This window comes from Aulonocara sp. 'chitande type north' Nkhata Bay, linkage group LG5 (genome assembly GCF_057382095.1).
Source record: "Aulonocara sp. 'chitande type north' Nkhata Bay isolate Kocher_YH1m ecotype deep benthic linkage group LG5, A_spYH_male_GT1.1, whole genome shotgun sequence".
In the NCBI taxonomy this organism is placed as follows: Eukaryota; Metazoa; Chordata; class Actinopteri; order Cichliformes; family Cichlidae; genus Aulonocara; species Aulonocara sp. 'chitande type north' Nkhata Bay.
Genome location: NC_141348.1, coordinates 8,053,459 through 8,109,272, shown reverse-complemented (window position 1 = coordinate 8,109,272; position 55,814 = coordinate 8,053,459). Strand labels below are relative to the sequence as shown.

The following is a 55,814-nucleotide window of genomic DNA, read 5'->3' as shown; positions in this document are numbered from 1 at the left end:
GTCCCCCACTCGTTACCTGTATGAATGGCACCTGTTTGAACTCATCATCTGTATAAAAGACACCTGTCCACAGCCTCAAACAGTCAGACTCCAAACTCCGCCATGGCCAAGACCAAAGAGCTTTCGAAGGACACCAGGAAAAGTATTGTAGACCTGCACCAGACTGGGAAGAGTGAATCTACAATAGGCAAGCAGCTTGGTGTGAAAAAATCAACTGTGGGAGCAATCATCAGAAAATGGAAGACATACAAGACCACTGATAATCTCCCTCGATCTGGGGCTCCACGCAAGATCTCATCCCGTGGGGTCAAAATGATCATGAGAACGGTGAGCAAAGATCCCAGAACCACACGGGGGGACCTGGTGAATGACCAGCAGAGAGCTGGGACCAAAGTAACAAAGGTCACCATCAGTAACACACTACAACGGCAGGGAATCAAATCCCGCAGTGCCAGACGTGTTCCGCTGCTGAAGCCAGTGCATGTCCAGGCCCATCTGAAGTTTGCCAGAGAGCACATGGATGATACAGCAGAGGATTGGGAGAATGTCATGTGGTCAGATGAAACCAAAGTAGAACTTTTTGGTATAAACTCAACTCGTCGTGTTTGGAGGAAGAAGAATACTGAGTTGCATCCCAAGAACACCATACCTACTGTGAAGCATGGGGGTGGAAACATCATGCTATGGGGCTGTTTTTCTGCCAAGGGGACAGGACGACTGATCCGTGTTAAGGACAGAATGAATGGGGCCATGTATCGTGAGATTTTGAGCCAAAACCTCCTTCCATCAGTGAGAACTTTGAAGATGAAACGAGGCTGGGTCTTCCAACATGACAATGATCCAAAATGAGGAATGGGCCAAAATACCAGCTACTGTGTGTGCAAACCTGGTAAAGACCTATAGTAAACGTTTGACCTCTGTTATTGCCAACAAAGGTTATGTTACAAAGTATTGAGTTGTATTTTTGTTATTGACCAAATACTTATTTTCCACCCTGATTTACGAATAAATTCTTTACAAATCCTAACATGTGGATTCATGGATTTTTTTTTTTCACATTCTGTCTCTCACAGTTGAAGTGTACCTCTGGTGCAAATTACTGACCTCTGTCATCATTTTAGGTGGGGGAACTTGCACAATCGGTGGCTGACTAAATACTTTTTTGCCCCACTGTAAGCACACCCTTTCCTGAAAATGTGCACATGACATAACTAGCAGCTGGGCTTACTGCCAAGTTGCTCCACATCTGGAAAGAAATGTATGGTGCTTTTGTGAAAGGCATTAAAGAAACAGGTATTTACTGAAGGACATCAAAAATACATTGAGACCACTGGATAAATGTAATTTATGTTTAATACAAACTTTCCTGCCAAATTATACAAATTTGAACACTCTTAGCTGAACATGTTAAAAATGTCAGGGTGTTGCAGTGGTTAGTGCTGTCACCTCACAGCAAACAGGTTCCTGGCTGGGCCCTTTCTCCAACTTGGACCTTCTCAGTGCGATAAATAAACTATTTTTTAAAATGGCTTAAAAATAGTATGCCTAAAGAGTGTACCTGTAACCCATCTCAATTTCCTTCTAATGCTTTGATGACAACAGCACTCAAGATGACTCAAGATTCATGGACTTCAACCTGACACATGGAGTCCAGCATGATCTGATAATGTTTGAAAGAGCTCTTTTATAATACGTTTCACGTTCTCAGAGATCCTCGGCAGAGCCAGGCTGTCTTTGTCCTAGCTGACTGACAAAACCTAAAACTCCAGTCAGAGATGGTGTGTATCACCACTGTGATTATCAAAACTGAAAATACAGACAATATCCTCACTCACTTTAAATTACTATCCCATTTGGCATTAGGTTAGTAATAATTTATTGATACAGATATTTTTCCTAAAGAAAGAAGCTACACTGGATCTGTAGCCTCAATGTTTATGGCAACCATCTTCAATACCATTCCTACAGCGTTGGCCAAAACAGATGAATAGGCAAAGCTGCACTGCAAACAGGAGATCCAGGGTTACCAATTGTGGTTAGTGTACAAATAGTACAATCCAGCAAAGACTGAAAGCGAGCTTACTGCAAACAGGCAACCTCATGTGCTCCAAGTGCGTACTCTGAAGAGCACAAACCCAGGACAGGTCCAGTATCAGCAAATGTCCAGTTTGTTAATTAAACATTGCTTTTAGACAGTGAAGACTTGGGTCACATTTTGAAGTTTAATGCTGGCTCCTTTGAGCGACCTGTTTTTTCACCAGTGTTTGTAGAAGCGCTCAGCATTGCCATTTAGTTGATACAACATGCTCTGTTGTATCAACAGCCTCTGACCTCGCCTCCACCCTCTTTATTTCAGTTTGGCTTGGTCCAGGTGCACTTGCTCCTACCTGATGCCGAGCAGTAAGACGTTAGGATGGCTCAGTTAAAATTGAAGTCTGTATTTAAAGAAAGAAAAGAGACAGGGGGAAATGAAACAAATAAAGTCCACAGACACTGTTTGACTTAATTAGCTAATATATTTAATTTCTAACAAAAAATAACGTGTTTGAGTTATTTTAGCCAACACGTAATTGTACTAAATGTACTAAATCACTTATCTGCTACCTGCTGCAAGGCCAAACAGATCAAACCTCTGGCTCAGGCTGTTGTATCCTCACACCCACACTCCTGACACTGAACCAGCCCCACTGATATGTGAAGAATGAGGTAAGTTATTTTAAGTAAAAAAAACAAAACATGTCTAATTGCAGGATGTCATTTGGGACTTTTTCCCCCATGCACTATTAATGTTTTAATTTGATGAATTTAATTAATAATCCATTATCATTATAACATCACATAAAGTGCATTTTTGGACAAGTGTGCATTGCTCTGCATATGTTTTGCACACTGCCTGTGACTGCTGCAAAATCACATTTAAACTTATTTTGTTTGGCTATACTTTGTTTAATTATTACCCAAAGGATTATTTAAGTTATGTTTTCCAATACCTAATATTATAAAAAAAATACTTTCACCATTTTATAGATAAGAATTTAAATACTCTTCCATCCAAAAAGTTAACATATATTTGTATTTATATTTTATAGTTATATTTTGTGTAAAGTACCAATCACTGTAAAATAAATAAACAATAAATAAATGAATAAATAAATATTTTTAATGTAATGTTATCAATAAAAATATTAAAATGTAAAAAATGACTTGCACACATCTCATCAGTCATGCATAAAATAAAAATATCTATTTAAACAGAATATTGATCCTTGTCTGCAAAGTGTTACAGATTTAGGGCTGGCATGGTTTGCAATAGTAAAGTGGTCGGGCCAAAAGGGATTTTTTTTCTCTTATCTGGGCCCCAAACCTTAAAACAGTCCTGCTAACTAGATTTAAAGATAAGACATGCACAATTAATTAAACATAGAAAAAGCACAGGAGAGGCTACGTTCAACTAACACACAAAGAATCCATTATTATATTTCTAAAACACCAGACTAGAATAGTCCTAGAATAATCCTAGAAACATAATAATAAATCAAAACTAGAGCTCAAGAATAACAATGAAAAGTAAACTAAAAACTTGTAATACAATAACCTCACAATAATCACAATAACCAGGAAAGGACCCAACAAAAACCAGACCATGTCACACTTTCTTTTATTGTAAAGATGATCAAAATCCTGATTGTAATAAAGCAACCATCTGAAAAACAGAGGACTAGTGTTTAAAGTGCGTCTTTAAAAACGAAATAAAAATAATAATAATGCTATTATGTCTGTAGAATTGGGGGGGGGGGGGGGGGGGTCTACAAGTTAGACCTTTGCAAATGTAATAACCAGACAGTTTCGCGTTTTTCAGTATAAAAATACTTGACTGTAGCCCATGTAGCCTATATTTGCCCGTATTCTTATTCCTGTGTAATGGTGGTTTCCCCATAGCAGAGATGGCAGTATATTCGTTATTAATTCTTCGCTGTGATTTTCAAATTTTGCAAAGCAACACAGTGGACCAGACTGAAACCCAGCAACTTTTATTCCCACGGTGCATGTTTGACACGCATACTTCAATGGAACCGCGTGAGGGTTCCGCATAATGTGCATCGCCTTTGCTACCCATCTGTATGAGATATAATTAGATTATTTCACCTTTGTGACACGCGGATTCATTTGATGATATTACTTTTTTATTTAGGTTAAAGAAAAAAAGAAGAAGAAATAAGAGAGCACTTGAAAAGTTTTAGTGGTATTTCTACTTCAGACTGTCCACTCCAGTTTCATACATAGCTGTTGCTGTATTGTGTCCGTTTTCTCTAAACAAACGGCAGTAATTAGGCTGTGCCAGACTCTTAAAACAAGTGCTGTTAAAATCCCTTTTATGGTTTGAGTCTGAGTCGGTTACATGTTGAGGTGAAAAATACAACTCATGGTGAAGTATATCAAAGCTTCATCTAACAGTCCAAAGCAGTGTAGCACATAACACAAATAAGTGTCAACAGCATACTTCCTGCTGCACTGTACAGAAGAAAGATTTGAGGCTTACTAAATACGCAGAAAATAAAAATATATAAGTTGTTACAATGCTTAACACTTGGAACAGTTCAAAAATAGAGGTATATGAGCTGGAGCTTCAGCTTTAAGTCTTTTCGGTAACATCCAGGGAACCATCCGGACACTTGACTTTCTCTGTGCACTGACACCTCAGTGACCTACCCCTCGCCAGTCCTCCCTTAAGCACAATCATCAGTCGCAGTCACGTACTTTGTTCACGGATCTGTGGAAGTGCTGGCGGTGCGTGACATGTATAGACGAGCAACTCGCGTAAACTGATTCTGCGCCCTATCCACTCCTCTTGTCGAAACTGGTGCACATGTCTGCGGGTAAATCCACGTCCGCTTCTATGGGTTTGCGGTAAATAATTGCGCTTTTGAGTCCGGCAAGAGACATCCTGGTCCGATTACTGAAGTCTTGAAACTTAGTCAGGAAATCATCATTTCCTACTATATAAATCAGCGGGTTTATCGCGCTGTTTAGACAAGCCAGGAATCTGCCGACCTGGTGTGCAATGTAGATGTCGTCGAAGAGGTGGTGACAAAGCCCATCTTGTTTCAAAATCCTGGTAGTGAGATTTAAATTTCGAAATATATGGTAGGGAATGAAACAGACGGAGAAAAGTATGACCAGAATCACGACCAGTTTCAAACATCGCTGCTTCAGCAGTGGGTTGACATTGGCGTTCTTTCCCAGAACCACCACGATGTGTCCATAACAGCCCAAAATGATGACCAAAGGCAGGACAAACCCGGTGACCGTCCAGCTGATGCTGTATGGCAGGTAGTATCTGGTCAGGTTGGTTGAGGTGGTGTCAAAACACGAGTTTGGTTTTTTTTCATCATTCTTGTCAAAGAACATATCAGGAGTAATTTGAATAATGACCAAAACCCAGACCAGAGCGCTTATGGCCAGAGAGTGGCGACTGGTGATTTTCCCCATCACTTTCATCGGGTGCACAATGCCCAGGTACCTATAGATGCTTATGCAGGTAAGGAAGCCGATGCTGCCATAAAGGTTGAGGTTGAAGCAGAAGCGCGTCACCTTGCAGAAAGGCTGGCCAAACTGCCAGTCACTCTCACGCGCGTAATAGTAGACGAGGAACGGCAGGGTAAACAGATACAGCAGGTCCGCCACCCCGAGATTGAACATGAAGATGTTGATGTTTCCGTTTTTCTTCCAGCTCACACATACGCTTCTCAGTCCACAGATATTGGACACCGTCCCGACAATGAACACGGTGATAAAGACGGGCGGCAAAAAGCTGTGCGTAAAATTTAGATTGATTAGGTTGCCCTCACAAGGTCCTTTTGTGTTGTTTACAGACATCTCTCGCATTGATGTAAAACCTTTGTCATATAAAATCTCCTACAAAAACACAGCAGTCAGTGATCGGCTCGCTCAGGGCAATGACCTCCACTGAAAGCTAATCGTGGAAAAAAAAACAAAACCCACAAGTGAATATGCAATTTAAAAAAAGTATCCGCCCACTTTTTTCCAGCTATGGTAGCACACTCATAATGACGTAAAGAATGGGGGGGAAGTAAAAATAAAAACAGACACGCACAAAGTACAAATTAAATCATGTATTGCTTTAAATCATTTGACATCACAGATGCAGTCAGCTCACTGCTGTGTAAAACGACACTAAAGGATACAGCTAGCTATCTCACCGTACCTTATAATATTTAAATGACTTCGATGGTATGTGGCCCAACCAACTGAAACACATAAAAACAAATGAAATGAAATAATATTTAAACAAGCTACAGAAACGTTTTCAAAGATCAAAGAATATGGATTTATTAAAAGATTAATCAAAAAACTGTTCTGTTGTACAGAATGTCACAACATAGACATTCTGCTTTATGACATTAATTTCCCCAGGCGTCTCTACTCTGTCCCAGTTCCCCTTTTTTGTATGTACAGTCTCTATAATCCTTTGTCACACTGTCTGTGGAACCAGTCTGGCCATTCTATTCTGACCTCTGGTGCCAGCAAGCCACAAACTAGATAAGCAATCGTTAATCTACTTGATTTAATCAGGCTAAGATATAATATATGACACACTGGGTTCTTATATGTTCTTATTTCAGTTCTATTTACATGTGCGTATTGAAGTAGACCAATGACACAATGGAAGTCGAAGTACTATACTAGTAATGCTGATTATTTGTCGCCACCTAGTGGCTTACCCCAACACATACATACATGGTTGTTCTCAGAAACAGGTAACGCTATAAAACGAGACAACATTCGAATTCACAGCAATTTAGAATACCTAAATAATCTAATAAGTATGTCTTGTGCTGTGGGAAGGCACAGTACATGAGATAACCCACATGGTACATGCATAATATGGAAATGCCACGCAGACCCCAGCTAGTTTGAGCTCAGGCCCTTCATGCAGTTATAGCACTGTGATCTGCACTGTTGCCTAAGTTTTGCCATGAACTGCTGAACCTTCTTGTTATTGTGTGTGTGTGTGTGTGTGTGTGTGTGTGTGTGTGTGTGTGTGTGTGTGTGTGTGTGTGTGTGTGTGTGTGTGTGTGTGTGTGTGGATAGATAGATGTATGGATGTATGGATAGATAGATGTATGTGTGTGAGTGACCTGTGACAGAAAGAGATTGCCTTCACATCACAGCCAAGACAGACTAAAAGGTCCTGATGTTAGTAAAAATGATCAGTGCTAAAACAGAGCTTCTCCCTGTTTCCTAATAACAAAGCACTGCTATTCTTAATCAAAGAAATCAAAATATAAGTTTGATCAATACATAAATGAGAAATGTAGTGTGAATAGTAAAAAATGACTGTTCTTATGTCTGGTCTTGTTGCAGTCTTGGGCAACTGCTTTGTCTACCAGTAGACAGTAGTAGTATTCATGCCCATTTCTTTCTGTGCCCCACTCTGCCATGTACCTGTTAAAGTGTCTCAACTGCTCTAGAATCAGTTAGTGGTGTGCCTTATAACTACTGCATCAGATGCTTTGCATTGTATTTGGTGATGTAAAGCTTGGATGCAACTGCCCAGCCAGTGAAACTCATTGCATGAAGCGCTCAATGAACTGTTCTTGAGCCAGTCTGTAGGCCACATGAACTTTGGAGGTCTGTAGTGATGTCGCTGACCCCGCTCTGTGATTTTACATCGCCTACTATTTTAATGACTGTTGCTGTCCTTCCCAGTTGTTTCCACTTTATTATAAAACTGCTAATAGTTGACTATTTGACTGATATTTAGTAATAAAGAAATTTCACAAGTGGACACAATTTCACAGCTGCACAGGTGGCATCCTGGCACTGAAATTCACTGAGCCCCAGAGAGCTATCCACCTAGGCATGTAGAAGCATGCTTGATTTTATACACCTGTAGCCATGGAAATGATGAACTCCTGTATTCAGTGAGTTGGATGGCTGAATGAATACTTTTGGCAATATAATGTATAAGATTCCAGTTCACAACAGTATACCATGGTCATGGAGATGTTGACTATGTTTTAGTGCACATGGACAAGATGACATAATGCATATTTGTTTGTCTCCGCCCATTTAAAGATTATTGGTACACATGTAAGAAGAAACAGACAGCTGCTTTTCACATTCAATGTCCATTCTGGTTTTTCAGCCCATATGCAGTTTGTGTCTTAGCAAATGACGGTTACAAAACCTCAGATTTTGAAGATAAACATAATTACTGGGACCCTCTGGTGCACTGTGACAAAGTAGCTATGCTTGAACTCATTTATCACTTCTCCCTCTACCATATTGATAATTTATCCCTTGTTTGTTTGTTTGTTTTTTTACAGTTGACCATAATGCTTTAATTTAGACATTGCTGGTGTAACTTTGCTTTACATACTTTCCCGGGTTAGTTTGTGGTAGAATTGGTTACATCCATTACATCCATGCATATATTTCTAAAGCAAATACTATACTAACCATCAAGTCTTTTGAATTTTCTTCTGTTCACAGGTCAATTTCTAACAAATTATGTTTGCTTATGTTGCTTTGGTTATACTTACCATGTTTATCCATTTGTTCAGGTCCTAGATCTAAAACAGGTGCGTGGGAGGGGCCGCCCCAGTACTTGTTTATATAGGGTCATGATGTCATTGGTGCCCAACTGGGTACAACCAACTAGAGGGTTTTTAATTTTGTATAGTATTATTTATTTTATTTTTAGTTGTATTGTATGCAGTGTTTTACTTTTCAGGCCATTTAGCTGGGTAAATTAGTTTGTCGACTGGATGCATAATTGCATTCCTGTTTTTTGATTAGAATTGTAGTGTTTGTTCCAACCTATTTTTCAATGGTAGAGACTAATGAGGTTCAGGTGTGTGTAAAGTCCTGTTGAAAGCAAGTGAGATTTTGCCTACCAGTAGTGATGGCCAAATGAAGCTTTCTGAAGCACTGAAGCTTGTATTGAAAAACGGTTCATTACTCGAAGCTTTTCAACACAGTCCTCTCCGGTGACATCTGGTGGCCAAAAATACGAAGAGCAGCTTGAATCCACAAAATAAAACCAACTGCTTCATTATGACTGATATTGGGCCGCCGTTGCTTTGAAAGTTTATTTTTGGGAGGTTAAGAAAATGTGGTTTATTTGTTTAATAAATAATTTTGACCAGTAAACTCTTCTTGTTTAAACATGCACCATGGCGTGGTCTTTCTTTGCTTGTGACTTCTTGATGTTGGTAAATACAATAATTGAAAAATACCACGTTACATATAATATACATATGATAATGTACAACACATTGTGGAGTATGCTTCTGCTGTGAGCATATATAATATATATAATATTATATATTAGGGAAATTTTCCTAGACATATTTTTGACCTGGAGGTAGAATTGATTGTGAAATGGAAAGGGAAAATGCTTATGAACAAAAACATGATGCATTTAAAGTAGCTCTTTCTCATTTTTATTTAAGAAGAGAATTTGTTCCACTGTGCGATGGCCGAACCTGTTCCTTTTCGTGGAGATCATTTCTCCTGCCTTAAGGCAAATCCCTTCACATGGAACAGAGGAGGCTGGAATGCAGAGAAACTGGTAGAGATGCAGTTATACAGTCTACCTGGGCCCCACAAACTATCAGCTGAAGAGAATAAATAGATTACATTGCTGCACATTTGGCAGACTAACATTTTCAGATTAATTAAACAATAAAATATATATTTTTATAACATTACATGTAAAGAGTCAAGTGGAAGTTTTTCTAAAGTTATTTAATGGTATTTATACTATGAAAGCAGATTTTTTTTTGACATTTTAAGTTTTTTCCCATTATAAGATATAATAAACACGCACAAAACAAAAGCAAACGGCCAGAACACAAAGCTGGAAAACCCACCCAACTGACCAAAATCAACTCAAAATTCTCCCACACAACAGAACCTCCTCTATTCCTCGCTGGCTCCAAATCTCTCAATGGAATGATCAGTGGTTTGCTATCTGTCACCATCAAAACACCACAAATCCCGCGAATGATTCGCTTCCTTATAAACCATTGAATCAGACACCGAAGCAGTTAGGTTCTAAATGAAGCTTCGGACGTCACTGATCACGTGACTCTGGCCAAACGAATCAAGCTTCGACACAGTGCTTCTGAAGCAGTGTGTTGATTTTTTTGACACACGCACCGGAGCTTCAGCTTCAAGCGGACCATCACTACCTACCAGGTTTTAAAATGGTATAATAGAGATGCCGAAAATAAAAGTACACTTAAAAGAAACTGATGTTGATGCTGTCTACTTATCGCCTTCCTAGCCACTTGGTCTACACTACCTCACATGCACACAGATGCGGAAAGTACAGTTGTGGTCAGAAGTTTACGTACAGTCATCACAAATACCGTCATAATTTGGGGCTTTTAGTGATTTTTTTGACTGTTTGGTTGTCCTTATCCTTGGGTGCTCCTTGGTTGTCCTTGGGCTCACTCACCAATTTCTTCTTATCTGAGGGTGACAGTTTGGGTCTTGCAGACCTTGGCATATAGTGGTGACATATCCAAATAACTTGTAAGCATTTATGTGCAATTGTTTGAACTGATGATCTTGGAATCTGTTTGGAAAGTGTTTGGACTGTCACATTCCAGCTGTGAAATGAGCACTGGTGTGCAACAGCTTGTCAATTTCAGATTCAGTTCAGGTTCAAAACAGAGTTCAGACAGAGGTCGGGCTCAAACTGCAGAAGACAGAGTGCCTTAGTAAGTGCCACATTTATAATGTGGCACACATCTTGTTGGTGCTGTCACTTGGTGTTCGCTTGCTTTGTGGTAGAGTATCACTTCCTGTTCCTGCTCAAACATAGTGGTGTTTCTGAGTAGTTTATCTGCTTAGCAATTTAATTAAAAACTTTTCCTTTTTCATAGTATAATCTAGTGATGGGCAGATGAAGCTCCATGAAGCACTGAAGCTTTTCATCCAATTGGTTCACCCCAGCGCAAAGCTTCTTGAAGCTTCATTTGCTCTAGCAGGACACCTACTGGACGTAAAAATATTAGTTGGCATGAATTTGAAGAGTGTGGCCTTTTGCACACAGCCTGTAAATGTCAACAACAAAAGGAGTGTGTAAAACATGTATATTGTAGTGATGGCATTATACTGTGTATATTTATACTAGCAGTATGGAAAATGATTATTTGGAAATGCTTAAAATGGAAATGATCATTTACTGTGAGGTGAGGTGTAGTTGGAGTGTGGACAGTGGTTGTGAGAGTTGCAGTCGTTCACACTGTAGGTCTTAAAGCTCAATTCCGATTTTTTGATCAAATCCGATTTTTTTGTCTGCTTGTTCACACTACAAATAAAATGTGACAGCAAACGTGCTCCTGTGTAAACCCTCAAAGCGGCCCACTGTGCAAAAGAAGACGTCACACACAACGCGCTCTGTTCAGACCCAGACCAAACAGTATTGTTTGACTGATGTAATCAGTATTGTTTTACTGATTATATCTTTATATTAAGATATAAAGACTTGTTTCGGACTTTACGTTCCCCAATTTTTCTTTAAGTTATTTTGTTATTTACATATGGCCTAATGATCCTTATTGCTGTTTTAGAGGAGCGGTGCTTCAAAGGATAGTTGCAGATTTCTGTCAGAATCTGCAGATTATACAATATAAATAAAATGTTCACGTTTCTCCAACGCTCTCTTCCCAACAGTTTCACTGACATCTACACGGGATGGACGGAAGCATTCGCGATGTCTTCTCTGGCGCTGATAATCGGCGTCTGTCTTGTGTCAGTGATGTAAAAGACAGATTTAATGCGACATGACCATCAAACAGCAGTCGCTTTCTAAAACATCAGATATGTATCGGATTCAGTACCACATACCAGAGTGACCCAGGTCGGATTTGAACATATCGGATTTGTGCCGTTCACACTGTCACACCATGATCGGATATGGGTCGCATAGGGTCAAAAAAGTCGGATTTGACGCGCTTTTGCATGCAGTGTGAACGTAGCCTTAGTCCAGAATACAGCAACTAGGCTGTTAACAAAAAATAATACAGAATTAATTTTGAAATTCTATTGACCGCTTTAAAAGCCCTGTATAAATGTTTGATCCCTTCCTGAATTTGTAAGTTTTTCTCTCTTATCAAGAGATAAACAGTCTATAAGTTTTATGGTAGACAAAATATTAACCAAAATCCTGAAGAAAAAAAAGCATGTCCCATAAAATGTATTAATTGATAATTGATTTTCATTGAATGAAATCAGGATTTGATACCCAAGCAAAATATGGCTAGCAGCTGATGGAGAAACACTTGTGGGCAAGCGATATCACCTTTCTTAGTTGCGTACCAAATTTGTATACATCCCAGGAGGGATTTTGGCCAATTCCTTTTTACAGAAACACTCCAGATTCTTTAGGTTCCCTGGCTGCCACTTGATAACTTCAAACCTCAACTCCCTATAAAGATTTACTATTGGTGAGGTCTGGACACAAGCTATGACCTTAATGTGCATCTTCTTTAGGCACTACTTTGTTGTTGTCAGTATGTTTTGGTTCATTGTCATTCTGTCCACAATCCATTGCATCCAGGCTGAGGGTGGGAGATTCTCATTCAAGATTTTACTGTACATGGCCCTGTCCATTGGTGCAGAAGACAGTGACGTTGTCTTCTGCCTTTAGCATAACAGCATAGTGTTTCCACTTTTGTGCTTGCCTGTGGGGATGGTGTTGTTTGGGTCATATTCAGCATCTCTATTCCTCCAAACAAAGCATGTCCAGCACAGTTTTGGTTTCATCTTACCACAGAACTTCGGATAAATTTATTACAAATTATTTTTTCTGGATTTTTGGTCTCTCACTTCATTAAACTTAAACTAAAATAACATTTAAAGACTGTTCATTCCTTTTTAAATTGGCAACCTTATGATTTTAGTTTTAGTTGGCACGGTGGTTAGCACTGTTGCCGCACAGCAAGAAGGTCCTGAGTTCAATTCCACCATCAGGCCGGGGTCTTTCTGTGTGGAGTTTGCATGTTCTCCCCGTGTTTGCGTGGGTTCTCTGGGTACTCTGGCTTCCTCCTACCGTCCAAAGAGATGCAGTTAGTGGGGATAGGTTAATTGATTAATCCAAATTGCCCATAGGTGTGAATGTGAGCACAAACGGTTGTCTGTCTCTGTGTGTTAGCCCTGTGACAGACTGGCAACCTGTCCAGGGTGTACCCCGCCTCTTGCCCTATGACAGCTGGGATAGGCTCCAGCGCCCTCTGCGACCCTGAAAAGGATAAGCGAATGGATGATTTTAGTTTCCCCCAATATCTCAGCACTTTCTTGCATACTCAATATGAGTATATTTGCCTATTTCAAGACCTATTCTACCTACCCACCATTTCACGACTTACTGCTCTGGAAGACTTTTAGAATTCATATTAACTTTAATATATATACAGAAGACAGTTTACGGATGGACCATGGACGGAAGTAAATTGATACATTTTGAACGGGTTTTCAGCTTCAAGTTCTTGGGCACCCACATCTCTGAGAATTTGTCCTGGCCAACTAACACCTCCAGCCTGGTCAAGAAGGCTCATCAGCGCCTCTTTTTCTTGAGGACACTGAGGAAGAACCACCTGTCTGCTGACATACTGGGTAACTTCTACCGCTGTGCAATAGAAAGCATCCTGACCAACTGTGTCACGGTCTGGTATGGGAACTGGTGAAAACCGCCCAACGCATCATAGGGACTCCACTTCCTGCTATTGAGGATGTCCACAAGAAGAGATGTCTACACCGGGCACGCATCATTCTCAGGGACTCCTCTCATCCTGCCAATGAACTCTTCCAGCTCCTCCCCTCCAGATGTCACTACAGGACCCTTCAGAATAAAACCAGCAGGTTTAGGAACAGCTTCTTCCCCACAGCTGTCATCGTACTGAACTCAGTCCCTTGCTGAACCTTCTCATCCACACTTACTCAACCCTCCTACGCCCCTCCTCCCCCCTATCCCTCCCGATGACCAAGATCATGACTGTCATTCATTCTCAGCCTCCACCATATGCTCACACTGGATACTGCTATAGTTCAGGACACTGACATAGCATAGTCTCTGTTATAGAGCGTACACTGTTCAGTATTATAGTCTTTTCAGAGCGCTACACCTCTGCTACTGTTTAAGTAGTGAAAGCTATATTCATAGCACTCGGTACATCTGTACATATGTATACAACACTACATTTGTCTGGAGTTCATCTGTTCATTTGGTCTCTGTATAGCAATATAAACATCTGTATACTTAACTGTATTTTATTACCCTGTATTTATACATGTGTAATGACAATAAACTTGACTCTGACATCACAGCGACTGGAGTGTTGGTAGGTAAGGGGAAGTTTTTGATGACAAATATTAGGATTAAATGTTAAGAAGTCACACAGAATAGAGGCATTTCCAACCTTTATTAAAACAGTTCCTTTATGTAGTTGGCAATAAAAAAAACAAAAACACAAAAAACCCCCACAAACATTTCCATTTATTCAAATGGCTTTAGCAGTCAAAGGCAGAACGAAGGACTGCTGCAAAGGGTCAGCCACTTAAACTCTGGACCTCATTGTGTTCAACTGTTTGTAGAGATGTGAAGCAAAGGGCTACAACCAAATTAGCCAGGGCTGGATTGCATAGAAAACAAGTGACTCAGTCACTGAAGTTTAGACAGGCATAATAGTTCCATAACCTGAACAGCAAAAGAAAGCACAAAGCGGGAGCAGAATGTATATGGATAATATTTTAAGAAGAGTCATTTGAATCAAACAATAGATCAGAAGTCTTGATTTAAAAAACAAACAACAACAACAAAACAGTCATTTCAAGTTTCCCTCTTCAAATTAACTCATCTCCAGTTTATCAATAAAACATTTAAAAAAACAATAAAACAAAGGAGGTGAGCTGAGGTATGTTCATCACAGAAGGTCAGGAAATTAACATTTGTTTTAAGAGCTTCATGACCTATCCGGGGCTAAATAAATGTAATCATCTCTGTCAGTGTTAATAAGGGTTTTGTTATTTTTAATTTTTAAACACACTGAACAAAAGGAAAAACAAAGAAACAAGGCAGCAGCAGATTTTTCAAAACCTATGTGATGTTCTTGTAATGCAAATCTTTTTAAACATGCCATCAAGGAAAATTAGAACAGACATTGATGAGTGGAAGCAAAAATGAAATCTACCCAGAATGTGTGAGGAATGGCTCAATGAAAAGGGGAAACAGGAGGTAGCACGATTACAAAGACAACTTTTAGTCAGCTCGGTGCAACTCTGCAGCCAACTGAATCCAAAATATTGAGCTGGGGGTCATTGCACTAACATCTCCCTCTGCTTACAAATGCAATCATTCAAACATTTGATACCAGGCACAACTAAACTGCATAAAATTTGAAAGACATCAGCAGCTTTGCTTCTTTGCTCAAACAGCACAACTGCAGTTCCCAGTAAAAATGTGACTTTGCATGCCAAAAGCTCCAAGAACAGAAAAAAACAAACTGCTGAGTCACCATCTCATTTGAAATTAATGGAAAACTTATTTGGGTAAAATTACATTCATGGTTCCCTTTTCTATAATTACAATTAAATACTGAAGAAGCTAAATTATCAAGGCCCATATACCCTGGATCATGTAGTTGCATGCAAAATCAAAGATGGTGAAGCAGCTGGTGCAAATTTGAATTTAAAGGTATGACACATGGAGCGGTGATGTGTCACTAAAGTTCAACTTCAATGAGAGATATTCAAAAAAGAAGCCAAAATGTTGTATAGGTGGTGCAATCTGCAGTAAGAAAGCATGCAGTAGTGACCAGGAGGGGGTGGAGTGTAATGAATAGGTCCCACTTCCCAAATGTGAAGATACACCCTTTTACCTTCAGCTGAGTAGATCTGATTGTCGTGGATTGTGATGGACAAGCACATTGTAGATTAAATGATTAGTAAATTTTGAAAGGACTAGCTTGGACTGACACCTTGGCCTGCAAGACAGCCTACAAGCAGCTTGGAAAGATGGCAAATGGGACCACAACACAAATTCAGGCTTAAAACATCTGGAATTATTACAGTGGCTAACAGAGTTTACCAGCTATTATTACTTAATTCTAGAATTTAAACCCAACAGAGAAAAAAAAAAAGCAGCTGACATGCTTTTCTATCATGTCCTAAGATCAGAAAGCTGTCACTTTTTAGAGAAAAAACAAAAACAAAAAAAAAAAAACACCCCCAAAACAAAACGAAAAAATTCACACACACGCTCCACCGCATCAAGTGAAAATTTTCCAGCAGCAGTTTTTATCTTACATCACAGTGTTTTCATTAAATATCATCAGAGTTCCAGGCTGGCGACCAAAGTGTCGCCATTTCAAGTCAAGTGTGAAATGAAAAATGTTGCTGCATCTCTTTTATCCGTTCCATCTATTCCCATCGTGAAGATGAAACAAATCATTTATCAGTAGCACTGGCAAATGAATTTAATCTAACAAGCAAAAGAATTATGATCCCATTTCACCATCTACATTACAGGAGAAACTGCTCTTTACTTCTTTATCTTCACAGTCTTCAGGTTGAATGAAGGCAGATGCACCAGCTTTGGACAGCAACACACATCTGCAAAGAAGCAGGAGAACCAGTGAACAAGCAGACAGATGCACAAAACCTTTGGTTTATTACACGTGGGACATGGAGGTGGACAAGCTTGGGACAAAGTGACAAAGTTTTTGTTTTGTTTTTCTAAAGTCCTATATTACAAATACAGAGGATAAATTCATTTGCTATAAAGTTAGAAATAAAAAAAAAAAACCTGTAATGTCTGGCACATTTTGCCATCAGAATTATGATCTGAATGCACCGTTGTGCCAAAGTTCCTTGACTGTGTGTGAGAGAGAGAGAAATTACAAAATGTACTTGATTACAAGGGTGGCTAGTTGCAATAACAATCCCCAGGAGCCAAAGGCAGACAGAGATAGATCCAGGAGATCGGGCCATCCACAGCCCAAAAGAGTACCTGAGAAGACCTGAGATCACACATTTTGGCAACAACTGTGTATCCAACCCAGCAGAAGGACGAGAGTCCCAAAGAACCAATTCAATTCAATTCAATTTTATTTATACAGCACCAAATCCCAGGCGACTGTTGCTGGGATCGACCAGAGGCAATGGGCAGCTGACCTCACTAGAGGCCATGTGCATGTGCCTCATGTGCCTCGGGGCCTTGTGACATCTGTCTAACACACATTTGTGACTTCAAATATTCTAACCAAGCGTGTCAATCTTAGCTGATTTTTGGAGTTAAAAGATCAAACTGCACACTGCTTTTCTCCTGACACATTTCTGTTTGGTAGCAGCACATCTGCCATTAAAAATAATAACATGTTTAAAAAGTGTTTTCCTTGTCCCCTGGAGGATTTCAGATCGGTGCCAGGTGTTGTTCAGATTCAGAAAAACATGTATGGCATAGAGACAGCTGGACAGACCTCAGTGACATACATTCTACAAGGCTGATCTATGTGCAGTGGCGAGTATGTGAAAAGAGCAGCAGATGTGCTGAATCAGTACCTGTTGCAGTAAATAGCTCCCAAATTTATTACAGCAATGCCCACTGCAGACTGCACACACGTTAAGCAATTGACACATTTGCTTCCAGCAGATGGACAATGAATGTAAACTGAATTACACAGAAATATCTTCAAGGGCAAAGTCAGCAGTATATCAAATGAGTGAATATCAATACTGTAACCTACAAGAACAGTGAGTAAGCTGACTCTAGAGTCAAGACAAAACAAATGTTTGACTTGGCAGATCCCAGGGTATATCATAAAAGAATCCATCTCAGCCAGACCAACCCCAAATCGCTGGCAGAGATGACAATGTAACATTATGGTGGTCAAATAAAGGAATCTGTGAAAACCTGGTTTATGTGATCAGCTCCCAAAAACCTTGCATCCCCTGGTCATATTCACACATTAAAAATATGTGGCAGCATGGCAGACTGCACAGATGTGTTTATGGTAGAGCTGAGAGGATCCAAAAACTCTGCTGAATTCTGCAGCACAAACAGGCCCTTTGTTAAATGTGACTAACCATTACGCCTTTCCCTGCAGACTGCACCCAGTTATGCAGTCATGCATTTCCACTTGTACTGTTACATAAGTGACTTAGATAGCTTTAACAGGGATTTGGAGCTTCATCCTGCAATCTGAATACGCATTGATAATGAGTGCTGACTTATGAGTGTTGCTTCATGCAACACGAGAATCTGATAGACCCTTTGCAACATACTATTCAGAACAGGTTTATTGTATACTCAAAACGCTCATCACACAGGACTACCTTTTGGAGCAATTGTGTGATGGAGAGCTTACCTTTACATGAATATTTGGTGATTTTTAGGTCATTGTGAACTGTAGCTAAGCCAAAGAGAGTTAACTAGGATGTCAGCAGAACAAATACCATCTCTCTCTCGTATCTCTGTACACACTGAGGCTGCAATTCTTCCAGACCTATTGGGTCAGCAAACCTCTACAAGTCTTCTTGTCCCTCCTTCCTTGCTGAAGAACAACTAGCACACCATCACGCACATAAAAATGCAAAAATACTGGCAGCTTTTACCCTTCCTTTCTTTCTTCTTGTTGTTTTCACATTAGTAGGAGACAAAATAACTGACAGTATTGTGTCTTCTGGATGTTGGAGATTTGGTGTGTATTCATGTGTTTTTGTGCATGCGTATCTGTGTGTTTGACTCTAGTGAATCACTATGTGTGTTAGCCTTGAAAGGAGCATGCGGTGACTGCAATGAAGAAAAACAAACATATACGCATTCTCTGATGTTTATCCAATGATGCAAAATTTTGCACTGCAGAAAAAAAATCTGTGCTCGTGACTTTACTTGCATAAATATTAATTATTAAACTGTAAATGAGTCAGCCCATTTGAACTCATGACAGTCTTGCTCAGCATGGAAAACGTGCAGGGAGATGAGCAGGGGATGGCTGAAACAATGCATGCAGGGGTGGTGGGAGTCTTCACAACACTTAGAGGAAGAAAGCAGAGCAAGAGACCGGAGGTCAGCTGGGTTTGTAGTGCCCCCACCCCCCAATGTCACATTATGCAATGGCAAACACAAGCATAGTGTGTTGTACAGTCACGGCATACAACGCTCACCCATCATGTGCACTGACCATGTTCAATAAGGGAATGTATGCTCCCTTTATAACCAGCCATCTGTGGCTCAGAGGTCAAAGGATAACTGGGGCTTTGGTCACTCAACCAGTGGTCTTGGTTAGCACCACCACAATACACACAGGCATTTATACATGTGAGAACAAATATCCAGAGTCCAGTCACTAAATAAAGTATGTAGGCACTACACAAACAAATGCCCCGCCCACTATTACAAATAAATTAATTCTGTATAATAGGTCCCAGTAGCTCACACCTCAAATGTAATTTGAGGCAAATAACGTACAGGAACCAGATTGGAACAGAAATGAGAATTCTCATATGAATAATATAGATTGTTATTAAAGCACAGGTAGGCAGCAATAGACGATCCAAAGATGTTTCTCAGAAGACGATCCGATTTTCTCTTTAATTTGACAGCAGGGCAGAGCCAATATTAAAAGAAATACAGCAGTGGTCCTTCAGATGCTTGGCTACAAGATGAACAGCCAAAAGCAGTAGTACTCTACATGGAGGAGGAGACTAGATAAGCTCAAGGCAACACATTGGGAAGGCAGCCAACTATCTGTAATGTAGAGAAGTGTGATGAAGAAAGGGATGCCTAAGAAGTACAGCAAACTGTCCATACCGGAGTCTTTGAAAACTGCAAAGCGAAGAGATATAGGAACAGAAGCCAGGAAAATAAACCAGCTGTTCTCCACTGAACCATCCAAGGTGTATTCTTAATGGCAAGGGAACAATATGAGAACAGCCCCACCAAGGCTGGAGACAGAACAATCCTTGAGAAGGGAAACCGTGCACTGTATATTAGGCCAGTAAAGTAGGGAATCCACACACAAATATGAACCAATCTGACAACATGTAAAACTCTTTTACAAATGCATACATCAAGAAAATGATCAGATTCATGAGTTGAACTTCATAAATTTTGCGTACATGATCAGTGTTGATTCAGGTTTGGATATATGCATTAGTAAAACAGTTTTACATGTGGTCAGATTGCTTCATATCTTTGTATGGATTGCGGGAGTCCTTAAATGTTACACATAAATCACAGAACATTTGTAAGGCTTAGTTTACCCTTGTGGATCATATCATACGTACTTGCTACCTTTGTGAGGCAAATTTGTCTCCATACTTTACTGGCCTGATATACAACGCACGGCTTCCCCAAACACACTTTACTTGGACCGTTTTCCTGAATACATATGGCAACTTATTATTGACACCATAAGTTTACTAGTGGATGATCCACCTCAGTCAATCAGTTGTTCATGCGGAGTCATATCGAACAGTCTGCGTTTATTTTTTCTGCTGTCTATGGTTTTTACTCTATGTTGGCTAGCTGGCTAGGTTGCTGATGCACTGGTGTTTTATATCATTCAGCTACTTAACCAAAATCATATCATCCTATGGAATGATAACTCTCAGTCTCCACCTTTGTGGACTGCAGCACTTGATCTGCTCTGGAGATCCACAGTGAGCTGGAGGGTCACTCTTAAGCTGGGCATACACTGCGATTTTTTCAGTCGCGTTATTCAGCTCCTGCTCAAACTGTGCGACTGAATCGCAGGAGTTAGAAGTTCGTAGCTCATAATGCATGTTCTCACACTATATGCCCGACGTGCTGATGTAACCTGATTGCTCACAGTGTGCGTCCATACACAACACGTGGTGTTCTTGTTTCCGGAAATGTAAGAGGAACCCGGAAGTGGGGAGACTGCAATCTGTGTCCAGATCCCACACTGCACTGCCATGCTGCTCTGTCTTTTTCACTTCTATTTCTGTGTTTGCGCATGCGCAGCGTGAGAGGTTGCGTTAAATCAGCTTGTGACACTGCTTCATCAGTGAGATACCCTCACGAGGGGTGACCAGGATTTCAAACAGGTTTGATTTTCTTGTGACCATACGACCGTTGATCGGGAGATGGTCATGAGGTCTTAATCGCCTCTCATTACCCCATGTATATTACACGATGCACGACACACAGGTGAAAAATAGTCTCAAAATGGGCCAAAAAAAAAAAAAAAAAAAGTCACACAGTGTATGCCTGTCTTTACAGAAGCTGCAGCAGGTGGAAGACTGGTTTATGTGCTGAGCAATTACCACTGGGGCGAGCTGCAGTTCAAGACTGGAAGGTTCTATTCCTTTACAGAATAAGAGACTTACTGGAGATCGGCTGGTGATATTTCCCACTTTTCTGTCAGAAGGTACTTAGTGAATAAAAAAAAATTCAGTAGTAATATTGACTAAATAATATTTAGTAATAAGTTTAAGAATTAATTAGGTAGCCCAAGGCCTTCCTATCTTGTACTTTTCCTTGGCGGCTGGTTCCTTTGCTAGTTTTCTATTTTCTTGGTCCTCAACATCAAATAAAACCTGTGCAGTCAATACTAAGCATATTTGATGTTAAACCACAATAATATCTTGATTTCATATGAAGTAGTATTGACATAGCATTGGCAATGCTTTAGAGAAATTCCCCAAACTGTCTCAGTCTAAAGGATGATCTGAAGTTACTTCATATGATACTTCTCCAGTACATTACAGAGCAGGCTGAACATTTCAGATAGCAGTAATGTACAATGAGTTCAGATCGATTTTTTTCTTTTCAATTCACTTTGACTCAGCAGAGGGAGCAAATCTGGACAAGGAATGCTGTTAGCTAAACAATACAAACAGTACTAGCAGACGAACTGAAGGCAGAATAACCGTCAGCAAAACAGAATGCTGGAGGGTGATTAAAACGAGACGTGTACCTGTAGAACAGTATGGCTGAGGGTCATGTAGTACACATAACTTGGTCCATTCTGGCTTGCAGCTCAAAAGCATCTGGTCGGTCCTGAGGGTTGACAGCGAGCATGTCCTGAAGCAGCTTTTTCACTCCATCTGACATACATGACCTGCGTTTCTGTGGGATGCTCAGTACCATCTTTGGATTCTCGAGAAGTGCCTCACCAACAGGCATAATGTCACCTCCCTGTCGCACATAGGTACCCAATAGCTCCCTCTTAGACTCAGAATCAATAAAAGTAATTCTCTCCAGCATGGCCCAGATGATGATGCCCAGGGCAAATATGTCAGCCTTGGCTGTGTAGTGGCCCTCCCACACCTCAGGAGCCATATAGAAGTCTGAGCCACAAGCAGATGACAACCAAAACTTGTTGAGGTTGACGTTTTTGTTCTTGTCTTCACAGTCTTTTCCCTCACTGGTGTTTCCTAAACCAGCGCAAACTTTACTCAAGCCAAAGTCTGCCACCTTCAGAACTGGAGTCCCTGATTTCTCTGAAATTAGGATGTTGTCAGGTTTGAGATCTCGATGAACAATATTGTTTTCGTGCAGGAAAGCAACAGCACTTGTTAGTTGGAGCATGAAGCTGCTGTTTGTTCGTGGGTTGGGTCGCCGAGATAAGATGAACTGGTTGAGGTCTCCTCCTTCGCAGAACTCCATGACGAACCACAGGTAACAAGGTTCCTCTGGGGGGCCAAGCACTCTCTCACCTGTAACAGCGAGACACTTATCAGATAGACAGCAAAAACAAAAATGATAAAAAAAAAAGAGAAAAAAAATGTAGAATGACACAGTTTATCAAAGTGATGTGTATGTGGTATGACGAAGTGCCTTAGACCTGCATTCATTTTAATGGCCAGCAGGCATCTCGATGTGCAAAAAGACTTCCAGTTCTACAGATGGGAAACCGTTAGTCATCGAGTAATTTAATGAGTCATCAATTACTCAAGTAATCGGATAAGAAATACTCCAGTCACTCGATGAATCATTGCAGCCCCATTCAAATTATATATGACCATTTAACATGATTTTCTTTATCTCCCTCTCATTTTGCCCCCTCCACAGCTTTCCTCCACTTCACCTCAAAACTCATCTCCTAAATTGAAATCAGGGCTCTAACACACACACACTATGTGCATAAAAATCCTTATTTACTCCCGACATTGTGCTAAAACTCAGTTTCCCTCTGACAAACAGTTTGATTACATTTTTGACTGCAGTTGGCTGAAAATGTAATCTACTGATATCTAGCAGTGATACACACTGTACACAATCTACAAAAGGTCTATATACAGGGCTGCACTGGTAATCTAGCATACTGGGGATTTTTCTGGTCGGCTGAAGAATATATTTTTATTTTCCTTTGTCGATATAATTATACAGGCTACAGCACTGACAGCAGCATGTGCATTCATTTTCATTACTGACACTGAATTACAGAAATAGACGCAGCAAAATGTGTCAAATTTACTGACATGTTGGGGCTGCTGCACTGGCTGGCTATAATTTCTCTGTATCTGTTATTGTATAATCTGCTGTACATTATAAAGCGCCTTGAGGCGACTGTTGTTGTGATTTGGCGTTATATAAATAAAATTGAATTGAATGATCCCTTTGCAAGTTATGGTCCTCGTAAGTGTCCAGATGTATGATAAACAGGGTATGCTGTACTAGGGCTGGCCCACATCATACCGTTCACATTAATACCGGTAAAATGTTAGGCAACGATAAGAAAGAGGAATATCGCGATAGAATATGGGTAAAATGCGCCTGCGCAGTGCCTTTGTTTTCATGCACACATGGTGGAAAAAGCATAGCGGCGACAGAGAATGTGAAGGGCGAAAGCGGATCGTTGAATGAAACAGATGAACCAGAATTGGTTTGTAAAAATGCTGCAACTTCGGTGGTGTGGAACTGGTTTATCTTTCGCCCGTCAGATACACAACAAACCACAATTTTTGGTAGAGCATGCTAGCGGGCCGTCGTTATTACCACACAGCACGTTTAAAATCAATCCTTTGATTTTTCTGAAAATTGACAGTGTAATCCCGTGTGCCTTATGTATGAATTCTGGTTGTGCTTACTCACCTTGAAACGATTTTATGTACACGGCGCTCGAAAATCTGTCAAATGTTTTAGTATGACTTTGCTAAGCTACTAAGCCGCACTGCTTGATGGACTATCGTAGGCAGGAGCCTCGCGCAGTGATACGTACTGTGCTTCAACATAATGTTACCGTATTGTGTGTGTATAACCTCTTTTTAAGTTTTGTGGATATTATACATGGTTATGCTGAGGATATGTCGGCCAGTTTCCACTGGAAATGCCTTTTGGTTAAACTGTCAGCGAGGAATTTGCACTGTTAAATTTTATTTATTTATAGAACTTTAATGCACATAAAAAACAGCTGCTTGTTTAAGTGAAAAAACATTAATGGGGTTTCTTTTTTTTTTGCACTAATAAAGTTGTGGAGTATTTTGTCTAGTGTCAATTATATCGTCAGTTATATCGTTATCGCAAATTTCCAAAAGCAGGGCTCGCAAAATCGCTAGCCCGACGTCCCGCACGCTGCAACTTCTTATCTGGTGCGCGTCTTATTTTGACAACGAATGCCGGGTGTGTTGTTGGTTTTCCCTCGATCGACAAGCGCCTTTGTTACTGGGACCAGTAATTTTAAAAAAGGCCCCCATTAGAATCCATGAGAAATGCATTACTAAAAATAAACCCGAAAAATCTGTTTAGAACAGCGTACTATGTTGCAAAGAGTGAACTACCACTGGCAAAATTTAGCAGTCTTTGCAAACTTCAAAAAGCAAATGGCCTCGATCTTGGTTCCACTTGTCTCTTACCCGTGACTTCAGTGGAAATTTCAAATTCAGGATCTGACACAGACTGATTCATGTCCTACACAGTAGGGCTGCTCAATTAATTGAATTTTAATCACGATTACGATCTGGGCTTTCAACGATCATTAAAAATGCCTGAGCCGATTATTAGCCCCTCCCTCGTGCTTTACTCTCGCGCTGCTCCGTGTGGCAAATCGAGCGCACCTCTCTGCATTTCGAACACGTGTCACAACAAGAGGACCCGAGGGAAGCTCGGAAAGCTAAGCAGAAGTTATTTGGAGAGGAGAGTGACTGCCGTTGGTTGAAAAGAGAGGTAAAAAAAAGAAAAAAAACAAAACAGACGTGGATCAAGTAGACATAGTGTGTAAACTTTGCTACAGTGTCGTAGCTGCACCACAGAGCAACACTGCAAAGTTCACTAAACAGATGTTTACATTTTTCATTTATTTTTTATATTGCAAACATTTGCACTGTTATCAGTATTTGCACACTATTTTATATTATTTTTTGACAGTCTTTAAAGTCATTATTCAATACATTGTTATTGTTAAATAAATATCGTCAAATAATCGAGATCTCGATTTCAGTGAAAATAATCGTGATTATCATTTTTGCCATAATCGAGCAGCCCTACTACACAGTTCTTACAAGTTCATAGAAATTTCTGTTCAATTAGAACCAAGTATTTAAGTTGATGATTGTAATTTTTATACAATGTTGTAATTTGTGTTTCAACAATTTTTTGATTAATGTTTTGTTTCCGTTACAATATTATACTTTAATGTATAATATTATAACGGAAACAAAACATTAATCAAAAAATTGCTCTCTTTTTTTATTCGGGCTACTTAAATTTATTTTGGGCTACCAAAAACTGAAGAGTCCCTGCCCGAAGGGCTACCAGGGATTTTGAAATTTTGAGAGCCCTGAAATGTATATTGTGATAAATATTTTTGGTCATATCGCCCTGCTCTATGCTGTACTGACAAGTTGCTACATTATTTGTACTCTCTTTTAAGTGGTTGTGTATTATCGAGTCTATGTTATACATGTCTTTAGGAAAACCTACTTTTAGATGCTTCCCTTGTCACGTAGTTTGACTTGCCAGAGTTTATGCCTGCTGTCCTTCCTGACGCAACCCCAAAGGGGATTTGCGTCTCTGCCTGAAATTAACCTTTCACTTACCAAGAAAATGTGTTACCAGTACACTGTGGGAATATTTTATGTCACTAAGAATTAGTGTCAAAAAGGTGTTGAACAACCAGTCTATAGCTTATGTTTTCTTGTAGAAAAACAAAAGTTAATAAATTTTATAAATACTTTGTAAAGAAATGGTAAATGGCCTGTATTTGTATAGCGCTTTACTAGTCCCTAAGGACCCCAAAGCGCTTTACACATCCAGTCATCCACCCATTCACACACACATTCACACACTGGTGATGGCAGCTACATTGTAGCCACAGCCACCCTGGGGCGCACTGACAGAGGCGAGGCTGCCGGACACTGGCGCCACCGGGCCCTCTGACCACCACCTGTAGGCAACGGGTGAAGTGTCCTGCCCAAGGACACAACAACCGAGACTGTCCAAGCCGGGGCTCGAACCAGCAACCTTCCAATTACAAGGCAAACTCCCAACTCTTGAGCCACGATTGCCCCATAACACAGTTTTTAATCCAAGGCAAACTGCCCACGTCTTCTTTGATCTTCTTGAGGCAATAATCTTTGATGGGGTTTTTGTACTTGTTACATAAGTAAACTAAGTAAATGGTGAGACATATCTACACCCCCCCCTTATGAAAGAAGAACACAGATGTGGTGTATGTTAATACACATATCAAAAGCCACTTCTACTGAGAAAACCTACCAATCAATGACTGGTGGGCCTGAGATAAACTGTCCTAAGATAACATTGTCACTGTGCGTTTAAAGAAAGCATCGCCAGGGAGGTGATAGCATCGCCAGGGAGGTGATGGCACCGAGACAGGCTAAACCAACAAAGCAAAAACGGTGTAAGTGTAAACTTGTCTTAAGTGCACGGATTGTGAGTGGAATGTGAAAATTACCTCTAACACAAGCAACGCAACAGACTCCATTTTAGTGTGTCAAAATCTACCCATCCCCCAGCGAGTCTGTGTCATGGCGACAAAAACAACTGTGCTATAATGACAAAGCTAACCCTCCAAACTAACCTTTGCAAGCATAAGAACCTTATTATGGGCCTTTAAAAGATAGCTACAGGCCAGCACAAGGCACGAATCACAAAAAGTAAAACCAGCAAGATTAAACAGCCTCCTCTGGGTAACAATCAGGTCACCAGTGATCCAAATTGTGACCAAGCCAGAACTGAAACTGAAAACTAATGAACCCCAATGATTAGTAATTGAAGCAAAATATGACAAAACCGTGGCACAAGCAGCAAATCCATATCTAAATCTGACGCAGTGCCCCGTCCTTAGAACGTAAAGTCAAAAGTACACTGAATAATCCTCTTATTTTGGTTACATTAACCTAAAAGCAAAACATGTTGCTACACAGCACAACTATCTAATACCTAGGATGCTATTTTATTTCGGCACTAATTGTGAACACATCTTTTATCCAATTTATCTAATCTCAGCTCAAACAGGTAAAGCTGTAGGGCTAAGCGAGAGCGACCCCCACCTTTTAATGATGTCTCCACCAGGCGCAGGTACTGCTTGGACAGTTTGTTTCCATGACTCATTTTCTGTGCCATACCGTTCCTCTGCAGCACGCACTCCTCTAGATGAACAACATTTTGATGCCTTTTTTCTAGACTTGCTAGCGCCCAGAACTCCTGCAGGGCGAGCTCCACGTTTTCCGGCGCGTCGCACCGCAGTTTCTTTACAGCAACTTTAGCACCCGATCTCCGGGCCAGAGCTTCGTACACCACGCCGTACGTTCCCCTTCCCACCTCCCGCAGCAGACTATAGCGGGGCGCCATGACCTTCTGCTCCAGGCCGTCCTGCTTGAAGAGGCTGGTGTCCTCCTCCATGTCATGGTCCTCTTCCGTGTTTCCCACGTTCAGACACCGAAGCACGCTGGACTCGTCAACTCCCGCTTCGGTGGTTTGTCTGCAGCACGCTCGCGCACTCCTTGTACGTCTCCGCCAGTTATCCCCACCGACGGTGTCCGCGCGACAATCGCTCATCCTTTCAACAAAAACGGTCACATTTTTCCAGCAACAGTTCCCGTGTGTCTCGTCACCTTTCTACAGAGAACACAGAAAACTTCCACAGCAATGTGGAACGATATCGCACGAAACACAAACAGGAAGAAACGACAGTGAGGAAACACTAAGCATTTCCGGCAAAGGCCTTCACAATAAAAGGCAAGGCCTGCGTTACATAACAGTCTGTCCCTTTCTCTCCACACACACACACACACACACACACACTTCCTTTTTTTCTGCTGCTTCCGTGAGAATTTTACTATTGGTGTTGTAGCTACAAAACTTAATGTCACAGTGAACATGGAAAAAGGTGACTGGCCCTGCAAGTACTTAAATTGTATTGAATTATGAATTATGCATGTTGTAAATATTTAATTTGCTGATATTAACAGAAAATTTAATTTCTGTTTAAACATCTGTTTAACATTTAGATTGATTGTTTATATTTGCTTGGCTTCTAATCCTCCTGCATGATTTCAATAGATGATTTCGTGGGCGTGTCCCTCGCTGAAGGCATACTTCCATCCCCGTCCATGACCTGGATAAAAATGTCATCCTTAAGGAAAAGTGGGAGAGTTGATCGCAGCTGTCTTGAAATTGCACTGCAGTAAGGGACAAATTAAGCTTTACGAAACACTGAAGCTTGTACTGACATGGGTTCTCTGCTCGAAGCGTTTCCATATATACTACATTGTTAATCTGAGTATAGCATCAAGTCAATTAAGCTTTGTATTAGAGGAGGTTATTAATCAGTTTCAGCTGCTTTGTTGTTAATGAAATTACCACTATTCTTATCCTTGCACTATATGGCAAGGATAAGAAACCCACAACAGAGGAATGGTGGAGGCCACTGACAATTTTCTCCTCATCTTTTCCAGCAGTTTTTTCATAGGTTTATATTTGAATATGATCAATGTCACTACTGGTAGCATGAGATGATACCTGGATGCTCCAGAGGCTGCAGAGGTAGTCCAACTCCTTCAGGATGGTACATCAATGTGTTTCATTTTCAACAGGTTTGCTGTGTGTCCAGCACAGCATGGAGAGGATTCCAGGAGATGGGAAGTTACTCTAGGAGAGCTGGACAGGGCCATAGGAGGTTCTTAACCCACCAGTAGGACCAGTGTCTGCTTCTTTGTGCAAGAAGCAACACAGGAGCACCAGAGTTACAAAGTGACCCAGGCTGGTTTAAATACAGTATATCTAACCAAACAATCAGAAGCAAACTTCACAAGGGTGGCTTGAGGGCCTGGTGTCATTTAGTGAGCTGCCCTGTACTGTGGAGCTTGAATGGCATTTGTCATAAAATACCAGAATTGGCAAGTACACCACTGGCACCTTGTGATTTTCACAGATGAGAACAGGTTCACCCCGAGTGCATGTGACAGACATCAAAAGGGCTTGGGAGCTTATTATGCTCCCTTTAACATTGTTTAACAGGACTGGTTTGGTGGTAGGTCTGGGGCGGTATATCCAGGGACAGACCTTTACAGGCTAGGCAACAGAACCCTGACTGCCATTAGTATGGGGATGAAATCCCATTGTGAGACCCTATGCTGGTGGCATAGGTCATGCACGACAATGTCCAGGCTCATGTGGTGAGACTATCCAGGCAGTTCTTGGAGGATGAAGAATTTGATATCACCAACTGGCCCCCAAACTCATCTGAGCATGTTTCAGGCCATCCAATGCTACCTCAAACTGTCCAGGAGCTCAGTGATGCCCTGATACAAGTCTGGGAGGAGATCCCCCAGGGCACGATCAGTTCAGAATCTTTGGATTTCATATTTCAGCTGCTGTCCTCTTGAGTAATATTTTTGGTGTTGAAAAGAGATGGCATGAGGGCTAACGAAGAAGCTTTGTTTTGTAATGAGCTTTTTTCCTTTTAAAAAAGCTCATTACAAAGCACTGTCAGGCTCAATAGTGCACACTATTTTGAGTACCATTTTGAATGGCTCTATGAAACTTTGGCAAAATGGACTAGCATGCAAATTGTTTTTACTTTTATTTTTTGGATGTCTTTGAATTTTTCCCTCTGTAAGCTGATGATTTTAATTTCCATCAAAATAAATGTGGCACTGTTTCATTTTTAACAGTCCTTATCACCAAAGATATCCAGCATGATTGAGTTTGGATGTGTTTACATTTTTTTGAGCAGTTTATTAATTATTTATTCAATACAGTTCATTAGCCAATCAAAGACAAAACCCACAGTGAATATTGATCAATTTGAGAGCATTATTACTATTACACTATATATTTGAAGACAGAGTTCAATGTGAAACATGGTATAAAGGAGCAATATCATTTAAATTCAAACTTATAATTTACACATGTCAATACATACAACAATACAACAAACAACCAGGATTTTGGTCCAAAATTCCAGCTAAAGCTGATCCCTGAAGATACAATATAAAAAAATGTAAAATTAAAAAAAAAAGCAATATTATAATATTTCCTTAAAAACAGTGACAGGCTCACTGAATGGTGAGGCTGTTTAAGTGCTAAACCAAGGTTTCAGGTAAGAAAACAAAATAATTCATCAATAAGCAGGAACTACTGACAATTTGATAGTTCATACAGCTGAAGTATACCTAAATTAACTTAAAAGATCTATAATAACATGCCAAGTCTCCTGCTAGCGATACACAACTGAAATATCCACTGTGATACAAAATTCAATATTTGCAATTCATGTAATGAAGTGTTGTAGGATTTCCTACTTACTATTCATATTTCAAATGAGTAAGGTGAATGTTATAAAAGAAATATTTCCAATATAAACTTAAAAACAGAACTGAAAAAAAAGAAGAAAACTAATGACATAAAAAAAAATCATAAAATTGTACTAGCTTCCCCGTAGGAGCTCTGGTCTGCTGCTGCAAACTTCACAAAGCACAGAATCAATCAGGTGGCTGAACACACTGAAATCTTGTCTGCACCTGTCACTGCATTGTGAAGAGTGTAGTGGTTCAAGAGATGTCTCCAAGTTGGACTGCACATGAGCAATTCTTGGTCACCTTTGAAACAATAGACACATGTTAGAGACTGCTTCGTTCATCTTTGTAATGTTGCTGAATTTAGAAACATCCACTTTTAAAAAGTGATGCTGAAAACTAGATAATGATCTGGTCATCAAACTGACCTGTATAAAAACGTCTCGCCAAAAATACAGTGGCAATACAGCTGATTTGCATCATCATTTACCACCCAAAAAGCAAATATGAAACAAGACTACAACTGCTAATATGGCCTCCTGCATACAAGCTGCCTACAAATTGCAGACAACGCACCAAAGTCAGACTTTTTACTCAGGTGAGGTATTTGCCATGTACAAGTAGCATTGTGAATGTTTAAAATTAAAACTTATTATGACTTATGAGTATCAATAATGAAGAATTGAATAGTTTACTCTACACAATAATAAATTATATTTATAACTGAATACATTTTAGGTTTTAATTACCAAAATGTTTTAAAACATGCTTTAAAATAATCGTTATTGGTTATTCAGTGAAACTAGGTTAGGAATATGACAGTGGTAGTAATTTCAAAAAATCCACAACTCAATTAATAGTGTAAACAAGAGTGATTTTCTTAGACAACTGTATATTAGGAGCTCAGCAACGTCTGCATAATTCTTAAAAACAGATCTGCACAGCTGCATTATCTCACCAATGATGCAGAGTCCCTCCTTGGCCCTGGTGATGGCTACATTTATCTGATTGGGATCACCAACAAAGCCCAGATGTTTGGAAAGCCAGCTTCTTTCTGGTTGTTTCTCAATTTCTTCATTTGGTAGAGAGCACACTGTAGATAAGATGACATAACGCCATTCACTTCCTAAAAGACAAGACTGTTGTCACATATTTTGCTATCATTAAACAGCATAACTGACTTTTTCCTGTGTCTATCCTTTGACACTTTTGAGTATTGCTTATTATGCAAACTGATCCTAATCCCCCAATTTCCTAGTTATTATCCTTTGTTGTAGTTCTTCTGGTTTCATGATTTTGTGAGAAATTCCTGAATCATACCCAGAAAAAGAATTCCATGTCAACTGAATTAAATGAAGTCAGTTATATTTGCTTTTATATTCCAAAACAAACTGCAAACTACAACACATGGGTCTTTTTTAAACTGAACAGTTTTTTTGTTCTGTTGGCTTTTTTCCAAATTATGTTTTGTTTATCTTATATTACATTTTGATATAGTTTTAATGTTTTATTTATTCTAAATATATTTTACTATATTTTGAAACATATTCTGAAGCCTTTCCTCTTTAGGAAACTTTAGGAAAGGTTTTGTGGTTGGGTAACAGAGTAGCTCACCTTGACTTTTTGTGATCGTGGTAACTGGGATTTGTTCCATCTTCTTTTTCTTCAGCTCATTCCTGATTTCTGACACCTGGGCATTATAAGGTGATAAAATCACAATACTTTGCTGTGCAATTCTGGCAGTCTTCACTAGCTTTTCAGCAATGGTAATCTGCAAGAGAACCAAATTGAAATAGTTGAGCATCCAGTAGCTTTACAGTAACTTTTGCTTTTTTATATTTAAATGTTACTGTTTAAGAGGAAACAAAAGAACATCCAATACTGTACCACTTTGTTTCTCTCTTCAAGATTAGCTTTAGAGTTTTGGTTGCCTTGGGCTGTGTTGACAACTAGACTTATCGTCTTTCCTTTGACATCCCCAAAAACAATGGGTTTTGTCTTGTGGTCAACTTGAAAGACACTCCTCTGCTGTTCCACTCCAGTTTTCAGGTTTCCATTATAAAATTCATTTGATGGGAACTTACATATGTCCTCGTGCTATCAAAGTAAATAACAGTTTAGTTAGAATTTGAATGTGGTAGTCAATGTAGTGTATAAAGAGTGCAATCCAAAAGTATGAGACCACTTGGCAAGATACTTATACTAATAAGTATACTAACAAATTGTTAATCTGGCATTGTCAATTAGACTTAATATAGGCAAGATACTCTCTATCTAAACAATTTGAGTGAGGAATGGAGTGAGTAAGATTTGAGTGAATCTGTGAAACCTGTCAGTAGTAAATAGTTACAGCGTATTTGTTTGGCCCCCTTTAACTATAGAGCTGCAGAGACTCCAAAAGTTTGTTCAAATCTGATAACTGAGGCCATATTTATACCCCCACATAGTCAGTGATGTTTTACTTTTCCAACAATGTTTTGATGAAAAATTGACTGACATGCAGGTCAAGCATCCAGGTGAATAATGACAGCAAAATTATTGATTTGAACAAGCCTCTGTTGAGTAGATCAAATTTACCTGAATCACTTGAAACCTACTTCCATGGCAGGCTACAAATGTGTTCCCACGGGCAATTTTACTAATCTGCTGTTTAAATTCTTGTTCTATTCCCCCCACACACATACAGGATTGCGCATGTGTGTGTACTTTATTAAGTTTAGCATATATAAAAACTTTAATATGGTAAGATTAGATTTTTGATGTGGTCTTAAACTTTTGTAATCCAGTATATTTATTATGTGCTATACATCGTGTAAAGTTAATGTTCTTACCATTCTGTACTGGATGTCCAGCATAACTGCCCTCTTCTCATGGATTGTATAGTAGCGCTCAAACAGAGACTTGGCCATTCCAAGCTTCCTCACAAATTCGTTCCTCACAATGGGTCGTAGCTGTTTGTGGTCCCCAATCAAAACAATCTGAAAGTTATATTGGTGATAGTGTAAGACAGAGTGAGTAACTAGCAATAGAGTGACTACTGTCAAAGCAGCGATGAGGCACCCTCTTTTTTGGGGTCTTATTTACAAAAAATCATACCCTGAAGTTAGGAGTAGTCATAAATGAAAATGAAGTAGTAGTCCTAGGTGAACCACTTGAACCTTGTTTTACACTTCTAACCAACAGAAAACTGCTTAGTGTGTTTCTGTGCAAAAGTATATCTTTTTTAAATGTCTTGTCAGCAATATGAAGCAACATCATTTTATCTTTTACTTATTAACCACATTTAGTACTGATGGGGGTTCTTTTTATAAACTTCTTTAAACCCCCTGGTTTCAGTCCAAGAGAGCATGCTTTTTAGTTATTAAAGAAGACAGAATGCAGAAAGACCTCAGAACAGGCAGCAGTGGTTTCTATAAAGGCCTAGCAGGGCAACTCAAGGAAGGAAACACAGCATTTGATGATGTCCAAACCTTTTCTGGTTTGTTGCAGACTAGTGGAATCAGGGCCTGGGGTTCAGTGGCCATAGCACACTCATCAATTAGAATTTGACGTGCAGTGACAGTCTTAGTCAAGACTGGGGTGGAAGACTGCGTACATGTGCACAGTATGATGTCATGCTGTTGTAGTTCATATGCCCGAGCGTCTCTGAGAAGGTTTTTGTATCTAGGAAAACAATCCATACAGTTCCTTCAACTGATTTTTATGCAAAATTGATTGCTTTTATTGCAAATAATAGTTTCACTAACATTTATTTAAAAAATGTTCCAAAATCTTCCAACAATACATTAATTTAAATGGTCAAAAAATAATGTTTCAGGCACTAAAAAAAAAAAAAAAAAAAAAAAAAAACTTACTCTTTCACTTCTTCAGCAGTCAGTTCTCCCTTTTTTTCAAAAGCAAGTTTAATACGTTTATCAAAGTCTCTTATTTGAACTGAATAAATGTTTTGGTCCTGACGCATGCGGTGATGCATAGTGATATCCCTAAATTAATGTAAAAAAGGCCAGTGTTATATTAACAATCAACAAAACAATCCAAAAGCAGTTAGTCACCAACTGATATGATTGCAGTACCTGAGCTCTGGTTTGGAATGATCTTGGCGAAGGGTTCTTTGGGAAAACTGCAGCTTGCAGTCTGGAAAGGGGAAATCAAGCATCTCCACTTCTTGGCTGTAAACCCTGAGGGGCCTTAGGCTGTCCTTAAACCTCATTAAGTACCCTGTGTTACAGCAATAAAAGACACACGGAACACGACGGGTTTTGATGACCACTTCAAAGATGAAATTGAGATTAAATTCTGCAGAGAATCAACATAACTTGCCTGCTACAACATCAACAGACTTGTTGGATGGCCCACAGTAGAGAATGACCTTTTTCTTTTCCTTATCCTTTGGGTCATCCAATTTCATTTTGTTTTTAGAGTTGTGCTCAAAAAAACTGTGTACAATGTACACACCTACTACTGTTTTTCCAGTTCCTAAGAGGCAAAGAAAATGGTTTAAGACTTAGCAGAAAATATGAACCATCAAGGTACACAAGTTGACACACCTACCAGGGGGTCCTTGTATCAGTGTGAAGGTATTATTTAGAGCTTTATCTACTGCACGACGCTGGCTCTGGTTCAGCTCTGGCAGTCCATTTATGTTCCTCACAATATTTAAGCTTGATTTAACTGAAAGACAATGCAAAAGATTTAAATAAATTCTGGGTTTGGAGCTTGTAATTTTCTGTGTAACTAATGTGGATATAAGTATCAAACTATTTATTGATGAATGATGGACATACCCTCTTTTGGAATGCGCTGCCCTAGTGCTATAGCCTTAACAAAGTCACATGCCGATGTAATGTTGACTACAGCATTTTCTTTCCGGCTACATAAATAAAGAAGTAAATCAGTGTCAATCAAAATAAGAAAATTTGTAACTGAAAAAAAGTTTCAACTATCCAGTAAGCAATGTAATATAAAACTGAACTACAATTGAACTTACATGTCAGGGATGAGTTTTGGAATGATTTCAACAGTGAAATTAGTGTTTTTCTGAAAAACACATTCAGGAATGGTCTCCATAGGCAGGTGACTAATGTAGAACTCCACTTTACTTCCACCATTTTTTAATTTTTCTGCATTACTTGTGAAACCATGGGCTACCCATGTGAACTCTTTTGGGTCTACCAGGGTGGAATTTTCCACGTTTGAAGTTTCCACATTTGAAGTTTCCAGTTTGAGACCTCTTTTCCGTATGCACAGAAAGCAGTTTCGAAGGTTAAATTCAATGGCCCATTCGTTGATCCATTGTAGCGGTAAGAAAAAGCTTCCTTTGAGTATGCCTTCCAACTCTTGGTTAAACTTTACCTGGAGGTTCTCAATGATAATGATATCACTTTCATTCACTGCATTGGCAGCAGATTCCATCTCACACAAAGGTTTCCAGATCCGTATATACTCCTTGGTATCATTGTAATGAGTCCTTGAAGGAATATCTGCCAATCTGGAGAAGCATGTGATAGGGCTGTTGACATGGTCAACACACATTTCAAACTTTGGTTTAATGTGTACCAACTGAACAGTGGGCATTTGATAACCTCTTTTAATGCTTGAAGTCAATTGGACCTGTAGGATGTCACCTGGCTGCAACTCGAGTTGGATGTCAACAAAATGCTCAGTTTGCATCTCTGGTATTTCTTGCTCCTCAGAGAGACACTTTTCAGCCTGAACATAGTAACCTTCAGAGGACTGAGGCAAAACAGTTTGTTTTCCCAGTTCCTTCAAATCAGCATCAGCATGCATTATGAGACGCTTTGCATGATCTAATTTTCCATTGTCAATTGCCTCAATAGTATCTTTCCATACTCTCAATGGAACCTCAATGCAAGGATGACTATCTGCCATCATTTTCAGCTCTTGGTGGATTTGCATGGCATCAGCTGAATAGATCCGCCTTTTCCATTTAAGAGTGACACTGTGTTTTTCTTCATCGTAAAATGGTTGATCGTCTAGTTGCAAATCTTTGTACATAATTCGCAAATTCCCAACAAATATGTTCTTGTTAAAGGGAAATGCTACTGCAAAACTGTCTTCTTCAGGATTTGCATGAACAACAAAGGCTATCTTTGAAGCACTTTGTTTTTTCATGCTCACTGCATATGAAATTTGCTCAGCCTTCTGTTCATACTTCTCGGCATTCTTGAGGCTCTCCTGAAATTGACTGCACAAAGCCATGATCTTTGATTTAGTGTATTGAACATCTGTATTACATATGTAAGAATGCAAGAGTCTTTGCAAGATGACATCCATGTACTGCCGTATTGGTGAGGAAGCTTTTGTGTAAGACTTTAGGTTCAGAGAATAATGCCCTATTTCTGCCTCAGGAGATGATTTTGAACAGATGAAGTAAGCTTTACTGAAGCACCTTCTGAACTTTTGAGTGACTGGTTGTACCAGAGGGTGGATTTCGTCAGCAGCAACTAGATCTATCATTTTGTCTGTATCATCTGTTCTGGTAGCTGCAACAATTTCTTTCCACACTTCAGGGAGTATGCGAAAGTTTTGACACTTTGGGCTTTGTTGTTCATGGTCTACTTTGTGCCGCACGAGAAAAGACAATGGTATAAATTCTCCACATTCCTCTTTGAATTCTTCTACCTTTACAGGATCTGGTTTTGCCTGACAGCGAAGTGGTGTGGAATACCTGGTTTTGTCACAGCTGATCAAAGTCTTGGATGCATGTTGGTTAAATAACACAGCAAGCTCTTCAATCATCAGATGTGCTTTGCGCTGCCCGGGCAATCTGTCAGCATCGGTTTGAGAATAAGCCCAATCAGATTCAAGTCTTATCTTCCTTTGAGCTTTTGCAAAACAATAAGCAACCGTTACACAATGCTCAACAGTATCACATTTGGGGGTCTCTTTATAGCTTTTGGAGATGATGTCCTCTGCCTCTAAATATGACAGCTGCTTGTCAGAGTTGATTGTAGACAGCTGAAATTTGGGTTTTCCTGTTATCTTATTTGTATCCTTTTCTGCTTTGAACATCAGTGAGACCACCCTGCGATCTTGACCTTCTTGCAGACTGAGTTGAATGCTCAAGTCCTGGGGAAACATGTAAATAGGTTTCTCCTCAGCACAGTAGTAGGTAGTGCCACTTTGTTCTGCAACCCTATCTAAATCATCACCTGGCTTCACAACACTTGCCACATCAGCAATATGGAGTCCCAATTCGTAATGATCTTCAAGTTCCCTGACGCTGATAGCATCATCCAGGATCTTTGCTTTTGCAGGATCCACAGTAAAAGTGATTATCTTACGCAAGTCCTGTCTGTTTGTATTGTTTTCATCAGTGTTGTAAACAGCCTTGTCTGATTTGCATGGATGGTATGCAACTTTGAATTCTTCATTCAGGATCTTTAGTCCAGAATCCAAAGAGCTGCCAACTGGAAGAATATCTATGATGTACCCCAATGGAAAAAAATTGTCTTTGTTCCAGCAAATCACTTGCACCTTGAATAGACTGTTCTGTTTTAGATTTTCATCAATATACTTTTGTGTTGCAACTGTCCATTCTCCATCAATTTCCTCCCATATTGGCATATAGTTGCGCTTCTTCTTTAAAATCAGTATACATATTTTGGGCTCCGATTTTTTTATCGGTATCATCATCCTTCTGATAAATTTGCTTTCAGAATTCTGTCGTGATTTGCTGTGATCTTCATCCTCAAGCAGGCACAGAAGTACACGTGCTGATTCTTCTTTCTTGGTGATGCTTACAACTTCTGTTTTGTGGAGGACCACTTGATCTCCAGTAAAGGCCTTACCAAGATTTGCCTGTCCCACGATGCTTATTTGTTTGGTCGGATTATGAAATGGTATGACGTAGCCTTTCCTGTGTGATTCCCTGAAAAACTTCCCATGTTTGTAAATCTCCGGTTGTTTTTTACACATCTTTAAAAGATCTGTGCCAGTATCGGTGAAATTGTATAGTGCCCTTGACCCATCGTGATTTGAAAAGGTCATCTGAAATTCCAAACTGTCTTCATCTGCTTTCAGTTGCTCATAATCATCTTTCAGCTCTTTAAGAATCGCATCATCTAGAGTATGGCTCTCATCCACATGTTCGAACTTCTGAAACTTTACAGTTTCCATAATATCTTGTTCAAAGAACTCTTTAGTGAAATGTTGTGGTGCAACACTGTTGCTGTTGATGCAGTGGTTTATGAAACTCTTCCAGATTCCTGAACATTTCCCAAAGCAACACAGGGCGGCAGCATCTCCAATTACAACCACGTGGGATTGAGCCCTTGTCATCGCAGTGTTTAAAACACGGGCATCATTGAACATCTCCAGACCAGGCAGGTGAGATGTTTTTAGGCTGTCACGTGTTTGCACAGTTGTCATTATGACTGCTCTGAACTGTTTTCCTGTTGACACATGCAAGGTGTTATTTGAAAATGTTAATAATAGCGATGTTAGTTTAGACTACCTTTCTGTCTACAGTAATGAAGAATCTGGCAAGGGGTCTTTACCTTGAACATTTGCAAGTCTCTCAACTTTGATGTTTGCAAGGTTTCTGCTTGAAAGTGCTGTCCTAATTCGAGGAACCTATAAATCAAGGAAATCAATGAAAAAACATTAAATGTTATTAATCATATCTTTACATGTGTGTCTTGAAATTAATCTTAAAGTCCTGTATTTATCATTACTGTGATTAATGTTTATCTTTTAGTCTGATTATAACTGGACTCAACACAAAAAGTTATTACCTGAAATCCCTCTGACAGAATGCAGATTGAGCTTTGGTCCTTGTGACCCCAGCTTGCTGGCCAGTGTTTAAGAATATCTTTCACTACTTCAACCACTTCTGTCACCTCTGCGTTGTTATACCAAGACATCGATACTGTCTCCAAGAGGCACTCTCCCCTGACATGGTGAAACTTCAGAGCATGGCAGTTTGTAGGAGCTGGAACATCTCCAGCAGCTTTGATGAAATCATTTTTACCAACGTAAAAATGGGTGGCGACAAACTCCACAATTTCTCTGGTTGAGCGATAATTTTCATGCAAAATGATTCTGCTTTTCTTAGCAGCATCACAGTTTTGGCCTTGATAATAGTGGAACAAGCGAGTGAGGAGTGTGTGATTGGAACGATCATGGTCAGGCACGGACAAAAGCTTTGGTCCCATTTGCATGTGATCTCCTGCTAGAACAACTCTTGTGTTTGACCCAGCAAGACCAAGGGCCATTAGGGCTTCACATTCTAGCATCTGAGAGGCTTCATCAATCAGAATGTGGGTGAAGTATCCCTCTGGAAGATTTAGGTCATGAAAATGTCTTGCCATGGTTGTGGTAGTTATGATTATGTTGTGCTGATCTAGAGCAGCTTTTGTAGGTGGTAGAAAATAATGTCCTTCTTCTGAAAGGAGACAGTATTTCAAAGTAATGCTATCAGTAGCATGCAAAGCAGTCCCTTGTTTGTTTGCTTTTATTCTGATTGGCCTGATTCCACCATTTTTCTTGCTGATGATTGGATGGAAATGTTCTCTGACATATAGATCTGCTGAACTGAAAGGAAATGACAAGTAAATGTTAGCATTTGATTATATTTTTTTTCTGTGCTTAAGTGCCTTCTAGTTAGTGACCTGCTCTATCTACTCAGAAATGATTTGTTCTTTAAAGAAATGTATAGTTATTAAAATGTTGTTGAAATATTACCAAAGTGTAATGTTAACTGAGATATACCAACCCTTCACTTTAGAACAAAGTTTAACCCAATTTTAGACTCTGAATAAGTCTAAAATTATTCAAACTTTGAATAAAGAGAAAACTGCCCAGACTGATGCATATATTTTCAATATATTACCTGTTGGTGTGGGTGCAAATTAGAACTTTGTTCTGAGGATCCTTACAAAGCTCTCTGGCTGCTGTTGCAAGGGTGAATGTCTTCCCAGTTCCAAAAGGTCCATAAATCAGGAGGGGTGCCACAAAGTTTTTGACATTAGAATTCCCTGTGATAAATTCAATTGCTAATTGCTGCTTTGTGTTGAGATTTTCACAGGTAATGTTACCAACAGGAATTACACAACTTTTAAGGACTGGCAGCACAGTCTTTGTATCGGGAAGAAGATCGACAGCCCTGTGCATGGTGCAGTAGTTGAGGCGGTCCAGCTGGAATTGCACCTCCATTTGATATGATTCATTTCTTTTTAGTGCAAGATCAAAGCAACATTGCTTTGACAGTAGCAAAAAAAGTTTATTCTCAGTTGTTTTGTATGGCAACACGCTTGCTTCATAGACTTTAGAGTTTGGGCGAGAAGTTAAAGGGGCTATCAGGGCAGATCGGATGCTTCGTTGTAGTGTCAGTCCCTCAGGGCTGTCTTGTGTAATGTGACAAGGAATCAAGACAACACCAAAAAGTTGCCCCCAAGGAGCCTCCACACCAAACTGCAAACTGTATAATGTATCCAGTGCTGTAATTTCTCCACAAACATTTAGTCTAAAAAAATATGAAAAAAAAAACTTAGGCAACTGAGTATATGTGCAAATTCAAACAGAAAATTTTAAATGATATACAAAAACCTGTTACCTTGAAACAACCTGGTCTTCTGCACATTCTTCATTGTAGAGGAAATGGTGCATTCTTTCTTTGTAGTTTTCATTATTCAGTGGTGTTTGAATGTTGTGGGAGGATTTATACAGGAAACTAATCTGTGGAGGCTTGTACATCTTTAATAACTCATCCTGTTCTTCTGTCCTCGACGAACATGGGATGATTATCCTGTTCCCTCTGTGCCAACGTTCACAACTCTGAAATCTTGCTCCACTGCTCACAGCTGGTTGTTCAGTGACTACTGAATGGCCTACTCTGACTTTGAGTTTTTTCAAGAGCACTGGTCTCATGTCAAAATCAAGCACTAACCATTGTCTGTACAAGCCTGGGTTGATGGATGTGAATGATAGGGTAATGTCATAGGTCCCATCCTCCCTGAGAAAAGGTTCACCTGATGAGTAGATGCAAGGTTCGGAATCTGCATCACCAAGGGTGAACGAAGCTCCTGGTTCTTGCTTTAGCAATGCCACATGCACAAGCTCTCTCTGTTTGAACACAAATTTGGATACTGTAACATAATTCGAACCTTTCTTGGGCAATACAAATTTTGCATTGAGCAGTGAAACCAGACCACACAAAATTAGTGTTTTGGTAAAAGATCTAACTGTTAAAGCCTGAAAGTCTACTTTGTTCAGTCTAAAATACCATTCAGATGTTTGGGGTTACTCAGAAATATCCTTGTTATTCAAATAAAAGCAAAAAATAAAAAACTATTTAAAAAAGAAAAAGGAAAAAAACAACAACCTTTTTTCATTTTTCTTTTTTACATATTTTTTTATTCAGACATATAAATTTACTATTAATCACCAATGAACCATTATTTAAAAATCATAGTAATTAATGTTTCTTAATGGACCCTTTAAAACACCTTTGAGGTACCTCTCCGCAACACTGAACGGGGAGTCAGCCTAAACCACATTCAGAGACTTTAGCATCTCATCACAAAATCTCATTCACATCCTACACCTTGCCATTGAGGAGTTTTGCAACTACCACAACTAACTACTGGAAAATTTGCAAGATTTCCCCCAGGTAGGTCTTCAGACTTTGCCTTCTGTACTGAGGATGCGTTGCTTGGGTTCAGGAGCTCCCCAGTATTTTTCCACTATTAAACCAAGTTCCTGTTTGGGATCACCAGTCTCCATGTGTGAACAGCCAAGCCCTGTTTCTCCTTCTTGAGTTACCAGATTGTTTGTTAGAACTTGAGGCCAAACAAAAAGCTTTAGTTATAGCTCCCCTAGACACTTCATACATCCATGTTTTTTCTTCAGTAGTAACTGAAGAAAAACAGTTTTTTGCTTCAGGAAAACCCTGTGCCAGCCAATCCTTTTTCAACCTTACAGCTTCCTCTATCACTGCTGTTTTCTAGCAGTGGTAAACTTCTCAGGCTTCTGCTGTAATAGGCTACCTCTGTAAAGGAGATGTTAATTAAACATGGTCTACTCAGACTGCAGGTCCCCAGCCTCCCCCAGGATGCAATTGGATTTATTAGACCCTATCAAGGCTCAAGCATTCAAACAGTGTTTAGAAAATGTGTTGTTTCAAGGCTGGAGGATTCTGCCATTAGTGTCATTATTCTGAGATACATTTTATTAAACGAAAAGTTTGGCTTCTTTTATGCTGATTGTGTGAGTCCAATTTTGCGCAAATTTCACTATTTTCGTGACTGTGGTCCCAAAATAGTGAAACCTGTGCTTGGACACAGGGAACACAAATTTCACACTTGAAACAAAAAAACTGCAATGAACATGTTTTCTGAAAATAAAAAAAACATTAAGTCTTACCTCTGTCTCAATTTGAAAATTCCATTTTAGTGTTGCATTAATCTCTTGACACTCCACAGTTGAATCTTCATCGCAAGAGATGCTGACATCGTCAACATGTTCAGACATCTGTTCAGCATTTGAAAAAGTGAAAGACATCATTTAGAATAGTCAAAAGATGAATAAAAAAATTCTACTCATAAATCAACATGTAAAAAGTAAGATTCATTGCATTAAGTCAGCTAATTATGCTCTGGGAAGGCTTGCTGCTCTATATATTTTATCAGTCTGTTGTTGCGAGCACCATCTTCTTTGGTGCAGGCATTAAAGCAAAGGACACAAACAGACCAAACAAACTCATCAGGAAAGCCGAGTCTGTTGTTGGCATGAGATCGCCACACTGGTGGAGGTGATCAGTGACAGAATGGTGGCAAGACTTGCTGCCATTCATAGATAATGACTCCCACCCCTCCATAACACACTGGAGCAGTCTGCACATGTTGATGTTTGTGTGCAAGCGGTTTATGTTGTAACTCGTTGTTTAAAAATTGAAAATTGACAGGCTATTTCCTCAAGAAATTATTTTTTTTCCATCCTTGTAAAAACTTTGTGACAAAATGTAAAGCACAAGTTGTATTTATCACTTCTGGCTATAGCATGCCTGGTCACACTTTGTTGGCTTTAGCACAAATTTCAGCCATACCATAAGTTATTTCATTCTAGAACCTGGACTGAAACAACAACCTTGTCAGTCAAAAATGTTAAGGGCTGCAACATGTCACAGTTGCAAAAAGTCATTACCCTTATGCTTAATTTCAGCCTGTGTGCTTTCAGTAACTGGAGAAAATTCCTGTGATGGAAATGCTGCCAAAGACTGTAGCATACCTTGTTGATCCACCAACATACCCTATCAAATACAAAATTCTTCAAGACAATATGAAGATTGTTTACAGTGGATTCAAGCCTTATACTTACAATGTACACTTCATTACTGCTGTTTTTGTATTCCTCCAAGAGCATATCATTATAAGACATGAGACCCTGGGCTTGAATGTTATGTTTGATCTCCTTCTCTTCTGCAGCACGCATCATCCATTCCTGCAGCTCTTCCATAGAATGAGCTTTTGGGCACTTACTGCCGTACTCACAAGTTTGGGGTCTAGGATCAAATGACAAGTTCGACAAATAATAAGTGAAATGAATCAGTCAAATTAGCAAAAGAAATGGAAATGGTCCTTCAATGATTTTTACCACTATAGACATAAACAATTAGGTTTAAATTCTTTATATTTTTCTGTTGTTCCCTAACATAGAAGATATAAACTTATCTGATTAGAGTGAAACAAATAAAGTAATTTGAAACACATTTCCCTTCCTGTAATGATTGTTACTATGGTATGACAGAACATGAAAACAGTTTATGATTATGAATTTTGCTCCTTGACAAAAATACATTTTACAATATACATCGATATCAAATAATTAAATAGATTTTGCTAAATATTTTTAAAGTAAAAAATAAAAGAAAAATGTTAAGCAATGCTTTGTAAACCATCTATGAAAATAACATGGATGTCATTATCATATTCATAATATCCATTGATTCACTTATCCTTTTCAGGGTCACTGGGGGGTTGCAGCCTAGCCCAGTAGTCTTAGGGCTAACTCACATTCTTAGGGCTCACTCACATTCACACCTATGGGCAAATGAGAGTTTTCAATCTATCCGCACTAACTGCATGTCTTTGGACTGTGGGAGGAAGCCGGGGTACCTGGAGAGAACCCACACAAACACAGGGAGAACATGCAAACTCCACACAGAAGGCCTGATGGAGGAATTGAACTCAGGACCATTGCTGTGAGGTAACAGTTCTAACCACCATATGTCTGTGAACGTTCTCAGTCATCCAGGTCATCGTAGTCTAAGGAGCTTGGAAAGAAAAGCGTCTGGACTTCTTTAAGTTGCTTGAAGGCATTTCACCCACTCCTCTATACATGAAACCCTGGCTGATTGTGACCCACACCCATTTTCACACCTTGGCTCATCTGATTAGGTCATCAAAGGACTCCCTGTCTTTTGTCCCTCTTTGGGGGGATACTCCCACTTTTAAAACTGGGACTCTCCACCATTTGACTTTTAGAACTGAAGAAGCTTCTCGGATGAGAGGTGAAACGTCTTCAAGCAACTTAAAGAAGTCCAGACGCTTTTCTTTCCAAGCTCCTTAGACTTCTAATCACCATGCCACTGTGCTAACATTAGTTTTAGAATGCTTATAAGCTGGCAAATGAGGTGCTGGAAGCATAACTCATGAAACTATGTCCTATTTCAGTTCTGCTCACTTGCTGTTTAGTTACATTTAGACAACAGAACCACTTTAGTTAAAATATTCAGTTGATCTGAATCTGAATACTTGTTCCACATCTGTTTGTCCTTGCTTTGAACAAATTACATGACAGAATGAGCTTAAACTAAACTGAACTGAGAAAAAAAAAAAGCTTTGGTGTATTTGCTTAAAGCCTTCTTACAGAACCTTCATGGTGAAAGAAACTGGAACCATTTACCTCTCACAAAGCCAAAGCTCAGCTCGCCGGTTGTGTGGCACCTCGCGTCCTCTCCACCTGGTAGTGGTGTCCTGGGCGACTAACTGGGCATGTTCCAAAGAGGCGCAGTGCTTATAGAAGCTCTCTGGGGAAGAAAGACTCAGGTGGCAAACTTTGCAGTACATGGTCACTTTCCTGGGCTGTGTCTGCGCTGGTTGACTCAGCTGAAGTAGGTGACGCCGAACACAGAGACCGGTATGCTCTGCTTTCCACACAGCCATCTCCACCTCACTTTGGGCAGACTGGCATTCACTGGCAGTGTGCCAGCAGGGCTTCCCTTGTATTACATAACTACAATATGTAAACTGACAGTTTGGGGGAAGCGGGCGCACCTGACTGTAGACATGTTTCCTGCTGTTCTCTGATAGGTGATAAACTAAGACTGGGTTCCAGGCATGTGCTATGTCTGCTGCACAAAAATCATTCCACCTTTTGGTTGTTAGTTTTTGTGGGTGTTCCTGAAAGCAGTCTTTACAGACCTCAATGAATTCACCTGAAAAGTGCCGGAGCATGCTTTCAGCTGCATGTTCTGGTGTTAATGAGACAGACTGTGTTAAAAGTCTGATTAACTCATTCTTATCCATTTTTTTCTCTCTAAGATAGTTCCAAACAGTGGCCTCTTCAAGGCTTTTGGCATAAGTGCATCCTCGACCCTGCGTGTGTTGTGTGCATCTGGAGTCCTCAGCAATATATTTACACACTTTGTAACAAACAGTTTGAGCAAGTGTAGGTTGCTTAGAGACAAGCTTCCATAGGTCGGAGGCTTTGCCTTTAGCTAGTAGCAGAGATCTTCTACACTTGTGCACAACTGACTGAACGTTGTATGTTATTTCATTTACCTTGACAGAGCACAAATTACACACAGCTTTTAAATCTACATCTGCCAAGAGGTCACCCAGAGGTTCATCAATGTTAGCCTGACAAGTTCCTCTCTCAGACTCAGCAATGAGATTACAGAGAAGTGCGTGATCCAATCCCTGGTGCTTTTCAAATGTCCACACTGCAGCTTCCTCATCACTTCTGGCAAAGGTGCACCGGTTCTTGTGCTGGGTGCAACCACGCCCCTCTACATAGTACCAACAGGCCATATACTTATTTGGGTTTGGAAATATTGGCCGTCTAGAAACGGGCCTCCATTTAATGCCACCTTTGGCTTTGCAGAGCAGGACATTGTGTCCGCACTTGTGTTGAACTGATTTCAATCTATATGTAATTTCTTGTTCCTTGACACAGCACTGAGTGCAAACAAGTTTGAGGTCATAGACCAATAAAAGAGGAGACAGTCTGGAAGCACTTGCTGACATTTTGATACAATCATAATCTTTAAACCAGGCACTGAATACAAAAATGTATAATGACCCTTGAAATGTCTTGTGGGTGATGAATCTCTTGCTTGGCCTGAATGTGTCTGGAAAAAAAAAGAGAATTATAAGAAGTGTGTTCAGTCACTGCAGAAATTATCTACTAAGACTCAGCCATTTAATCTTCAGAATCAGAAACTTTATTGTCATTGTCATGAGAACAACGAAATTAAGAATGGTCCCCGATCATTGCATCATCCCTAGCAATATCAAAATATAAATAAAACAATAAAATTCAATAAATAAAATAGATAGAATACTTAAAATACTAATAAGATATAACAGTAAAGATAGATTAGTGAAGTACTTAGTTGGGGATGTGAAGAGAAGCAATGTACATTTAATTTAATTCTCAAAACTACTATTATTGGATACAAAATGTCTCATACTTCATAGAAAGTGCATTTCAAGTGTTTTTGCAACTTAGATTTCCACTTCCATGCTGATGCTAGTAACCAGCACTGGCAAACTAAGTGGGGCACATTCCGGGTTAGACAGACTTAAATAAACCGTTTACTTTCAGCAGCTCAATTTAAAAATAGCCATACAGTTTTTAGTCTTTATAGAGGTATATTAATTCACTTCAGTATATTTTCAATTGCATGTTCTGGTGTTAACAAAACAAAATCTCATTGACTTATTCTTAGCAATGTTTTCCTCTGTAATATATAGGCATTTTATTGGTGTTAGATTCTGTTCAGTTAAATTCAATTACATTTTATTTGTATAACACTAAATCACAACAGTCACGCTTTAAATATAAAGCACCTTGAGGTGACTGTTGTTGTGATTTGGTAATAAGGTAAACACTTTGAAATAATACAGAGAAAACACCAGAGCTGAACTGCTTTGAGCATAGTGTCTGTGAAGGTTCTCAGTCATCCAGGTCATCGTAATCTAAGGCTACGTCCACATGTAAACAGGTATTTTTGAAAACGGAGATTTTCCGTTTTCGTTTAAAAAAAATAATCCCGTCCACATGTAAACGCAAAAATGAAGGAAAACGCTGCTAAGAACATGCCAAAGCAACAGGTGGCGATATATTCCTAACTGTGTAGAAATGTTGGCCAATCAGAAGTCTAGAAGCCTCGGTGGGAAATAGTAAACAAAGATGGGGCATAGAAGCAGAACCGAGTCGTATGTGTGGAGGGACAGTAACTGTGTGTGTATATGTAAGCATTTAAACAGTGCAGAGAGAACAATTAACAGTAACAGTATTGTAGAAATTCACTTCACCGAAACAATAACGTTGTCACGGTTTGCCAGGGCAAGCCGTGTGGAATATTTAGGACCAGGACGCGGCAGCTCTGGTGCAGGTGAGTATTTATTAACGAAGGGAAAAACAAACAACAAAGGCACTGGGAACATGAAACTGGAACCTAAACTGGGTAAAACTAACAAAGGCAAAACAAAACAGGAGCACTAGAAGGCCAAAAGACAAAAATAAAAACAAAACACGAGTCCAAACCAAAAGAAAAGAAGCACACCAGAGCACAGGAAAACAGAGTCCAAAACAGAAGAGGTCAGGGGGCCGGCCAGCACAGGAGTCCAAACAGTTCAGGGGGCCGACCGTGCAGAAGGCAACGGCGACGACGACAGCACTGGTCCGGGGGCCGGCCGTGCGGAAGGCAACGGCGACAGCACTGGTCCGGGAGCCGGCCGTGTGGAAGGCAACGGCGGCCACTCAAGCGAAGAGGGTCCGGGAGCTGGCCGTGCGGACGGCAACGGCGGCCACTCAGGCGAGGAGGGTCTGGGGGCCGGCCGTGCGGAAGGCAATGGCGGCCACTCAGGCGAAGAGGGTCTGGGGACCGCCCACGACGGCGATGGCGCCTGGCCAGTTGCCTGGCCAGCGGCCTAGAAAGCGGCCGTTTAGCTGCAGACCCAAACGAGGCAGGGCCAGGCGACACTGAAGGCGGAGACACGGAGGCTGGACCAGGCGACGCTGAAAACACGGAGGCTGGACCAGGCGACGCTGAAGACACGGAGGCTGGGCCAGGCGAGGATGACGAGGCTGCAGCTGGACCAGGCGAGGATGACGAGGCTGCAGCTGGACCAGACGAGGCTGACGGCTCTGCAGCTGGACCAGACGGCGCTGCAGGCGGCAGCGTGGAAGCCGGAGACGGAGGCGCTGCAGGCGGCGGCGTGGAAGCCGGAGCCGGCCGTGCGGAAGGCCACGGCGGCCACTCAGGCAAAGAGGGTCTGGGAACCGCCCACGACGGCGATGGCGCCTGGCCAGTTGCCTGGCCAGCGGCCTAGAAAGCGGCCGTTTAGCTGCAGACCCAAACGAGGCTGGACCAGGCGACGCTGAAAACATGGAGGCTGGACCAGGCGACGCTGAAGACACGGAGGCTGGGCCAGGCGAGGATGACGAGCTGCAGGCGGCGGCGCTGCAGGCGGTGGCGTGGAAGCCAGAGCCGGAGGCGCTGCAGGCGGCGGCGTGGAAGCCAGAGGCGCTGCAGACCCTCCAGTGGAGACAGGAGACAAAGGCCGGAGCGGTCCTTCGGACCCTCCAGCGGAGACAGGAGACAAAGGCCGGAGCGGTCCCTCGGACCCTCCAGCGGAGATAGGAGACGAAGGCCGGAGCAGTCCCTCGGACCCTCCAGCGGAGACAGGAGACGAAGGCCGGAGCGGTCCCTTGGACCCTCCTGTGGAGACAGGAGACGAAGTCATCACTAAGCCAGCAGTCATGGAGGCCACTAGCTGACACAAAGGCGACTGGCAATGCACTGAGCACGGGCTCTGCCCAGGCAATGCTGACATGGTGCAGTTCTCAGGTGGCTGCTTAGACTTCAGGGGTCCAGAATCTGAGACGGGGACTGAGACCTAGCCTCTGGGGAAGCCCTGGAGTGCAGAACGGTGCCTGAAGCAGCTAAAGCGCGAGAAATTCCCTGACTGGAACTTAGACTTTCTCCCTGCGTAGAGTGAGTGTGTGAGACCGGTGACACTGGAGCCAGAGCTGCGGGTAGCGGGGGCACTGGAGCTGCGGGTAGCGGGGGCACTGGAGCTGCGGGTAGCGGGGGCACTGGAGCTACGGGGGCCTGAGCTACAGGTGACTCTGGAGCTACGGGGGCCTGAACTACAGGTGACACTGGAGGCGCAGGGGCCTGAACTACAGGTGACACTGGAGGCACTGAAAAGAGGGAGACACTGGTGGCCGAGCAGAGTGTGGCTGCGGGGCAGCTAGCTGAGAAGAGTGTGCGATCGGCGTTTCCTCCCCGCAGACGGCTCCGACGGGCCGGGCAAGATCACATCCGGCGAGTCGGGCAGCGAGGCAGGAGTGGCTGAGAGAAGGTGCGGTGTGTGCTGGAGAAAAGCCTGCATGGTCGGAGGAAGCGACTTCAGAAGCCATGGCAGGCCAGAAAAGAGCCATTGTAGCCGACTTTCCACGGTGCGGCGAAGCTCCTCTGGAGGGTTCTCTAGCCACAGCCCGAGGAGAATCTCCACATTATATGTAGTGTCGTCCCGGAGCTCCTCGGACGGATTTACTGCCGCTGGGTCCATGGTGGCTGGTTCGTACTGTCACGGTTTGCCAGGGCAAGCCGTGTGGAATATTTAGGACCAGGACGCGGCAGTTCTGGTGCAGGTGAGTATTTATTAACGAAGGGAAAAACAAACAACAAAGGCACTGGGAACATGAAACTGGAACCTGGCTCAAGAGTTGGCAGTTCATCTTGTAATCGGAAGGTTGCTGGTTCGAGCCCTGGCGCAGACAGTCTCGGTCGCCTACTGGTCGCCAACTGGTTGCCTACTGCACACCTCAGAGTGCCCGGTGGCGCCAGTGTCCGGCAGCCTTGTCTCTGTCAGTGCGCCATGCTGCCAGGCATTGTTATTCAATTGATCACAGTGGCAATGTAGCATGCCATCACCAATGTGTGTGTGAATGACTGAATGATTCACACACAGAGTTGGGGAGTAACGATTACTTTTTTCAAGTAACAAGTAAAGTAAGGGATTACTATTGCAAAAACGGTAATTAGATTACCGTTACTTTCCCGTAGGAACGCTGCGTTACTAAAAACGTGATTTTTTTGCGAGAATGTCTCATGACAGTGACGTAAGCAAGTGTGACGTTCGTGACAACAGCTGTGTGCAGAGCAACAATGGATAATATATCAGTGCGGGCGAGAGTATGAGCGTGCAGCGTTTAAAGCGTGGAAGTACTGATCTTACTTTGAGTTTGATTCCATAAAAAGTGACAAAAACATTAGTGTCCGTTGTGCGTGGGAAGAAAACTTCTTTTTACAGCAAAAAACCCCCTAAACTTCCGAACAAGCACCGAGTAGCTACCACGTAATGGGAAATTCACAGAGAAACTCGCGGATTCTTCCTCTGACTTCTGCGGCACACCTGCACCAGGGTAAACCTCCGCCTACCCTACTCCTGCTTTACAGGTGAAAATAGAGCAAAAGGACCGCTAGTCTTTGACTTTATTTATTTTCTGCTGTGTTTTACTTGCATCTATTTGAAAGAGTGAGTGTAAACACACAAAAAAAAATGTGCTGGAATGTGCAGAAAATAGGTTTAAATATTAAACAAATTTCTTCCAGTCAGAGAATGTTGCATATAATTACATTTATGCTTGATGCATGAAGTTAAAAGATTAAAACTAATAAAACAAGTTTTAAAAAGAGACTTTTCCATTTGATTACATTTTGTATGATGATTATGCAGAAAAAGTAGAATTGGGCTGAAAGATCTATCGCTTTATCACCTATTCAGGTTGTAAATAGGGCTGCCACAAACGATTATTTTGATAGTCGACTAGTCACCGATTATTTTTGCGATTAGTCGACTAATCAGATCATCATCCATTGGACGTACAGCGTACAGCTTATTGCACCAGAAGCATCTGGTCTTATATAACTATCATTAGCTTACAGCTTGAAGTGTTTGTGCTAACTAAAAATAAAGACAAGATGGTAGTTTATTAATTTTTAATGAAATTTTCAGATTGTTTCGGTGAAGTTTAATAAACTCCTTGCTTTCTAAAATATAACAGGACACCGGAGTATATTCTCCAGCGTCTCACACTTCTGACAATCAGCTGTCTGCTTGACAGTTTTAGCTGTGCAAAAACTATAACTTTAATCTCAGCCAAACCGATTTACTCAGGAACAAATAAAATACTAAAGAAAGCCAAACAATAACATTTTTAAGTTATCTAAGTGACTTATATATATGTTTAACCTGACTAGCGAAAGACGGCGGTGGGTTTGAAAACGATTTGCCGGGAGTCCGGTGTTCTCACGGCTCTAGTTAGCCTTGCCCCCGCCTAGCTAACGAGCTAGTAGGTAACAGACGTCTCCGAAAACGTCGGAGCGCTTTTGAAAATGCGTGGTGTCTTGATAAACTGAGCAGATATTTGAGATTTACACGGCTACATTCTCGCCTGAAAATATGTTAAACGTTTATTTTGTGACCCAGAAAGAATAATAAGAGTAAAGTTAAAACTAACTAGCTGCCACCATTGTTGACAACTGCGCTGGGCTGCGCTATGAATTCTGGGACACAGCTTCTTCTTCTTCGGGGTTTAACGGCAGCTGGCATCCTTGTACATGCAGTGCTGCCATCTTCTGTTTCAGTCCGTTATTACACTCTTAAATCCTACTACTCATTCCTGCGTCCTTTGTGATCTTACAAAGCTTCAAACGATGCGTCGACTATTAAATCAGTCGTCGACGATTTTAATAGTCGACATAATCGTGACTAGTCGACTAATCGTGGCAGCCCTAGTTGTAAATCGTGTTTTTAAAAAGTAACTAAGTAATTAATTACTTTTGAAAATAAGTAATCAGTAAAGTAAAGGGATTACTTTTTTGGGGAAGTAATCAGTAATTAGTTACTGATTACTTTTTTCAAGTAATTTGACCAACACTGTTCACACACACATTCAAGATGACTGAATGCAGTGTAAAGCGCTATACAAATACAGGCCATTTGCCATATTTAATATTAAGTACAATTTTGATTACATTCAGTTTACAATATTAAGTAAATGGATTAAGTAAATTGGAGAATCACTTCTGGACTGTAGGCAAAGCAGTTTAGCACCCAGGGTCTTCTTTGTAGTAGGAGCTATGGCTGCAATAAGCACTGTCTTACTGAAAAATGCAAGCCCTCCCCAATTATGCTTTAATTGTGTATAACATATGGGTTTATGAAATTTGCAAATCTTGCAAATCTTGTGGTTTCTCAATTTGTTGAGGGGTTGTACATTGTGTAATGTGTTGAAACAAAATTATGCAACAACAGTTGCCCTTTGAGATCTGGATTCAAACCACACCAAAAATCAAAGTTAAGTTTTTCCTAGTTTTTTGAGAATCACTAAGCACTAAGTCTACCTAGATATGCAGTCTATAGTCTACTTAGGGTGGTAGAGGAAGCTATTGCTTTTCAGAAATTTGGTGGCTCCAGGTATTTTAGTTTGTTTTTTCTATTGTGTCTTTACTGCGACAGTGCAGTGGAGATAAGACCAGACAGCTGGGAGCTGAGAGAAAGAGCAGGGGGAGGCAAACGGCAAATTGAAGTGAATTTGAACCCCGGCCTCTGCATTAGCCTGTCAGTTTGTAGGTCACTTACTCAAGATGCTTACTAAACTCCCTCAGATTTCTATTAAGAATTCTCTCTGTCTGTAAAGGATTCTCGCATTTGAGCTACCAGTGTTTAACCAGAAACATCATAAGAAAATATAACTCATAAACCCAGAAATTAAATCTATGGGGCAAAACCATATTTATAAAATTAGACCTGTGATATATAGACAGTTACCCTAATGACCACTGAAATTTAAACTTATTGAGATAATGCTTCTAAATAACTGCCTAAGGAAGTGCCCCGATGCGCTTCAAGATGGCTGCCGAGTAGTGACATTTGCCACCACCATTATTAAAACGTCTGTATTTATATACAATAAATAACCACGTAGAAAAAGTAAAGCGGGTCTAAAGTCCGCTAGATGGCGTAATTACACATCTTTAAATACAATACCAGGTGTAACGTGGGCTTCCCCATATAATAATAATAATAATAATAATAATAATAATAATAATAATAATGATAATAATAATATTTTCACTGACTGATGTCCTATGTCACCTCACCCCACCGTGAGTTTGATTGTTCGGTCTTGGACAGCATCGCGTGGACTCAGCTGGAGTCTTACTTAAGTTTCATTTCTCTTCTTTTGCGTCAGCAGCAATAATGCTGCTCCTTTTAACAGTAGCTTCCTGTATTCTTTATGATGTTCCTGCACGGTTAGTCTGATGATGCAGGGGCTTCAGCCTCCCTCCCATTTCTGTTTTTCTGCTAGCTGAAAACTGATTATTGACTTCTTTAAAAAAATAAAAAAAACAAGACTTCACCTGAAAAGCGTATGATGTTATGATATACATTGGTCGTGTCATCACACAGAGCATAATTTACATTATTACTATTATAATGGTTCCAGAGGAACAAGAAAAAAAAAACACTTATTATAATAAAACTTATAAAGAAACTAGAGTTACTGAAGTGTGACATTAACAGTCGGTTTCGCACTGTCCAATGTTTTATAAACAATTTGATAACCATGAGAAAATGCCGAATACCGGCCATTAAAAAAAAAAAAAAAATCCACATTCACGTTTAGAATCATTTTGTATACACATAATGAGACTTCTACTGCTACTACTACTAATAATAATAATAATACCACTAATAATGCTTACCGTTAAACCAAGGTCCTATTTGTCAACTGATCCCAATGTGAGTCTGATCGACAACAGCGGGACTTGGATAGCATACCCTGGACTCATCTTGGCTGCAACCGTCGGTCTCAGTTAAGTTTCATTTCTCGTCTCTTCCGTCAGCAACAGTTTGGATATAATAAACACGACCTTAACCCCACCCACATTTGTTCACAGACAAATGCTTGGTCATCGAAAAAAAATGTTGTTTCTATTACCTGCAGCTTCCTGTATTCTTTATGTTGTTCCTGCATTGTTAGTCGGGTTACTCCCCATTCCTGTTTTTCTGCTTGCTGCAAACTGATTATGTACTTTTAAAAACATTATTATTAAAGACCAAGGGCGTAGATTTGGCATTCACCCAGCGGTGCAGAAAGAGTTAAATTACGTTCTCTACTGGAGTCCTATATCATGTGACAAATATGGCCAATGCGATTGGCTGTGCCTTTCAGGGAGCTGTGTTTAGTTTTAGCAGCGGCAAGCCTGCGCTGCAAGGACCCGCAAGGAGGAGAGGAGGATGGCAGCAAAAAGGAAGAACCTGGATATAAGAAAGTGTTTTTCAAAGAAACCTGTAAGTCACTTAAAGCCAAGTTCACTCATAAAATCTGTCCATCATAATAACGTTACAGGCTATGCAAGGCAATACATGCCCCTCTTATTACTCTTTCTGGGTTGCAAAATAAACTTTAAAAAATTTTTCAGGCGAGAATGTAGCTGTGCAAACTTCAAATATCTGAACCTGGGAGAACAGCAAACTCCCAGCACATCGTTTTAGGCTTTGGCCCACATCAGTCTAAAATTGTATGTAACCATGAATAACGTGTTACCATGTCCACCAGGAGAGACTGGACAGTATAGATGTAAAACAAATATGCCAGCAGTTTATCTCAGTTAATAAGAGGAGAAGGCATGTGTTTGGCTCCTTCACATAGTGGACATTTGTCATGATCCTGGGCCATGTTGGCCCAGCAGTCTTAGTATTTATGTCTTTTTGTATTTT

At 40.5% G+C, this 55,814-nt stretch overlaps 3 protein-coding genes and 1 long non-coding RNA gene across 7 annotated transcripts; 1 reads left to right on the top strand and 3 right to left on the bottom strand.

Annotated features, from left to right (window-relative positions):
- Positions 1-3,795: 3,795 nt before the first annotated feature.
- LOC147329802 (P2Y purinoceptor 1-like) lies at positions 3,796-5,916 on the bottom strand. Its single transcript, XM_086294142.1, has one exon. The coding sequence runs from the start codon at positions 5,884-5,886 to the stop codon at positions 4,837-4,839; it is 1,050 nt and encodes a 349-aa protein (XP_086150268.1). The 5' UTR covers positions 5,887-5,916; the 3' UTR covers positions 3,796-4,836.
- An 8,528-nt stretch (positions 5,917-14,444) lies between these two features.
- LOC147329801 (serine/threonine-protein kinase 35-like) lies at positions 14,445-28,172 on the bottom strand. The gene is made up of 3 exons (XM_086291143.1): positions 27,517-28,172; positions 21,978-22,719; positions 14,445-16,647 (listed from the first exon to the last, which is right to left on the bottom strand). The coding sequence occupies exons 1-2, from the start codon at positions 28,022-28,024 to the stop codon at positions 22,001-22,003; spliced, it is 1,227 nt and encodes a 408-aa protein (XP_086147269.1). The 5' UTR covers positions 28,025-28,172; the 3' UTR covers positions 14,445-16,647; positions 21,978-22,000.
- Positions 27,450-30,084, top strand: LOC147329800 (uncharacterized). Its single transcript, XR_015129031.1, has 3 exons — positions 27,450-28,355; positions 28,529-28,652; positions 29,062-30,084. It is a non-coding gene; the product is annotated as an uncharacterized LOC147329800 (long non-coding RNA).
- Positions 30,085-30,165: 81 nt separating this feature from the next.
- LOC147329799 (3'-5' exoribonuclease HELZ2-like) lies at positions 30,166-55,049 on the bottom strand. Of its 4 annotated transcripts, none has more exons than XM_086291140.1 (20): positions 54,797-55,028; positions 45,691-47,137; positions 44,104-44,287; positions 43,150-43,257; positions 41,342-41,850; positions 40,619-41,251; positions 39,522-40,320; positions 39,285-39,360; positions 35,753-39,179; positions 35,550-35,635; positions 35,317-35,436; positions 35,086-35,241; positions 34,839-34,983; positions 34,620-34,748; positions 34,236-34,428; positions 33,597-33,743; positions 32,653-32,862; positions 32,380-32,536; positions 31,724-31,858; positions 30,166-31,068 (listed from the first exon to the last, which is right to left on the bottom strand). In XM_086291140.1, the coding sequence occupies exons 2-20, from the start codon at positions 47,031-47,033 to the stop codon at positions 30,956-30,958; spliced, it is 8,670 nt and encodes a 2,889-aa protein (XP_086147266.1). In that variant the 5' UTR covers positions 47,034-47,137; positions 54,797-55,028; the 3' UTR covers positions 30,166-30,955. The 4 variants fall into 4 exon arrangements, with proteins under 4 accessions (XP_086147266.1, XP_086147265.1, XP_086147267.1 ...); XM_086291139.1 differs by having other exon boundaries at positions 31,724-31,891; positions 54,797-55,025; XM_086291141.1 differs by lacking the exon at positions 30,166-31,068 and having other exon boundaries at positions 31,749-31,904; positions 54,797-55,032.
- Between the last annotated feature and the right edge of the window lie 765 nt (positions 55,050-55,814).

Excerpts from the sequence above, each read along its gene's own strand:
- LOC147329802 (XM_086294142.1), bottom strand. The coding sequence starts at position 5,886 with ATGCGAGAGATGTCTGTAAACAACACAAAAGGACCTTGTGAGGGCAAC.
- LOC147329801 (XM_086291143.1), bottom strand. The coding sequence starts at position 28,024 with ATGAGCGATTGTCGCGCGGACACCGTCGGTGGGGATAACTGGCGGAGA. Across the intron at positions 22,720-27,516 it reads GGTGGAGACATCATTAAAAG|GTGAGAGAGTGCTTGGCCCC; the intron begins GTGGGGGTCGCT and ends TCGCTGTTACAG.
- LOC147329799 (XM_086291139.1), bottom strand. The coding sequence starts at position 47,033 with ATGTCAGCAAGTGCTTCCAGACTGTCTCCTCTTTTATTGGTCTATGAC. Across the intron at positions 43,258-44,103 it reads GCAGTAATGAAGTGTACATT|ATGTCTGAACATGTTGACGA; the intron begins GTAAGTATAAGG and ends AATGCTGAACAG. Across the intron at positions 31,892-32,379 it reads CACGATCACAAAAAGTCAAG|GAAGTGAATGGCGTTATGTC; the intron begins GTGAGCTACTCT and ends CTTGTCTTTTAG.